The 69,549-nt window shown below is 36.2% G+C and overlaps 1 protein-coding gene across 8 annotated transcripts; it reads right to left on the reverse strand.

Moving 5' to 3' along the window:
• Positions 1-5,405: 5,405 nt before the first annotated feature.
• LOC140140142 (uncharacterized) lies at positions 5,406-60,566 on the reverse strand. Of its 8 annotated transcripts, XR_011857217.1 has the most exons (6): positions 60,445-60,566; positions 48,812-48,948; positions 43,452-43,600; positions 18,856-18,957; positions 17,719-17,800; positions 5,406-6,781 (listed from the first exon to the last, which is right to left on the reverse strand). XR_011857217.1 is itself a non-coding variant. In XM_072161992.1 (5 exons), exon 5 carries the CDS (start codon positions 17,637-17,639, stop codon positions 16,584-16,586), a length of 1,056 nt encoding a protein of 351 aa, XP_072018093.1. In that variant the 5' UTR covers positions 17,640-17,800; positions 18,856-18,957; positions 43,452-43,600; positions 48,812-48,948; positions 60,445-60,566; the 3' UTR covers positions 15,667-16,583. The 8 variants fall into 8 exon arrangements, 7 of the variants coding, with proteins under 7 accessions (XP_072018093.1, XP_072018094.1, XP_072018088.1 ...); XM_072161992.1 differs by lacking the exon at positions 5,406-6,781 and having other exon boundaries at positions 15,667-17,800; XM_072161993.1 differs by lacking the exon at positions 5,406-6,781 and having other exon boundaries at positions 15,667-17,800; positions 18,797-18,957.
• Positions 60,567-69,549: the final 8,983 nt, after the last annotated feature.

Consider the following 69,549-nt stretch of genomic DNA (forward strand, 5'->3'; position numbering starts at 1 on the left):
CCAAACTTTTTTACATTCATTTGAAATGTACATAACTACATATTGCAAAGGGAAATATATTTTGTTTCTTTTTTTTATGAACCGGAAAGAAAAAGAGAAAAAAAAAAAAAATCCGTTCAACACGGGCATTTCCACTTCCAGCATTGTCGCCGTCAGGGCATTACTGTTTTGCTTTGCTATATTGAGCTCTAGTGCCATTGAACTTTATATAGACGAACATGAAAAAACTGGTTGTGGGGGAAACGGCACCATAGTATCGGAACGTGTACCTAGTGGAGTGGAGCTTGCATGTAGTCAGTGCAACTACGCACGCACAGCACATGATGAAAGAGAATTACGGCATATGTTGCTGCTTGCCTTCCCAGAATGCAATTCACGCATACCAAGTATTGGATTGCAAATTTTGCTATTTATTCACATTTACGCTGAAAAATCTCTCTTTTTTTCACAAATCTGCACAAAGGGGACAATATTTGATATTATGTAATTTTAAAGACAATCCATATCCAAAACCAATAGGGTTACCCCCCTTTAACGATTGGTGAGCATGGCAAAAATAAACCTTTATCTGGAACGACGTTGCTTGTGCCCCACACCTATTTAAGGATTTTACAGAAATAGGTAAAAAAGGCTATTATTCTCTTCAGCAATAGGATTTTTTATAGGTTTAAACAGTGTTTGGCGCTATCAAATGAGAAACATATCGCACCAAATTGAGGTACCTATGAATACGACCTTCACCCACATTTTACACTGTAACTTACAATACTGCAGATAGTTTATAAATCTGTTGCTATATTTACCGAAGATAGTTTATAAATCTGTTGCTATTTACCGAAGATAGTTTATATATCTGTTGATATCTACTGAAGATAGTTTATAAATCTGTTGCTATCTACCGAAGATAGTTTATATATCCGTTGCTATCTACTGAAGACATACATTTGATTGCTCATCAGGATATTAAATCATTTAATTTTCTATTTCAAGGAAAATGATGCTCGTTGCAATTGGTGTGCGTTCTGATCTGTCTTTTAAGATTACTACTGTCAATGAACCATTTCTTGTAGTACTCGCACTTAAAGGTGCTTCATTTGTGTGTTCTAATATGTATTGCAAGAGCAGACTTTTGAGCAAAGCATTTCTGACAATACTCACACTGATATGGTTTCTCTTTAGTGTGAGTTCTGATGTGTATTTTAAGACTGTCGTTGCGTACAAAGCATTTCTGACAATGCTCACACTGATAGGGCTTCTCTTTGGTGTGAGTTCTGATGTGGGTTTTAAGCTGGATGTTTTGTGAAAAGCATTTATGGCAGTACTCACATTCAAAAGGTTTCTCTTTGGTATGAGTTCTGATGTGGGTTATAAGATTATTTTTCATAGTAAAACATTTCTGACAATACTCACACTGATAGGGTTTCTCTTTGGTGTGAGTTCTGATGTGTGTTTTAAGATTGCCATTGCGTGTAAAGCATTTGTGACAATGCTCACACTGATAGGGCTTCTCTTTGGTGTGAATTCTGATGTGTCTTTTAAGCTGGCTGTTTTGTGAAAAACATTTATGGCAGTACTCACATTCAAAAGGTTTCTCTTTGGTATGAGTTCTGATATGGTCTATAAGATTATTTTCCGCAGCAAAACATTTCTGACAATACTCACACTGATACGGTTTCTCTTTAGTGTGAGTTCTGATATGTATTTTAAGACTGTAGTTGCGTGCAAAGCATTTCTGGCAGTATTCACACTGAAAGCACTTCTCTGTGGAATAACTTCTGGCATCAGTTTTGGAATCAACAGACGTGCACAAAGGTGTTTGGTCAACTAAGTCACAACACTTGTCACGTTTGCCCCATACATGTAGCGTCCTGTGGTTATTCAAGTTCCTATACAGCCTACCATATTTTGATAAGCTTTTCTGACAAAATACACACTTTTTTCGTCTATGAGCCTGCACATATTTGATCATATGTCTGTTTACATGGATTTTCAATTTGTCCAAAGAATAATGGTTCATTCCACAAAATGTACAAGATAATGGTTTCAAAAGTGTCATTGTCACTAGATTTCTTGCAATATGTATAACATGTAATCCAACCACATTCAAATATAAAGTTCCAATTAAATGTGCCCACCTCAAACCAACCGTGGGATACTAGAAACAACAGAGCTGCATGCAAGACAATTCAACAATCCTCACTGCCTTCTGTGTTTGCCCTGGATCAAAATATGTGAAAAATTAAAACAATTAATATCATATTTAATTGGACGAAATAATCTTTAATCATATTAACGATTGGCGAGCATGGCAAGAATAAACATTTATCTGGAATGACATTGCTTGTGCCCCACACCTGCCACCCTTTCTCAAAATTGGTATGATCTGGTTGAGCGATTTTTAAGGTGCTGATCGAGCTGTCAAGCGATCTACATTGGTTCAACCAGAGATAGGGAGGATCAACGATTTTAGCCCCTGGACACTACTGGTCATCTAACAGCATTTCTGATTGGTTGATAACTTGAAATGCTCCTTTTAATTGCCAGTTATGACTAGACTTTAAACTATTTATGGTCAAACTTGCATTTGCAGATGAGCTTACTAATACCATTCTTGATTGGTTCAAAATATTCATTTTGGCCAATCGTCAGGCAGTTCTCACAGGGTTAAGCCTACACTAAAAAATTGATTCTGGTCACTGACATATTCATGATGCCCCCTTCAGTATATAATACCAAATTTATTTACAACAATTCATTGATGCCAGCACTGGTGCATGGCATCCATTAGGCATGGCAATCAATCTTGAGTTTCCTGTCACATAATTTCTAAAAACAAGCGAGTAACTTTTTCATTACACATTATTTTTGTGACTTTCATATTATATGACCAAACGCAAGTGTAAATTGCATTGTTATTTACCGCTTATAAATTCAAAGATGGATCTTTAGCCCATGAGATTTAAAAGTATACTACAATGTAAAAAGAGGCTGCAAGTTCGGTAGCAAAATGGATTGATTTTGATTTCTCCATTAAAAATGCACAGATATTCATCTTTTTTTGCAAATATTACCAGTTTTTGGACAAATCAAAATAATGAATTCAAGTGAGGGTCAGAAAATGAAGTGAGGGCGGGTGACGGGAAACTCAATAACGACTTTCATTGGCCTTATACTGCTTGTAGATACATAGGAAAGGGAACCTTGAGCTACGTTGCTCGAGAAGTCTAGCTAAGAATTTGCTCACCGATAGGCTAGAGGCCATTGCATTCAAACTCTAGTCGGATTCACTGAAGCATGACACCGTGTAAAGCAATGGAAGCATAACATATGTTGACAAAAATTCATGATCACATTATATTACTAAAAAAAACGAAAGAAATCTGCCATCTTGCGTACAATGTATGTGCTTTCCATGCATTCTGTAGTACCCCAGTTTTGTACATGCAATTATACTATCCTACCTGTTAGAGCAATATAAATTAGCAGTAAATATGTAAAAAATACTGTGCAGGATATAATTATATAGGGACTCATAATATCACTCATTTGCAAGTTGGGCAGGTTTTATGTTGTATTATGTTTAATTATTAAACCACGTACCATACAAGCATTTATATTTTCATATACATATGTATCACAAGTTACATTTACAAAATTACATTTCCAAGTAATTATTTAATACAAACTTGGTATATCGGAAGACTCCCATTCCTGAAATTTGTAATGAGGGGATCAACACATACTCAAATACCTCCTTCCAATTACTTTTAAGAATGACATACATCACACTAAACTATGATAAGGATAATTAACAAAGCAGTAATGCACTAGTTAAGATAATTGACTATGAGGCTCTGCACGTCGGTTGAGAGGGCAAAAACACATGATCAAGTGCAATTACCTTAATATATGCACTAGGACACGGTCATAATCCATCATACACCTTTAATATAGCAAATTATTAACAAGTTTTAAATATCTACAATAATTATAATTGAACCCCATCATTTAAAATCTTATAATTTATCTTCACTTAATTAATTTTACCTTTTGGATGAAAGCATTCTGACATGGTTTAAACTGATTTTTACATTTAATTTTCAATGGTGTCACTCTCGTATATGCTCATCTGGATATTAAATATTTCAATTTCCATTTCAAGGAAAATTACACTATTTGGTGTGTGTTCTGATATATCTTTAAAACGGAGCCCCGCTTGGCCAGTTCTCCACAGAAGAACTGACAATACACCTTTAACTTTGATGACAAACAGAACTGAATATACAGGAATGGGGTATGAACGTTTGAACAGTATTTATTGTGGGACATTAGAGCACATCAGACCTATCAAATTGCATTCTGAAAACGAAGAATGTCCTTCTGATATCAAATAATTTTGATTTTATGAAATTTGCAATGTAATACACATTTTATGGCAAATGATTAAAACTTGATATTTTTTTATATTTCGTCGGCTGTATTCCATAGTGGCGTATAGTGATTTTTGGTCATTTTTTGAAAATTGGCACATATGTTTTTAATGATGTTCCTTTCATTTTTCTAAGTCTCATCAGTCATAATTAGCTAATTAATTAGTAATTAATTAATTAAATGTGGCGATATAGTTACAAAGTGACATTTTTTGTATTCCATAGTGGCGTATCGACCATACGCCACTTTTTATACACATTTTATAAAATTTATGAAATATCGGCAAAAATGAAAAACATCGTATGTCATAGTGGCGTGCTTGGCGTATCGGACCTATCGCCACTATGGAATCTGAGCGAAAAAGTAACGCCATAGGGATTACACGGCGACCGAGGTGGCGTCACGTTAACGTAAGGTTAGGGTATTGCGTTTTGTTCGTTTTCCATAGTGACATATAGTTTTATTGTCAGTTTGCCAGCAATAGTATGTATTTATTTCTTTTGAAAAATATATAACAATAAAATCTATTTAGTTTACTACAGAAATTTCACATCATTTACAAAATATAATGAATGTCTGATTTACACAACTCGATTTTAAATTGGCATTTCTTCAAACCCGATTTTCTCGAAAAGTTGTTTATTCGCGGCGCCCCACTATGGAATACGGACGACGATTTAACAGTACTCGAAGTAAACTTTATAAATCTGATGATTTATACTTAAAGTGTATGTATATGGGATGAAAAGAAATCAATTGAAAATTTTGACCTTTCAGTATTGAATATATGGATATTTTTCCCAAAACACCAAAAAAAATTAGGTCTTTTGGGGCAAAAAATCCATATCTTTAATATGAAAGGTCAGTTTTCAATTGATCGTCGGCTTTTCCTCCCAGCTACATACACTTTAAGAATATATCTTTACATTTATAAAATTTACTTCGAGGACTGTTATATATCAAAAATGTGAAAAATATCAAATTTTAATAATTTGTCATAAAATTTGTATTATATCGTGAATATCAAAAAATGAAAATTATTTCATATCAGAAAGACATTCTTCGTATACATTCAGAATGCAATTCGATATATCTCATGTGCTCTCATGTCATACAAAAATACTGTCGAAACGCTCAATCCAGATCCCTTAAGGGTTTTTCTTTAGTGTGAGTTCCGATATGAGGTTTAAAGGAGGATTTTGTGATCCTAGCATCCTCTTTTTATGACATTTTCCAGTAGATATCCAGAAAAAGAGGTTTCCAGTGGTATAAAAATTTCAACTTTTTTTTGAGAAAAGTGGGGGGATGAAGCTGTGGATCACGAAATGCCATTTTAAGGTCCCTTTCACGAGAAAAACTCTTCTGACAGTAGTCCACACTCATAATGTTGCTTGTTGGTGTGTTTTGAGATGGCGATAGATACCACTTCTATGAGCATAACATTTATGACAATACTCACACTGATACGGTTTCTCTTTGGCGTGAGTTCTGATGTGTCTTCTGAGTTGGCTGTTCTGTGCAAAGCATATCTTACAATACTCACACTGATAGGGTTTCTCTTTGGTGTGAATTCTGATGTGTGCTTTGAGAATGCTGCTTTGTGCAAAGCATTTCTGACAATACTCACACTGATACGGTTTCTCTTTGGTGTGAGTTCTGATGTGTGATCTGAGTTGGCTGCTCTGTGCAAAGCATTTTTTACAACACTCACACTGATATGGTTTCTCTTTGGTGTGAGTTCTGATGTGCCTTCTGAGTTGGCTGCTACTTACAAAGCATTTCTGACAATACTCGCACTGATAAGGTTTCTCGTTGGTGTGAGTTCTGATATGTACTTTAAGATTTCTCTTGCATGCAAAGAATTTTTGACAGTATTCACACTGAACGCGTTTCTCTCTGGAATAACCTCTGGCATCAGTTTTGGAATCAACAGACATGCACAAAGTTGTTTGGTCAACTAAGTCACAACACTTGTTACGTTTGCCCCATACATGTAGCATCCTGTGGTTATTCAAGTTCCTATACAGCCTACTATATTTTGATAAGCTTTTCTGACAAAATACACACTTTTTTCGTCTATGAGCCTGCACATATTTGATCATATGTCTGTTTACATGGATTTTCAATTTGTCCAAAGAATAATGGTTCATTCCACAAAATGTACAAGATAATGGTTTCAAAAGTGTCATTGTCACTAGATTTCTTGCAATATGTATCACATGTAATCCAACCACATTCAAATATAAAGTTCCAATTAAATGTGCCCACCTCAAACCAACCGTGGGATACTAGAAACAACAGAGCTGCATGCAAGACAATTCAACAATCCTCACTGCCTTCTGTGTTTGCCCTGAATCAAAATATGTGAAAAATTAAAACAATTAATATCATATTTAATTGGACGAAATAATCTTTAATCATATTAACGATTGGCGAGCATGGAGAATAAACATTTTTCTGGAATGATGTTGTTTGTGCCCCACACCTGCCACGCTTTCTCAAAATTGGTATGATCTGGTTGAGCGATATAAGGTGCTGATCGAGCTGTCGAGCGATCTACATTGGTTCAACCCGAGGGGTTCATAAACGATTAGAAGCCCCTGGATACTACTGGTCATCTAACAGCAGTTCCGATTGGTTGATAACTTGAAATGCTCCTTGCAATTGCCAATTGCAGATGATCTTATAAAAAAATTCTTATTAATACCCTTCTTGATTGGTTCAAAATATTCATTTTGGCCAATCGTCAGGTAGTTCTCACGGGGTTAAGCCTACACTAAAAAATTGATTCTGGTCACTGACATATTCATGATGCCCCCTTCGGTATATAATACCAAATTTATTTACAACAATTCATTGATGCCAGCACTGGTGCATGGCATCCATTAGGCATGGGAATCTATCTTGAGTTATTTACCGCTCATGAATTCAAAGATGGATCTTTAGCCCATGAGATTTAAAAGTCTACTACAATGTAAAAAGAGGCTGCAAGTTCGGTAGCAAAATGGATTGATTTTGATTTCTCCATTAAAAATGCACATATGTGACGTGTCATGTCAAAAGGAGACACATTTGCCTTTTGGGCAGGATCATAAATGGAGAAATAGCCAAAAATCTGCCCGGGTGTGATTTTTTCTTAATTTGGGTTTGTTGCGAATTTGTGATGTTATTAATATTAAAAATATTGTCTGATAGTTTCAGACCAGAATATAATTGGCATCTTGTATTTATTGAGACATTTTTCAAGGTAATTCCTACTCTCAACATTGTCAATAATATTTTTAAAGGCCGATATCTCAATTTCTAATTTTATAATACCATAACTTATGAACTAAATATCTTCGCTTAGGAATGTCCGATTTCATTGGGAAAAACGGCTTTGTGAAGCAAAATATCTCTATATTAAGATTATGTAAAAACCTCAAAATTGATATCCTGCTCAAAAGTGTCTCCTTTTGACATGACACGTCACATATATTCATCTTTTTTTTTGCAAATATTACCAGTTTTTGGAAAAAACAAAATAATGAATTTAAAGGGGCATTTCGTGATCCACAGCCTCATCCCCCCACTTTTCTCAAAAAAAGTTGAGATTTTTATATCACTGAAAACCTCTGGCTACATAATGTTTATGTACAAAATATTTCTTGCAGATTAATTCGTTTAGCAAAGATATCGTGAAATTTGAATTTCGTTCTGCTGCACCAGAACGAAATTACAACGCATTGTCTATGGAGCAGTGTAATACACATAATCATGCATATCTCGCGAACGCAAAATCGGAATCAACTGAAATTTTGGGAATGGGGTTTTTTCGTGGATATCTAATGAAAAATGATATAAATAGAGGATGCTAGGATCACGAAATACTCCTTTAAGTGAGGGTCAGAAAATGAAGTGAGGGCGGGTGACGGGAAATTCAATAACGACTTTCATTGGCCTTACTGCTTGTAGATACATAGGAAAGGGAACCTAGAGCTATGTTGCTCGAGAAGTCTAGCCAAGAATTTGCTCACCGATAGGCTAGAGGCCATTGCATTCAAACTCTAGTCAGATTCACTGAAGCATGACACCGTGTAAAGCAATGGAAGCATCACATATGTTGACAAAAATTCATGATCACATATTACTAAAAAAACGAAAGAAATCTGCCATCTTGCGTATGTGCTTTCCATGCATTATCTATAGCTAGTACCCCAGTTTAGTACATGCAATTATACTATCCTACCTGTTAGAGCCGGGGGGGCACTCTAACTTTGGAGGTGACGCGTATGTAGGGCTGTTAAGACCCCCTCTTTTCAGCATCGCTGTCACCCAAAGACCCATATTTTTTTACGAACATATACTCTGTCACCCAAAGACCCTTTATTTTTCCATTTGATCTGTCACCCAAAGACCCAAACAAGTTCAATTTGAACAGCAACTTCCATTTATCACTAATTTGTTACTTATTTTGAAAAAACATTTTCGAAAAAATATTTTTGAAGAAATTTGAAGCCATTTAGAACTAGAAATTCGATTTTCCGAGGTTTCTGTGGTGCTGTTTCGGTTCTCACCCAAAGATTCCATTTAAAAATGGTCATGTTCTCACCCAATGACCCTATATTTTTTAAATTTTGCTCTCATCGAATGCTAAAAACCGGCATGCTCTCACCCAATGACCCCATATTTTTTACATTTAGCTCTCACCGTATGCCCCTTAGTGCGAAAGTGCCAGCCCTACACCTATATCCATTTCAAATTGAAGTGCCCCCGCCCCCCGGGTGTTAGAGCAATATAAATTAGCAGTAAAATATGTAGAAATACTGCACCCTGTATTAATTATAAGATTAATTATATAGGGACTCATAATATCACTCATTTGCAAGTTGGGCAGGTTTTATGTTGTGTATGTTTAATTATTAAACCAAGTACCACACAAGTATTTATATTTTCATATACAAAATTACATTTCCAAGTGTCAATTATTAAATACTATCTTGGTCGGAAGACTCCCATTCCTGAAATTAGTAATGAGGGGCTCAACACGTATTCAAGTACTTCCTCCCAATTTCTTTTAAGAATGACATACATCACACTATAAAACTATGATAAGGATAATTAACAAAGCCGTCTAATGCACTAGTTAAGATAATTGACTATGAGGCTCTGCACGTCGGTTGAGAGGTTGTGAGGGCACATGATCAAGTGCAATGACCTTAATATATGCACAGTCACTATCCACCATACACCTTATAGCAAATTATTAACAAGTATCTACAATGATTATACTGGAATCCCACCATTTAAAATCTTATGATTTATCTTCACTTTATTAATTACGGATATTTTGGATGAAATCATTCTGATCGACTTGGTTTTAACCGACTTTTGAATTTTGAATGGCGTCACTCCCGGGGCCACTCAAATATGACAGTGTCTGCATGCGTGACCAAATTTTTTCAAACACCCTCTAAACGAGTTTTACCCTACCAGCAAATTTAGCCCCTTGATAAGGTAATTTAGTGTAGAATTTACCCTCTAGTTTTTGGCTGGTGAAAATGCAACAAATGTGCCCTTTTTGGACTCATAATTTACCAACAATTTGAAACGGTACCCTAAACAAGTTGTCCAGTTTCAGAAAACTACCCTTATTCTTGAAAATCACTGTTTGTTTGACCCAAAACGCCTCACACACGTAACTTGCCTTGCCTAAAAAAACACCCCTTATACTTGTTTTTTTGGTCACGCATGCGTACACACCATTTATGTGAGTGATCCCCCCGGGCGTCACTCTCGTACATTTGATTGCTCATCAGGGTATTAAGGTCATGTTTTTAGCTGCGGTAGCAGCTCTATAAATCACCATGTCTCTCCGTCTGTTAGTCCGTTAGTAACAAACGCTAAAAAATGCTGTTACGTCTACATTGTTTGTCGCATGGCTATGATACTTGGTTAGGGGGAGGGCCTATACCGGCCTCATACTGGAAAAGAGTTTCGTCCGAAATTTGGGAAAATGAGGGAAATTGAGGAAGTTAAGGGAAATTGAAGAGAATTAAGGAAATTGGGATTTTTTTTTGAAGAGAATAAAGGAAATTGAAATTTTTTTATTTTTTTCCGAAATTTTTTTTTTTTTAAAATTTTTTTTTTTCTGAAATTTTTTTTTTTCTAATTTTTTTTTTCCCGAAATTTTTTTCCAAAATTTTTTTTCCAAAATTTTTTTTTTTGAAATTTTTGTTTTTTCGAATTTTTTTTTCCGAAATTTTTTCCCCGAAAATCGTTTGGACATCAAAAGTGTCGAAATCGGTTTCCGAACACTTTTGATGTCAAGACGCTTTTTCCGAAAATCGTTTGGATGTTACGTCTACATTGTTTGTCGCATGGCTATGATACTTGGTGAGGGGAGGGCCTATACCGCCCCATACTGGAAAAAGTTTCGTCCCGAAATTTGGGAAAATGAGGGAAATTGAGGAAGTTAAGGAAAATTGAAGAGAATTAAGGGAAATTGGGATTTTTTTTGAAGAGAATTAAGGGAAATTGAAATTTTTTTAAATTTTTTTTCCAAATTTTTTTTTTCGATTTTTTTTTCCGAAATTTTTTTTTAAATGTTTTTTCCGAAATTTTTTTTTGAAATTTTTTTTTTTTCCCAAATTTTTTTTATTCCAAAATTTTTTTTTTTGCATTTTTTTTCTTCCGATTATCGGTTTCCGAACACTTTTGATGTCAAGACGCTTTTTCCCGAAAATCGTTTGGACATCAAAAGTGTCCGAAATCGGTTTCAACACTTTTGATGTCAAGATGCTTTTCCCCGAAAATCGTTTGGACATCAAAAGTGTCCAAATCGGTTTCCGAACACTTTTGATGTCAAGACGCTTTTTCCCGAAAATCGTTTGGACATCAAAAGTGTCCGAATCGATGTCCGAACACTTCGATGTCAAGACGCTTTTTCCTGAAAATTGTTTGGAAATCAAGTGTCCGAAATCGGTTTCGAACACTTTTGATGTCATGACGCTTTTTCCCGAAAATCGTTTGGACATCAGCAGTGTCCAAATTGGTTTCGAAAACAATTTTTCAAATTTTGATTTTTCTTTTTGGTGTGGATGGAAATACCCTTTCTGGCATTATTTTAAGATGAGCGCCCTCAAAGGTTAAGCTCACAGAGGGGTTACAGGTCAAAATAGGGGTCAAACTTGAACCTGCTTAAAAGACACCAACACTGCAAAATTGAATTCCTTGTCCCGCAGCGACCGCTACGGATCCGACGGTACTTGTTTTTATGTTGGGCACCAGTTACGTTGCATGTGTATTTTTCAAACAAATTACATGCTTTTACAGGTTTGGTACTATAACTTCAAAAGTTTACATTAGAACCCAATAAAAGTATATATTCTGAGAGCATATACTCAGACGATTTCAGAAACCATACAATGGGAGTAATTATACAGCGTGACCCATATAATATACAGGGTGTAACAAGCAAAATAAGAATAAAATTATTAATTCGGTTAGGGGTGTCACCCCTCAACATACATTGATAATGTAACTAGATGTACAATAAGCTCAACAATCCAGTTTTGAAAGTTAAAAGAGAATTCGACAAAGCGTTTTCGTAAAAATGGACTTTTTGGATCAAAATTGAGCATGAGGGCGTTCTTTCAGATTTGTCGCAAACTTTCTGTTTTACTAGTTTACTGAAGTAAAAGAGGATCACAACCAAGGTCTGCTTATGAAATTTGAGCATTTTATCATGTTTCGTTTGTCTGTAGCATCCTTTTGAATGTTGCCTACATTACATCCCTATTTTAAAATACATAGAGGTCAATGAACTTTATTAATGTAGCAAAAGTAATGAGTAATTTTTAATTGTCTAATTAACAAATACTGAGGCAATGAATGCTAAACATGATATCACTTGGCTGAGATCAAGTACAGAAACAAGTAGAAATCCATCAAAAATGTTTAATGACGATCATGTGGCGGAGGATCACCATTGTACAGCATTGTGATCCTCCGCCACATGAGCCACCCCTAACTAATTAGACTTAACTAGTTACAGAAATCAGTACACATGAAAATCATTAATTTTTGTTTCAGAAATTGAAAGACATGTCTACGGAAAAAAATAGTACCGGTACTAAACAAGCTCATAATAAATATCAAATAAACAAGCTACATGCATGTAAACACGTCTTGATGAGTAAGAATGCAACAGAGCCGCCCTTTTTAGGTGCCCAGTATAAAAACATGAGTGACCTTAAAGCAATATTATAACATTTTCAAACAAAATAGATTAGCATTTCTTTGCCATAAAATGTTAGCTTTTACTGTCAGATATATCCCTTTTATTTTTGAGCCAAACAACTACGGCAAAGCAAAGAAAATTGGAATTTACTACCAGCGCACATGTCGCCAATACGTTCCACTCCTTCGGTCATGTTGTGATACGACCCTTTGTTGTAGTATATAAGCGTCGCAAGCGCCGCGACGTACTGTGTTTATGAACATCGTGTATGCGTTCACTAATAATTCCATCGTAATAATAAAGGGCTGAATCAGCCTTTTATTCAAAACCTCTGATTTTGACAAAACTACAGCACCTAGAGTCTTGATTTTTGCAGGCTATATTGGTTTAATAAAGTACAATTTAATCGTGGAAAAAATGAATTAAAAAAATTCAGTGAGGGCGTCCTCCTCAGCAAATGTTATAATATGGCTTTAAATCATATTTAATTTTCTATTTCAAGGAAAATGATGCTCGTTGCAATTGGTGTGCATTCTGATCTGTCTTTTAAAGGGCAGGTCTATAGCAAAAACAACATCATATCATTGGAAAGCTAATATTATGAGGACAATGAAAATCATTACCCTTTTTGAGAAAATAAGACGTTTAAAATTTATATTCCGCAAAAACCAACTTAAGCGGTGAAAACCGGTGACGTCATGAAATGAGATGTGCCCGCTGTGAGAAAAGGGACTATAAACGCTCTCAATGGACAGAACGTATACTGTTGCTGTTCACAGAAAAAAATTCCAAAATTAAGTACCTTACATGTATTACCAATTTCATGGTTTTTAAACATATGGACATCAGCCGCTTCTTTTTTATATATTAGACAATTGTGATATTACAATTCATATGTATATCAATATCATGAGAAATATTAGGCCTAAAAAATAAATACATAATTTGAGCTTGGAATTTCATCTGAGACTAGCATATAAACCGTGTAAGTCCACAAACGCAAGTATCTGATTTCCCTGTATATTGCAATGCTATAGTTTCAGTTGGATGAATACAAAGCAAACGCATAGTAACCAGGTGCGGATCCAGAGGGTGCGGAGGGGGGGTGTGCCCCCTAAAAATAGCAAAATAGGAAATTGGGGCTCACGCCCCCGTAAATCTGGGAAAAGGGAAAGGAGAGAAAGAGAAAAGTTAGAGAAGAGAAAAGCGAGAAAAAGGGACTAGAAAGATTAAATTGCGCGTAATTGGCGTTTTTTGGGGGGTGCACCCCCTGGCTACAGGCCTGCCCTCTACATAGGCCTATGCGTAAACAACTGGCCGTTTTCGCTTTTGATTTGGATACCCGAACACTTTATATTGTTGTAAGTATGCTAATAACTTAATGATTAGGCCTATAATGGTCCAAGACACGCTTCGATTGGGCCTTCATTTCCGAACTTTATCTTTAACTAAAATTTTACACAATAAGTGTCAAAATCGTCTACCAAATGGCTTCAATTGGACCTTCATTTTGCAAAATTAATGAGGGGGGAACATCCCCCCTCAGACAGCCCCCTGCGTATGTATAAAGAAGTTGCCCTTCATACCTGCCAACTACTCCGATTTTCGCGGAGTTACTCCGATTTCCCGAGTTTTAAACCCCCGAAAATCGGAGTACTCTGATTTTCTGAAAAAAATTTTAAAAAAAATTTTTTTTTTTTTAAATAATTTTTTAAATTTCTTTTCCAAAGTTTTCGACTTTGGAGAACCACTGGACCTATTCTGAAGTGCTAGGATCATTCACAGTTAATATGAAAACAACTGGAAAAAAATTATAAAAAAATAACAGTGTGGTATCCGTACTATGCAAACCACTAACTAATGTTTACCTCTTCATCTAGCACATATTATAAAATGCATGGAAAACCAATGCATGTATAATATTGTGATAGATGAAGAGGTAAACATTAGTTAGTGGTTTCCATATTAAAGATAACAAACTGTAATTTTTTTTGTAATGTTTTCAATTTTTTTTCAAATCATCTGTGAATGATCCTAGCACTTCAGAATACGTCTAGTGTTTCTCCAAAGTCAACAAAAACTTTGACATGTTTTTTGTTAAATTTTTTTTTCTGAATTTTTAACTTTGTATTGTGCATCATATCAGTGTCCTATCAGTCACGTAGGCCCTGTTATAAAGCCAAAAATCGCTTCAACGAATGATCGTTATGTACAAAAGTATAGGAAACTGCATTTTAAAAGCACATTTTCTATGTGAAGGAAGCATATTTTTCAAACTTGTAAAAACAAGTCCCAGAATGTTTTTTCACATTTTTCAAAGGTTGCAGTCATCAAATATGTGTTGAAATTGTTGCCAGATATGGAGTATCAATCCCTCCCCAAATGCAACCTTCAGAATAGGTCTAGAGGTTCTCAAGTTGCCAAAAACTTTGAAAAAATTAAGAAAAAATGGATTTAAAAAAAAAATTTCACCTTTGTATTGTGCATCATATCAATGTCCTATCAGTCACGTAGGCCTTGTTATAAAGCCAAAAAATCGCTTCAACGAATGATCGTTATGTACAAAAGTATAGGAAACTGCATTTTTAAAAGCACATTTTCTGTGTGAAGGAAGCATATTTTTCAAACTTATAAAAACAGGTCCCAGAATGTTTTTTCACATTTTTTTCAAAGGTTGTAGTCATCAAATATGTGTTGAAATTGTTACTAGATATGGAGTATAAATCCCTCCTCAAAGTGTATAAAAGCCTAGGGCTTCATATTCACCTTGTTGTTTTTCTATAAAATGTGTCTAATGTGAAGGGGCTTATAAGGGTGTTTACAGTGTAGAAACCCTCTAGCTTTGGGGGCTTCGCCCCTGAACCCCCCACCGGGCTTTGCCCCTGACCCCACCAAGGGCCCTTAAGCGGGCCCCTGGACCCCCCGCCATCAGAGGCGATACTATGGGCGCTTCGCGCCCTACGTTCGCCATGTACTCTGTTTTCTAGGTTTTCAATGTTGGCAGGTATGCCCTTTTCTTTATGCTTTAGATACTCGGAACTTTATGTTAACTTTATGACGAATGGGGAATGGGCCGTCATGGTCATTTCACAAATTTTCCGTTCTTTCAAACTCAAATTTTACACAATAATAGTGTCAAAATCGTCTACCAAATGGCTTCAATTGGACCTTCATTTTGTAAAATTTTCCAACTTATGAGGGGGAACATTCCCCCTCAGACACCCCCTTGCGTATGTATAAAGAAGTTGCCCTTGTCTTTATGCTTTAGGTATTCGGAATGGGCCGTCATGGTCATTTCACGAATTTTCCGCTCTTACAAACTCAAAATTTTACACAATAATAGTGTCAAAATGGTCCACCAAATGGCTTCAATTAGGTCTTCATTTTGCAAAAGTTTCTCACTTCTCAGGGGGGCACATCAGACACCCCCCTGCGTCGCGCATACGTGACGCAATGAACGCTTCGCAGCCATATGGTTCGTCCCCCTCTAGCAATCTTGTATATTTTGCGCCACCCGTATTTTTCTGTCTCTGGATCCGCGGCTGGTAACAATTACTGTGTGGGCTTTGTTCCCGAAAGAGAACAATAGCGTGTATATTGTTATGCAGCATTGTTATGGTAAGTGATAGTACAACCCATTGTTGCTAATGTCAAACTTGTCAGTCAAACTGATTGTGATTGTATGATAAGAGCACGATAAGGTGTCCGCTTCATTTACCTACGTCATCAGTCAAACAGGGGAGAACATGTATGCTTCAAACGGGGGAAGAACACATACGAGGCTGAACTTTACCCACACAATTTCTCCTTTTTCAGGAGAAATACGCAAAAAAATTGCAACAAGTGTCAACTTGTAATGTAATAATTATTCTCTTAGACCTGCCCTTTAAGATTACTAGTGTCAGTGAACCATTTCTTGTAGTACTCGCACTTAAAGGTGCTTCATTTGTGTGTTCTTAATATGTGTTGCAAGAGTAGACTTTTGAGCAAAGCGTTTATGACAGTACTCACACTGATAGGGCGCTTCCTTTGTGTGTGTTCTAATATGTCTTGTAAGTTCAGACTTTTGAGCAAAACATTTCTGACAATACTCACACTGATATGGTTTCTCTTTAGTGTGAGTTCTGATGTGTATTTTAAGATTGTAGTTGTGTGCAAAGCATTTCTGACAATGCTCACACTGATAGGGCTTCTCTTTGGTGTGAGTTCTGATGTGGGTTTTAAGCTGGATGTTTTGAAAAAAGCATTTATGGCAATACTCACATTCAAAAGGTTTCTCTTTGGTATGAGTTCTGATGTGGGTTATAAGATTATTTTTCATAGTAAAACATTTCTGACAATACTCACACTGATAGGGTTTCTCTTTGGTGTGAGTTCTGATGTGTGTTTTAAGATTGCCGTTGCGTGCAAAGCATTTCTGACAATGCTCACACTGATAGGGCTTCTCTTTGGTGTGAGTTCTGATGTGGTATTTAAGCGTGCTGTTTTGTGAAAAGCATTTATGGCAGTACTCACATTCAAAAGGTTTCTCTTTGGTATGAGTTCTGATGTGGTCTATAAGACTATTTTCCGTAGTAAAACATTTCTGACAATACTCACACTGATACGGTTTCTCTTTAGTGTGAGTTCTGATATGTATTTTAAGACTGTAGTTGCGTGCAAAGCATTTCTGGCAGTATTCACACTGAAAGCATTTCTCTGTGGAATAACTTCTGGTTTTGGAATCAACAGACGTGCACAAAGGTGTTTGGTCAACTATGTCACAACACTTGTTACGTTTGCCCCATACATGTAGCGTCCTGTGGTTATTCAAGTTCCTATACAGCCTACCATATTTTGATAAGCTTTTCTGACAAAATACACACTTTTTTCGTCTATGAGCTTGCACATATTTGATCATATGTCTGTTCACATGGATTTTCAATTTGTCCAAAGAATAATGGTTCATTCCACAAAATGTACAAAAAAATGGTTTCAAAAGTGTCATTGTCACTAGATTTCTTGCTATATGTATCACATGTAATCCAACAACATTCAAATATAAAGTTCCAATTAAATGTGCCCACCTCAAACCAACCGTGGGATACTAGAAACAACGGAGCCGCATGCAAGACAATACAACAATCCTCACTGCCTTCTGTGTTTGCCCTGGATCAAAATATGTGAAAAATTAAAACAATTAATATCATATTTAATTGGACGAAATAATCTTTCTCAAAATTGGTATGATCTGGGTGAGCGATCTAAGGTGCTGATAGAGCTGTCGAGCCATCTACATTGGTTCAACCCAAGATAGGGGGGTTCATAAACGATTAAAAGCCCCTGAATACTACTGGTCATCTAACAGCATTTCCGCAAAAAAAGCATATTCGGATTATTTTATTTTTTTTATTTATTTTTAAACCTTCTGTTTTTAAAAATCCCCTCAAATATTAAAAATGCTTGTTCAATTTAAATATATGGGACATTTGTCAATTTTGATTTCTTGATACCTGTTAGACAACAATTAAAGACTAGTTTTACAATAAAATATTAATTTTAAGTGAAAAACATTGAGTTTTTGAACAAATCTGTAAAAATCATCATTCAAAAAAAAAATGCGACCCTGACTTTTCAGGATTTAGGGTCGGACGGTTGAGGGCAACACAACAATTTTTTTTTTTGGCCTAAATATGTTTTCTATACTTCACTTGACCCAAATATATGATTTTTTATGGTGATGGAATTTTAGAGGATTTTGATAGCAGTTCCATTAAAAAAGCTGCTATCGCCATGAGACTAAGATCTAGAAACACCCCTAAATGCCGTTTTGAGGAATTTTGCTAGCAGAATCTTTTTGATGAAAGTCAATCTTTGACAAGATGTAACTTTGTTACGGAAAGTGCTATGACAAAAATGTCTTCAGTTTTGGCTTTCTTTACTCAAGGGCTTTAATTTGATATGTAAAATGATGCAGTTTGATGGTAAATTTGAATTCACCTAGCATACCTATAAGCCTAAGGTTTGCCTGGGATACCTACACTCTACAGAGTCCTACAGAGTATTTCAGTGATATAAAAATCTCAACTTTTTTTGAGAAAAGTGGGGGGATGAGGCTGTGGATCACGAAATGCCCTTTTAAGTTCTATAAATATACATGTATACCTGAAGTGACGTTGGCTGAATGTACACGTATGTATATCCAAAAAGAAGAATATACTCACTTGTGAGTACAAGACGTCTTCGTACGAAGTGCAGAATGCTAGAAACCATTCGGCAACCTTGCTTTAATTGTTATTTGCAGCTTGTCATAGTCTCGTACCAGCCTGTATGGGTTAAAACAAGAAATGTCTTTAAAAAAGACAACGCAGTGATTAAAGGAAAGATGATGGATTTGCCTCGGTTCCGGAGCCACTACGGATTTAAAGGTAACGGGTTTTATTTGCTCATTTGGACGATCGTATCGTAAAATCATCAAAATTCATATTTTGGTACCTTTGTCATTGTCATAGATGTGCTAACATAGTAATTAAATCGGCTGTATTCCATAGTGGCGTATAGTGATTTTTGGTCATTTTTTGAAAATTGGCACATATGTTTTTAATGATGTTCTCTTTCATTTTTTCTAAGTCTCATCAGTCATAATTAGCTAATTAATTAGTAATTAATTAATTAAATGTATGATATAGTTACAAAGTGACATTTTTGTATTCCATAGTGGCGTATCGACCATACGCCACTTTTTATACACATTTTATAATTATGAAATATCGGCAAAATGAAAAACATCGTATGTCATAGTGGCGTCAGCGTGATCGGACCTATATGCCACTATGGAATACGAACGACGAAAAGTAACGCCATAGGGATTACCCGGCGACCTAGGTGGCGTACGGTTAACGTAAGGTTAGGGTATTGCGTTTTGTTCGTTTTCCATAGTGACGTATAGTTTTATTGTCAGTTTGCCAGCAATAGTATGTATTTATTTCTTTTGAAAAATATATAACAATAAAATCTATTTAGTTTACTACAGAAATTTCACATCATTTACAAAATATAATGAATGTCTGATTTACACAACTCGATTTTAAATTGGCATTTCTTCAAACCCGATTTTCTCGAAAAGTTGTTTATTCCCGGCGCCCCACTATACGCCACTATGGAATACGGACGACGAATTCAGCTGAAAGTGGGGAAAAAAGAGATCTTAAAAAAAGTTTCAAATACTGTTTGTTTCTTGCTAAAGGGACATGCTAAAATATGGAAAACTTTCAGTCGATAGCAATGTGTATAAAACCTTTCAGTGCATACCAATATGAACTTCAACCTTCTAGGGGCTGTGCCGGGGCTGTGCAAAAATCCGTGAACCTGGCCTGAGAATAATATACCTAGGTAAGCCCCTATATTAGGTATATTCGTCTCAGACCTGGCAGAGGGTAGTTCAGTTTTACGTAATTCTTAAAAAGGAGGGCATAATATAGCTAATCCAATGACTGCACTTTTAACAAATCATGGCAGTATATACATGTATTTGTATAATTAATATTAATCGCAGTGATGGTCAAAATTTGATCACTTTCGGTGAAAGAAGTATTGTTCCATTCCACAAGTGTAATATCTTTCCCCAGTGACTATAGGCCTAATTTTGACCATTTACACAAATTTAAGAATGATGCTTAATATTTGTTTTATTAGTTCACCTGTACCTGTGAGAGTAACTGATAGCGATGCTATTTGTCCATGACCCCTGATGACATGTTACCGTCATATCGAGGATTCTTTTGACCACTTTCAAGCCCAATTGGGCATACTGACCCCATATGACCTTAACCCTCGAGTGACCTCGGTTTGATTTTGTTCATGCTCCTGTGATATGGAGAATTACTTTCACCAAGTTTAAGCCAAATCAGACAAACTTCATAATGTAACCCCTGGCTGACCTTTGACCTCGGATGACCTTGATTATATTTGTATGTGTTCCCCTCATATCAAGGATTTCACCCACCCAGTCTGAAATTTGAACCCTCGGTGATGACCTTTGACCTTGGTTGACCGCGCTTTTATTTCGCACATATATTCCCCTCATATCAAGGATTCCACTCACCAAGTTTGAGCCCGATCGGACAAAGTTTGAAATTTGACCCCTCTGTAATGACCTTTGACCTCGATTTTTTTTTGCGCAATATATTCCCCTCGTATCAAGGATTCCACCCACCAAGTTTGGGCCAGATCGAACAAAGTTTGAATTCTACGACCTTTGACCTCCTATGACCTTTAAAACCAGCCGAAGGCCATGCCTGTTCAGATACCTATGCGTATCCAAAATATCGGATCGATCGTCGAAACGCATAGCCGGACAGACAGACACACACACACAGATGACCCTTGGGTGACCTCGGATGACCCCAAAATGACTTTCCAAAACAACAATTTGACTCTAAATGTTGACTGTACCCACCAAGTTCATGCCCATACGACAGTTTTTAGTCATTTGACCTCAGATGATCCTGGATGACCCTGAAATGACTTTCCAAAAATTTGGCTCTAAATGTTGACTATACCCACCAAGTTTCATGCCCATATGACAGTTTTTATTAATTTGACCTCAGATGACCCCTGGATGACCCGGATGACCCCTAAATGACCTGAAAATCAGGCCAAGAACTTCTGGTTGATCTACTCCCACCAAGTTACGTCACTGTACCCCATACGGATCGCCAGATATTTTTTCACAGGGTATTTTGCTTGTTATCTTCTGACTTACCCCCTTCCTCACCACCCCATCCTCGAGCAGCTCGACACACTTGCCCCTATCACTGTTCAAAATTGCAGCTTGATGCATCTAAGCATTCATGAAATACATAGCCTGAGAGCAACTTAAAGGAGTATTTCGTGATCCTAGCATCCTCTATTTATGTAATTTTTCATTAGATATCCACGAAATAAACCTATTCCCAAAATTTCAGTTGATTTCGATTTTGCGTTCGCGAGTTATGCATGATTATGTGTATTACACTGCTCCATAGACAATGCGTTGTAATTTCGTTCTGGTGCACCAGAACGAAATTCAAATTTCACGATATCTTTCTCAAGAATTTTTCTCAAGAAACCAGATGTGGTAGACCCTACACTTGAAAATACGTGTTGAACAGATATGATGGTCGCTAGAATGCGCTTTGAAAATTGGCTGTGCGCTTTGAACTCAAAATCGGACCAAAACTCTAATTTTATATTGCGTTGGTCCTGTATGATGGACTACATCGTGTAGTACAGCTGCACTCACTACTAGGCAGTATAAAAGTCGATGACCATTGACCTCAATTGGGTATACAAGCTTATTCACGCACAACCAAGATCAATTACCCAGCTATTGTGAGTAGCCTTAGTCATGTCCCTCGACTAATTATTTGTCTCAAAGAGCTTCAAAGGTCTGAACCAAATGGCCAATCGTGGCTATGGATTCAACCTACCATGGCGATTTCTGCCATGAAGATATATGGTCAATGACACTGTGCGCCCTCACTGATTTTTTTTTAATTAATTTTTTACACGATTATATTGTACTTTATTAAACCAATATACCCTAGGTGCTGCCATTTTATGGCAAATCATTAAAAATTGATATTTTTGATATTTAACATACTCGAAGTATAAAACTTAATAAATATGATGATTTCTACCTAAAGTGTATGTAGGTGGGATGAAAAGCCGACGATCAATTGAAAATTTTGACCTTTCGTATTGAAGATATGGATTTTTTTTGTAAAACACACAAAAAAAATTAGGTCTTTTTGGGAAAAAATCCATATCTTCAATATGAATGGTCAAAATTTTCAATTGATCGTCGGCTTTTCCTCCCAGCTACATACACTTTAAGACTATATCATTAAATTTATCAAATTTACTTCGAGGACTGTTATATCTCCAAAATGTGAAAAATATCAAATTTTAATAATTTGTCATAAAATTTGTATTATATCATGAATTTCATAAAATGAAAATTATTTGATATCAGAAAGGCATTCTTCGTATTCAGAATGCAATTCGATAGGTCTGATGTGCTCTCATGTCCCACAAAAATGCTGTCGAAACGCTCATTCCAGTTCCCTTAAGGGGTACTACACCTGCCCAATTTTGTGCCTATTTTTACATTTTTCTAAAAAATTATAGCGCATTGGGGACAAGTAAGATATGTATATTATAGGGGCAAGGACTACAACTACTGCACTGGAAATTTTATTTCAGAATAGAAAACAGTTGTGGAGTTACATTCAAAAATGAGGGAAAACCAATATTTGATCAATAACTACTTGCTTTGAGTTGCTGAATTTTCAGTACAGTAGTTGTAGTCCTTGCCCCTATAATATACATATCTTACTTGTCACCAATGTGCTATAATTTTGAGACAAATGCAAAATAGGCCTAAAATTGGCCAGGTGTAGTACTATAAGCTTCATATTATAACATTTCTGTAAAAATAGATTAGTATTTATTTTCCATAAAATTTTAGCTTTTACTGTCAGATATGTCCCTTTTAATTTTGATCCGAACAAGTGGGGTAAAGCATAGAAAATTGGAATTTACTACTAGCGCCCATGCATGTTACTCCCAAGATTTGTAAATACGGTAGTATTATACTGGAAACAACAAATTATTATTCTCAGAAAAAACCTTGGGTGGCCTAAAGTAAGCATTAAAATGAGCAGAAATTTTTATAACTTGGGCTAAATTTGGATTGGTCATGATTAGTAATATCAATCCCTGCAAGTGTACCACAGATGGGAGAGATCGTGTTTTTTTTTTTAAATTGATTTCAAGTTGTCTTTTCTGTACAGGTTTTGTATACAGGATGACCCAGAAAAAATTAAAGATAGTTCATCTGAGGTCAAATTTGGGCCAAAATGCAATTTTTGGCCCAAAATTCAAAAAATAACGGTTTTTGGCCCCTTCTTTTTCATGCATCGTAACAAAAAAAATTCTTGGGCCACAATTTTTTAAATTAATTTTTAAAAACTAGATCAAAATATCTTAAACCCGTTTTTTCATTTTTTTGAATTTTGACCAATTTCACCAAAAATATTTGAAATTTGGGCCAAAATCGGGTTTTTTTTAATGATTTTCTTGAAAAATCAGCATTTTTTGACCATTTTGGTGCAAATTTCTCAAAGTTGGTCGAAATTTAAAAAAATGAAAAAATAGGTCCTAGATATTTTGATCTAGTTTTAAAAAATTAATTTTTAAAAAAAACCTGTTATTTTGGCCCAAATTTGACCTCACAGATGAACTTATCAAGTCTTTGCCATTCTAAATATGTATACTTTTATATACTTTAGACCCACAATTTATAAGTTATGAGGCCCAAAAGTTTCCATAATTCCAGGGTTCAGACCAACCTTAAGTGTTATATTCACCTTGCTAATGAAATAACTCTGAAGAACTATTCTGTCTGCTACATGTTGTACCAGGGTACCTTGTTTCTGCTTTTATTTATACTTTGATCAACATTGCGGATTAACAGTTGTCTTAAGGTATTTAAATAAAGGCACTGAATTTGGCACGTGACCAGATGGGTGCCCGGGGGTCACTCTCACACAAAAGTGCTACCCACCCGCGTCCGACCACCTCTGAAATTCACCCTTTAACATTTTCACATTCAAATTTACACCCCTTGCGAAACACATGCAAAATCCTACCCTAAATGTCGTAGCACATGCAAAAACCATACCCTAAATGGCGTCAAGTGAGAAATATCTAATTTATACCCCAAGTGGCGTAAACAGGAAAATGAGCTAATTTGATAGCTAATAGATACTGAAGAAAACATGCACAAAGGTAACTAGAATCAATTAAAAAGTGGTGAATATAACAAATTAGTGAAAACTCACACAAACAATAATTTTACTAACCCTAAACGTCTTAAGGATTTGGCTGAAAAAGGACCCCTAAATGGCGATGCCTTCTGAAAAAGTACCCCTTTTTCAAAAAGACGTCGACGACGCTGTGTGGTGAAAAACATAACCTTTTAGACAGTTTTTTTTTACGCAGGTGTGTAGCAAGTCAAGTAGTGAGTGATCCCCCTGGGGCTGGGCGCTGACATTACAGCTGCTAGACATGTCTGGAAAAGTGACATTTGGCACAGCGGGTGGTCTTACTGTCTTTCTGTGTATTTCAATTGGAAACAAAGGATGCATGTCCAAATTTTCTAGCAAATTTGTCATTTTTTGTAACTTTGTAGTATTATTGTACGAGTTTCCGTCGATAACTTTTATCCTGTCGGTGCAATCTTCCAACATTTAGTTCTTGAAAACATACCAAAAAAGTAGAATCCCCCAATGTGTGATTAAGTTGCCTTAAATACATTTTCAGCAGTTTTGATGATATTTGTCTGAAAAATTCCTATCTCTTAGCATTGCAGCACATCTACTGATCACTTGGTGGTCTTGGTATGGCGGCGCCCATTGGTCACGTCACTCACGTGGGGATTAAATTTAGTGCCTTTTATTAAATGGCCTATGGTGACTGATTAATATCAATACGGTACAGCAGAGAAGATGTAATAAAGAGGAGGGTCAACGGAATTATATCCTTGAGATAATCCCGTAGGTAATCCTGTCGCATCTATTCATAGTGCTTTATTCTCAAGTAGTTAGACATCCACTTGAAAAATCCTATGATGTTATGTGTGTGACCAGCGCACTGAATGGTCTATTGTTCTATTGTGTCCGATTGAGCGCTGACATATTGGAAAATGTTGCCAATCAATATTCATGAGAGTGTACATTCAACGTCCAATTTTCGAAATTGGGTGACTTGTGCTTGGCAGGTGTAAAATACATCTGACTGGGCGTTTTAAATACGCATAAAGGCATTGACATCATCGAATGGCTGCCTATAGTGCTGTTAGTGTTAGGCCTATGGGGGGGCTGTGTTTAGTTTCTATAATAATTATTATAAGGCCTACATTTATTTGTTATTCCTTTCTCTGTACTTATTCTTTCCTTGCTAAAGTATCACTCCCTCTTCTTATCTCCCTTCCCTTCTCCATCCCCTCATACTTTTTGTCCCTCTTTCTCTCTTTCTCCAGCCCCCTCTTATTCTTCATGTCCCCTCCTCCACCTCTTCCTCCCTCATCCCCTCCCAAGACCTCTCACAAAAGAGCTGCCCCCCCCCCCTTCAGTACGCCACTGTTTATGACATTCTCTTTCTTAAAATAAAATAAAATGTCAATTTGTGAAACAACTTTAATATAGGCCTATACCGGTATACTTATTATATGTTTCATGTAGGCCTATGCGTAGCTATTACCATTATACAGTAAGAGACATGCATACATGGCAGCCTTGATGTGTCATCATTCAGCAAGCGCATTCAATTTATTTAAATGAAGCACCTGAAGTGGGGTGACAACGAACTGCATCAGCGGCTAATGTGTGCCTTTTGAGCTTACGGCTACTCAATTACACCCTTGAGTGCTAGCAACAAAAGGTACTTTTCGTTATAGTAAGCGCTTTCACACGACTTTCGTTTGATCACTTATTGACAGTAGTCTGCTAGGTAAAGCGTTAATACACTGTCGGGTCAGCTTACCGATTTAATGGTGGAAGCCCTTTGTCCCAAACAAAAGGTACCTTTCGATGAATAGCTTCTCAGATTTCAAATCGGCACAAGTGTACAATGCGTTACATAATCTATTACCTCTCCATTCTTAATAGCTCCATGTGTGTGACCGCCCATGGTTGACCAATTTTCACTTCAGAATTGAAAATATTTCCAATGTTTCTATAGAGAATTTGTTAAAAAGTATGAAACGCGTGTGTTAAGGTCCTGCTGCTTGGATGGGATACCACATGTGGATAATACAAGAAAGAAATCGAGTGCTGTAAAATTTCCCCCAAAATCCACCGTTTTTTGTAAATATATAAATTTCTAAAGAAGAAATTTTTAGGATTTGTTAGAGAGGTGATGTTTGTTGATCATTTCTATTTTATTATGTTATTTATTTTCCTGTCATTTCCTGCCAACCTAATAAAGATATTCTGATAATTGATAACATTCTTTATCATAAATAATAGAGTCTGAAAGTGGCAACAAGTAGCAAAAATTATAATTTGCCATGGAACTTCAGTCATATTTTATCTGAAATCTGACAAGATATGACAGGGTCTGCATGCATGGTGTGTATGGCCTGATGCCATGCACACACTGACCTATCCCTAAAAGCAGTTAGCTGCAACTTGTGTATCACACCCATCCCGGGTTCAAACCCTATTGTGGTATTCTATTGTAAAGCAGCTGAATAGGGTGATTCATCATTTACTTTGGAGTGAGCGGTCTCACACATATTTTGTTTGAGGATAGCTTGATCAACCTCCTCTTTATTACATCTTCTCTGGGTACAGGTTGTATATTTTATTTCGAGAATTGTCTTCTGACATCTCGCCAGAAGTATCACAAATTATTAATTCAAGCCATGTGTCTACTTTATCTAACATGCACAATATAGACCAGACAGGTCAACTAAATCACACTAAATGTGGGCCTACTTTTCATGTAGTGGTAAAAGCCCAACAATTCCCGGCGATTACAAGCTGATCAAAGTAGAATTTTATTTCGACTGTGCTTTCTACTGAAGATAGCTCTATAGTACTTGTGTATGCATCTTACTTACTATCTACTGAAGATAGTTCTACATGCACATTACTTACACCCTGCTGTCTGATTGTAGTTAGCTTGATATCCACCTTGCTATTTTCTGAAGATTTTGTACAAGTGCATTATTTTTTACAATTTCACTCTCAAAAGTAATACGCATTTATAAACCTATTTCATACATGAGTAAAAAAGCTGTCTACTGACATGCTGAAGATAGTTCGACATGCACATTACTTGGTGCTTACACTCTCCTGTCTACTGAAGATAGCATAGCACCATTTTAACTGCTAGCATTGTTTGTATATCTTACTATCTACCATGTCTACTGAAGAATGAAGATAGTTCTACATACACCTTACTTACACTCTCCTAGCTATCTGCTTTTAGGGGGTTTTATATCCACATTACCATCTACTGAAGATAGCTCTATAGCATTCTTTCTGCTAGAGGTTTGTATGCATCTTGTTATCTACCAGTCAAGATTAATAGGACAATTTTCACAGGAAAATTTTCTGGACATGTGACATGGGCGCAGACATATGTGATGCGATCAAGTAAAATCAGTCGGAACTCGGCAATAATAAATTTTCAGTTTCCTACAGGATTGTAAAAAGTATTTATAAAGCTGCATTTTGCAGAAAATCCCATTGATATTGAACAACCAGTTCCAAAGATATGAGCAATTAAAGAGTTTCCAAAACAATAGGAAACAAAAGGAAAATGTCCTTTGTTTGGCTATATCTCAAAATCAATATTTCCGAGTTCCGACTGATTTGGCTTGATCGCATCACATATTAGCATTATGGAATATGACCCTGAGCACAGCAGGTGGTCTTCCAATGTATTTATTTGAATAGGAAGAATTTCTCCTTGGATGCAAAATAAGTTACTTGTCGGAAGTTAATACTGTTATAACAAGAGTTTCCGTAGATAAATATTTTTTTCCACAGATAAATATTTTTTAAATTACATTTTGATGATATTGTGAAAAAATTTTGCAATGTTAAAACATTGCATAATTTTCAATAATTTTGCAATGCATGAATTTTGAGCGAAACTGCGGCCAAAAATACTTTTCCAATTCAAAATAACTAAAACTTGAATAGCGAGGTCACTGCTAGGGGTCAGGGATCAGGCTCGAGGTTACACTCACATTGATCATGTGTCCAGAAAATTTTCCCATGAAAATTAACCTATTATTCTTGACTGTCTACTGAAGATGCATGCATAAATGTTGTACACAATTTCCCCATTGAATAAGATACACTTAATACTTAATTAATGACAACATCTCATTAATTAAAGCCATATAGTAAGTTGCGCATTGCCGGCATAGGCGCTGGTAGGTAATTCCAACTTCTTTGCTTTAACTCAGTTGTTCGGCTCAAAATTAAAAGGGGACATACGTGACAGCAAAAGCTAACATTTAATGTTAAAGAAGTACTAATCTATTTTTTATGGAAATGTTACAATATGGCTTTAATGACATGCTTCAATGTCAATTCGAGTAAATGATATATAACACTGACATATATTGCTGCATACCTAGCTATGCCACTGAACTGGTTACTTTGACCACATACTAATTTTATTTTATTCAGCATATCATCATACAGTCAATAAAACTATTGCACAGAACATTCAAAAACACAATTCTTATACATGTAAAAATACATATTGAAAACAAAATATTGACGAAACAATACGCCACAGATGTCCCTTAAAGTCAGAGACTTAAATGTATTTCCAAAGGGGTCCTTTAAAAAGTTGTCCTTAAAAATCCACAATTTAAACAATGACAAAAATTAATAATAATTATATATGTATAACATACAATTATCTAAAACATGAAACACCTAGATTACAATATTAGAAACTATAATACCATGTGGTCTAAAAGGTTAGTTTTGGCATCTTTTTTAAACATTGATTTTGTAGTACACAATTTTACATCATCAGGAACTTGGTTCCAATTATGAATTGCATTGTAAAAAAAAATGAAGCAGAATCGGCTGTTTTTATTTTTGGACCTTGAAAGTTAAAATTGCTACCCCAAGTGTTATACATTGTACATGTAATGATGAAAATTAGATAATTTGAAAGTTTTCTTTCATATAGCTTGGGCAAACATGAAAGGGTAAAAAACACAATAATATGATACAAACGATGAAGATATGACTTGGTGAAGAACTTAGGCATTTTTTCATATCTCTTTCAGGTTTAAATAAAAGACACAACATAATTCATTTCAACAGCACTTGTGTGAATATTGTCATCACAAAATACCCTTTAACATTACTATTGTTGTTCACTTGTTTCATAATTTATGCATTTCTTCCAATTTTGTATCTTTTTCCTTGCGTTAATGAGCATTTTACAAGTCTTAACCACCTATAAATAAGTAATGTAAGCTTTAAAAATTGCACCGTCAATGTTTAAATAGTAATTGAGACAATTTGCTGACTTGCTGTGCTTTTTCAAGGTAATGCTTTGAGCTAACCATTCCCGCATTTCTCACACCTGAAGGGGTTTCCCATGCATGGTGTGTTCTAATATGTTGTGTAAGAGTAAACTGCCGAGCAAAACATTTCTGACAATGCTCACACTGATAGAATTTCTCTTTTGTGTGAGTACCAATGTGTCTTTTACATGCACTACTATCAGTGAAACATTTATTGCAGTACTCACACTGATAGGGTTTCTCTTTGGTGTGAGTTCTGATGTGTCTTTTAAGATGACTACTATCAGTGAACCCTTTTGTGCAGTACTCACATTGGTAGGGTTTTTCTTTAGTGTGTGTCCTGATATGGCAGTCGAGGCTACTGTTAGAAAGAAAATGTTTCTGACAGTATGTACACTGATACGGGTTCTCATTGGTGTGAGTTCTGATGTGTCGTTTTTGTTCACCACTTGTAGTGAACCATTTCTTGCAGTACTCACACTGAAAGGGTTTCTCTTTGGTGTGAGTTCTGATGTGTCCTTTGAGATTGTTGTTACTTACAAAGTACTTTTTACAATACTCGCACTGATACGGTTTCTCTTTGGTGTGAGATCGGATGTGTCTTTTAAGATCACCATTTAGTGTAAAGCATTTCTGACAATACACACACTCATATGGTTTCTCATTTGTATGTGATCTTCTGTGAGCTATAAGCTTACTGTTTGAAATAAAACATTTCTGGCAATACTCGCACTGATATAGTTTCTCTGCGGTGTGACTTCTGATGTGTCTTTTAAGCTGACCACTTGTTAAATATTTCTGACAGAACGCACACTGATAACGTTCTTCGGTGTGGATTCTTCTGTGGGTTGTAAGATTATTTTTCCATGTAAAACACTTCTGGCAGTATTCACACTGAAAGCGTTTCTCTTTGGAATAACGTCTTGAATACGTTTTGTAACCAACAGAAGTGCACAAAGATCTATGATTAACCAAGTTACCATCATTTGATGAACTCAACAAACACTTGTTCCATTTGCCCCATATATGTAGCATCCTGTGGTTATACACATTTCTACAAAGGCTACCATATTTTGACAAGCTTTTCTTACGAAACACAACCTTCCGGCTAAAAGCCAACACATATTTCATCAGATGTCTGCTTACATGGAGTTTCCATTTGTCCAAAGAATAATGGTTCATTCCACAAAATGTACAAGAAAAGGGTTTCAAACGTTTCATTGTCACTAGATGCTTGCAATATGTATATTACTTAAATTATATGATTTCAAAAGAATCAATCAACATTCAAAATATGTTGTTCAGAAGCTTTCAGATAGCTATGCACACCTCAAACCCACCAAGAAAGTCAATACCAGCAAACAGTGGAGCTCAGCAAACAAGATAAGACCATGATGGTAGAACTTGCAGATTCAAACACAGAGAGCACTGGATCAAAATATCTGAAATGTTACAATAATCTGAATTACTGCCATAGATTTGACTGAATTTTCACAAATCACAAATTGAACTACCATGCAATTACGTATTACATCCATACAATACAAAGTACATGCAGTTAATCCATCCATATGACATGACATGACACTTGACAGGACTGATTGCATTTTGTAGTTTTCTCACACAAGAAACTGGTCCAAAAAAATTGGAATGCAATTCACAAAAACATTACTGTATAGCAAAATCATGCAGTATGACATATATTTAGGGAGTAAATAACAGCAAACCTTCTACTGCTAAATCACATATTTTTAAAGTCATAAAATGACACTTTGCGATAAGAAAATGTTGGATCTCAGTCTGAATATTCCTTTATCTATGAGAATAAATACACATTGCAAACAATAGATGACAATGACACTTAACCATTTTCTTGCATACACTGTGTCTGTTTATTATGTTGGGAAAACATTGATCAATGGAGTCATACCAAAGGGAAATAATAGGAGAACGTTTACTGATGGTTCCAAACTGGGGGGGAGGCTCTGCTTCAGAAGTGACGATATGTGCATGTGAATAGGCCCCCTTTTTTAAAGTCAAATATACCCGATGATCCCATATCCTGGTTATGCTAGACCAAAGCATAGGCGTAGATCCCAGGGGGATGGGGATAAATCCCCAGGGGGATGGTCCATACAGTGGCGTAGCGTGGGTCATCACATGGGGGGGGGGAACCGACCATGATTGGGGGCACCTGGTCTGATTGGGGGCACAAGACATTTCTCTGCAATTTTCCCATGGGATTTTCTAAATTTCACAATCGATTGGGGGCGGGTGCGCCCCATACCCCTCATGCCCCTATGATGCTACGCCACTGGGTCCATATAATCATCCCCCATGCTGACGCCTTGTATGTGGGTTTCTGCCCAAATTAACTGCATATTTGGCCATTTTAGCCCCAAATGTTTATCCCAAATGTTTTACTTCCACTTTTACACTATATTTTATCAGTTTAGCTTCAATATGGCAAAATTTTGAATGCACTGGGGGACTTATTTTTGCGGTCGAAACATGAATAATGTTAATATGGATTCATCAAAATGTTAGTTCAACCATCAAACCCTTTTGGCAGATGGAAAAGTATATATTATAACCTATTTCTTTGGGGCTGTTTTAACCGCAGTAGAAACATGTATGCTGCAAAATCCAATTCAAGTGTCACAATGGTAAATATGTGCAAAAAACAAAGTATAAAAGTATTATGTAACTGGATTAATTACCAATGAATTTACACTATATTTGAATGTATTGCCCTGCAATAGACATAGCTCAAAGAACAGGGATAAAGATTCATAATTCTAATTCACTTGCACCTGCAAGATTAATGTCTTTGAAAAAGAACACATGCTTATTGTGCAGGGCAATACTTTCAAAAAATAGTGTAAATCCATCATGCTATCATATGGTACCATAATTAATCCTGTTACATCCCTACTTCTATGTTGTGAATAAAAACAATAAAGATTGATTAGTATATTAGACCCCGTTTAGATTAGAGAAAAGTCGAATTCAAATTCGACATCGAATTCGATTAAGACAGAGGATTAGCATAAATTAATTCGTGTTTGTGGTTTTTAGTGGTGTTTACACTATATACTGAACGAATTCGACTCTGTTGAATTCGATTACGACTATTTACGCCCTCTGTCATCCATTATTTATTTTATCAAACCTAATATTATAATTCATTATATTCTATTTTAAATGCCTGTATACTTTTTAAACAAAATATCTACATGCAAAGTAGTAAAATTGAGATAAAAGTCAGCGTTAACTTTCCGTTCCGGTAGAAACATTTTGAGTACGTCGCCATATTGAATTTTTAACACATATTTTCCTCATTCTGAGCATGTGCAGAACACGTCACTGCTCAACTTGTGACGTCATAGTTCATATAAAATTCATCCGCGGGGCGGCTCACAGAATTCAGGACGCGAAAACTTTTATGACCTTGCTTTATGAACTCCATTTGCTCCTTTGCCCCATTTGCATCCGAGTTACGAGATGATATTTTGACCCATTTACCCTAAATTAAAGTTGAGGATTATTTCAGATGAACTAACACCGCGATAAAATCGGCCATTTTTGTGGATTTTGAGTGAAAATTGGATGTACACTCACTACAGTATGCTTCACATGTACGAAAATACACAAGAACAGCTGTTGTTTAGCGATTTGCTTAGGGACAAATCGACGGACCGGAGATTCACCTCGCCAGGTCAGCGATACGCATGAAAAAGTCGAATTCAATTCGACTGACTGTTTAGACCAGGAAAAGTCGCACTTCAACCACGACAAAGTCGAATTGAACTTTTGAACTCGACTTCGGTCATACTTGAACAACGACTGTACCTGTTTAGACCCGAATTCGAATGAACTCGACTTCAAAAAGTCGTTGAAGTACGACTTTTCCCTAGTCTAAACGGGGTCTTAGACAGTGGCGTGCCACCACAGCCCCCCCCCCCCACTTTTGTTGGTCATTCGGGGAAATCAGTCATTTCCCCCGAAATGATTGATTTCGTCCGCACCTTACACTCCTAAGGGGTGGTGCAATAATTATGTGTACCCCGGGTGGTGAATTCTCAAAATGGTCTGCCAAAAATCGCTTGCCCCCCCCTTTGGCCGTGCCAAAAACCCCCCCCTTTCGACGTGCCAAAAATCCTTTGCCCCCCCCCCCTTTGACGTGCCAAAAAATCTTTGCCCCCCCTCCTTACACATGCAAGATTTTGGGGAACCCAAATTTAAAACCTTAAATTGTCTTATCATATAATGCGAAAGAAAGAGCAGGAAATTTTGCATATTTGAACGTGTTCCTAAACGTTTTCCTATGACTTTTTAGGGCGTAATATAAAATGGTACCCAAAATATCTGTGCCAAAAATTGCATGCTTGCCCCATTCCTAATAGTTATTTCAGCATTTTTGGTAAAGGATAACAAAATTAAAATTTGACAGAAATCATAAGTAGTCAACTGCATATTTGGAGATTCATATATTATGTAGTCGACTGCATATTTAGAGCTTCGATTATAAATGCAGTCGGCTAATGAAGGCATATGAAGCTTCATCTAATTTGCTGTGGGAACGCATAGTGATTGCATATATGCCTTCGAAGGCTTAGATATGAAGATTATTTTGACTGCAAAATAAATCATGCAAAAGTTATTTCATAACAATGTCATCTAAATTATATGCATTGACATATGTGATGCGATCAAGCAAAATCAGTCGGAACTTGCAAATACTGATTTTGAGATAATGCCAAGCAAAGGAAATTATTTCCTTTTGTTCCTACTGTTTTGAAAACTCTTTAATTGCTCATATCTTAGGAACTGGTTGTTCAATTTCAACTGGGTTTTCTGCAAATGCAGCTTTGTAAATATGCTTTTTACTATCCTATATTAAGAAACTGAAAATTTAATATTTCCGAGTTCCGACTGATTTTGCTCGATCATATCACATATTGCTATTCCCGTGATACCCTTTATTCATGGAATTCACAAAGATTAAATTAAATCCTCAAAGTTTACACAGTAAGTGGTTCAAAGAACGGGCTAATGACACATCATTGCAACAACTAAGTCTTATACATAAGGTTTATTGTAAAAAAAGCATGTACCATACAAAGATTTTCATGCACCATTTACATTCAACTTCTATTTTCCCTTGTATATACTAGGATTTAGACATTCAAGCGTAAGTGGTGAAAACAAATGCAAGAATGGGGTTAAAGACTATTTATCATCATCATCAGTTTGACATAGCGCCATCAATAAAGTTATTCCCGGTAGGTCTCTCTCTCTCGAAAGTTCAGTCGCTTTCTTTATGGTTAAGTCTTCTTTGATTTCTTTCAGCTCTTTATGAATTGCTGATATCCACATAGTTTTTGGTTTCCCTCTTGGTCGTTTTACATGTCGTTCGAAATTCTTGAAGCGAATAAAAGACTATTTAGGCCTAGTTGTTAAAGGAGTATGTTGTGATCCTTTATTTTTTCAGGTTTTGACCCCTCATGGAGGTCAAATCGTGACCTTTGACCTTTTGCTTATAACTCCAGAGGGTATGTCAAATAGGTTAAAGTATACTTTTTCTGGATTGCCATGACAAGAGGAATAATTTGATGGGGATCTTTTCAACAGCATTTGAGCAATTTGAATTTTGACCTCTGTGTGAACTTTGACCTGCCATATCTCAAAATGCTCAATGGTGACAGAGGTCCAGTAAACTTATTTTTGAAGTTGGTGGTCTTGAGAATTAATATCCATCAAAAACAAGCTTCTGTGGCAAAATTGAGTTTAGCGGTCAGACTATAATACCATTTATGAATAACAATAATTAAAGTTGCATTGTCATTAGCCGAGTCGATAAAAGCCAGGGATGTGATTGTGCCACACTGCCACAAACCCTGAAAAAATATGCTGATCACAAAAAGGGTCAATTTTTTCCGGTGGGTTCAGTCTTCACTGACAATGTATACGCATGATGGTTCCAATTAGGGTACTTTTCAAGAAATGTCCGCAGAATTTTCGAGGACAAAATTGTTTGCGATTGTCCAAACTAGGGGTGTTTTGGAGCAAAATTGTCCTTGAAATGAAAAATAGGGTATATTTCTAGGACTTTCGTCCGTATTTTACTGCTACAGTTTTCGTTATTGTCCTCATTTCCCCATGAAATAGGGGTACAAATTCAAAAGCGTCCTTAAATGAATAGGGGTATTTATTTCGAAAAAATGTCCTTGATAAGGGGGGTGAAATGAAAATGTGTCCTCAAAATGATAAAAATAGGGGAGGTATTTGGGGACAAATTTTCCTTGATTTCGCGCAAAATTGCTGCAAATGTCCTCGATTCCCCGTGAAATAGGGGTCATTTTCAAATCCTGGAACGGTCATACGTCCTACCTTTAAATACAAACTGAACCCACCGGGAATTTTTTCTGTAAAAAAAAAGGAAAAATTCACAAAAGGTGCACTTAACTACAGGACTGGTCATCGGAACTTGCATATTCACTTATAGTTTCATAAAACTGTCATTACTCTCACTGATATAAGGCTTGTTCAGACAATCGCTTGTAAGTATATTCAAATGTAAACTTGCATGTAGTGCCCATCTAAACGCACTTCGCATACATAGCTACATGCAAGTTACTTTCAACGATTTTACATGTAAGATGTCTTACATGTAGCGAGCTGTAAACTCGCATGTAAGCATGACCTTGATGACCCAATCCTATTCTGATTGTGCATAATCATGGCATAATTTACCACTGAAGGTCACACTAACATTTGAGTTGGCTTACAAGTAAGTCCGGTGTGGACACACACTCGCTTGTGGCATAATTTCATTGCTTGTAAGTTACATTCAAAAGTAGGCTACCGTCTTAACACACCTATAGTGTTTCTTTTTGTGCAAGTTCTAATGAGTCCTTCAAAGTTCATCATTTCATATACAGCATTTCAGACAATACTCCCAAAGACAGATTTCTCTTTGATGTTCAAGCCTCTGACTTTCAGGGAACCAGCAGTCTTGCCGTACTCACACTGTTATAGGTTTCTCTTTAGTGTGAGTTCTGATGATATGGATTTTAAGGTCACTTACCCGAGGAAAACTCTTCTCGCAGTACTCACACTGAAAACATTTCTCTTTGGTATGTGTACTGACATGGTACGTGAGGCTGCTTTTATAAGTAAAACATTTATGACAGTATTGACACTGATACGGTTTCTCTTTGGTGTGAGTTCTGGTGTGTTTTTTAAGACTACCTCTCTCAGTGAACCATTTTTTGCAGTACTCACACTGGTAGGGCGCTTCCTTTGTGTGCGTTCTAATATGTGCTGTAACACCAGACTTTTGAGTAAAACATCTCTGACAATACTCACACTGATACGGTTTCTCGTTGGTGTGAATTCTGAGATGTATTTTAAGTTCACCCTTTTGTGCAAAGCATTTCTGACAATACTCACACTGATAGGGTTTCTCATTGGTATGGGTTCTGATGTGTCCTATAAGTTCAGCATTTCGTGTAAAGCATTTCTGACAATACTCACACCGATAGAGTTTCTCTATGGTGTGAGCTCTGGCGTGTTCCTTGAGATGGCTGCTACATGTAAACCATTTCTGACAGAAATCACACTGATATGGTTTCTCTATGGTATGAGTCCAGATGTGTCTCTTCAGACCACTACTTGATGTAAAGCATTTCTGACAATACTGGCATATATACGGTTTCTCTTTGGTGTGAGTTCTAATGTGTGTTTTAAGATTGCTGCTGTATCCAAAGAATTTCTGACAGTAATCACATTGGTAAGGTTTCTCTTTAGTATGACTTCTGATGTGGCTTTTAAGATTATTTTCCCAAGCAAAACATTTCTGACAGTATTCACACTGAAAGCGTTTCTCAGTGGAATAAGTTCTGGCATCAGTTTTGGAATCAACAGAAGTACACAAAGGTCTGTGGTTAACTAAGTCACAATCATTTGAAAAACTTATCAAGCACTTACTACATTTGCCCCATACATGCAGCATTTTGTGCTTATTCGACCGTCTACAAAGCTTACCATATTTTGACATGCTTTTCTGACAAAATACAGATTTTTTTCGTCTACGAGCCCGTACATATTTGATCAGATGTCTGTTTACATGGATTTTCAATTTGTCCAAAGAATAATGGTTCATTCCACAAAATGTACAAGAAAATGGTTTCAAAAGTGTCATTGTCACTAGATGTTTGCAATATGTATCACATGTAATCCAACAACATTCAAATATAAAGTTCAAGTTTGTGCCCACCTCAAACCATCGACGTCAATACCAGTAAGCAAGACAAGACCACAATCCTCACTGCCTTCAGACTGTATTCAAATGCAGAACTGGATTAATGATATCTGAAATATTAAAACAATTTGAAAGTCCATTTGACTGAATTTAAAAAAAATCATTTGACACCTTAATTCAAGAGTATTTGGATATCTTTGTTATGATGATATCTTGGCCCGGTTCTGGCACTTTGTGTATCCGCTTCTAAATTTATAAAATATTACACCATCATGAAAACTTTAAAAATTTAAACCAGTTTTATATAACATTATACATTATGGTTTCCATGACAGATCAATGTAAATGAATGGCAATGAAACTTTAAACCATTTTCTTGCACCTTTTCCGTTTATTGTACGTTTATAGAAATTGTGGATTATTCAAATTATTAAATGGCAGATACCCAAAACATTAGTCAACGTACTGTTGACAAGACTTTCTTTTTGAACAATTACAAGAAAAATGAAAATGTTAGTTTTAACATTTTTGGTGATGTTTCACCACAACATGTATATTAGTGGTTTTATCAGACTGGCAACCCATCCCATTCCCATCGCTTCGTTTTATAGGAAACAGCAGGCCTGTACGCAGGATTTCATTTGTGGGGTGCTGATTTTGAAAAGGTGGACTTTTTTTCCAGGGGGGGCCAATTTTGTGAAAAGTGGACCAAATTTGGACCTGATTTTTTGCACGCTATGCTCGCAAATTCTAAAATTTTGGGATTTTTTGTATACTTTTCCAAATTTGGGGGGGCGGCGGGGTGCCTCGCATCCTGCACCCCCCTGCGTGGGCCTGGGAAACAGCATCCTGGGGGATGAGGGAAAATCAATATTGAGTTTCCCGTCACCCGCCCTCACTTCATTTTCTGACCCTCACTTGAATTCATTATTGTGATTTTCCAAAATTAACAATAAAAACTGGTAATATTTGCACAAAAAAAAGATGAATATCTAGATCTGTAGTTTTAATGAAAAATCAAAATCAAAACATCCATTTTGCTACCGAACTTGCAGCCTCTTTTTAGACTTAGTATACTTTTAAATATAACTAAGGCTAAGCGTCCATCTGTGAGTGCATGAGCGGTAAATAATGCATTTTACACTTGCGTTTGTTCATATAATGAAAGTCACAACAAAAATAATGAATAATGAAAGAGTTACCTCACTCGTTTTCAGAAATGATGTGATGGGAAACTCAAGATTGGGGCCTAAATCTTCCCCAATATTTTTGATAAGGGGGATTGATGCCTGTATGTGGGTTTCTGACCTTGAATTAACCTCATCTTTGGCAAATATTTGGTACAAAAAAATTGCACTCTTCGCACAAATTTATTCCACTTTTGTACCATATTTCACCATTTTAGCTTCAATATGGCATCATTTTTGGGCACTTTGCGTGCATTTGTACCATTAACTTATTATATCGCTATCGCTATATCCGCCCATGTTAAAAAGAAACCTAAACCACTGAGCAAAAGTAGCCACCGAACAGGGCCGAACTCAAATTTGATGTTACACAAGTCCATATTATTGTGACATTTCCTAACTTGCAAACAATTACTTGAGTTAATTATTATGGGTTAAAATTTTTGTGAAATACAACCCAGGGCTAGGTACACTAAACGATTCAAAGAAAATACCAATAATGACACATAATCACATATCATTCGCAAGTTGGACTGCATGCTCTTATGCCATACATGGTTTATTATTTAACAAATCATGTTCTTTTCAAAGAAATAAGTGAGCATACAATGTATCAATAATAAAAGGAAAGTAACTTGTGTCATTCAGTAGATTTACATTAAGTTTTAAAATTAATAATAATTAATATGTCACACCAAGAGCTTTCATTTCGGAAACTTTTCAGCCCCAATACAAATTTTTATCCTTTTAGACAATATCTCACGCAAAGCAAACAAACACAACAAAATTGATAAACAATTAAAACAATTAAAGTAGAATCATCATTGGAAGTTTCATGTTTACAGTCATTCAATATATGGAGCAATACAAATAAAATAATACATTGAAAATAATTATACTTGGAACCTTAAACCATATAAACCTCTGCTAATTACACTGATGTGGGCTATTCCTGTTGAAACCCTTGTGGAACTGGAAGGCACTCAACTTTTGAAGTGACGGTATGTGCCTGTCAATACCTCTTTATTTGAAGTCAAATATATACTCAATGACCCCCTTTAAAAAAAAAAAAAGTTATACCTAACCCAATGACCACCCTCTTTTTTTAAGGTCCGGCTACCCCACGACCCACTTTTTTCTAAAATTATATCATCAAATGCCACAAAATAATGCAGAAAACTTGCAAATTCTGTTATTTCAGCCAATTTTGTATTATATATTTGGGACAAGAAATATAATTTTTTACCCAATGACCCATTTGTTGACATTTTATAACCAATGACCTCTTTTTTCATAATACCTCTTATTAAAATTTTGTTTGTACTCAATGACCCCCTTTTTCAAAACATTTGGTACCAATTGGCCTTTGGGAATGCTGGTAGGCACTAGGCACATACCCAACACTTTTAAATTTGAATGCCCCCCCTGGTAAAAGACATGACCTTAATCAGTATGAATTTCAAATGGGGTTTCCTGAATGATGGATGTCTCTATCTATTTGAAATCTACACCCCTATGCTGTGTGGGAGATTACATCTTCCACTGTGGGTATTTGGATTTCAACTGGCATAGCTTTACCATGCAGTTTGTTTGAGAGGACATGGAGAAAATTTGGCTAGAGAACCAACCATTAGAGAATGAATGTATCGATTTTTCAGTGATTTTTGTTTCCATTATCCTTAACTTGTCATAGAGGTTCTTGGTAGGTCCAAGAGAAGTTAACAAATTTCACACTTTTTTGTGTAAAGGGCAGTTCAATAATTCTAAGCCGGGGGGGGGGATTTCCAAACAGCTCGCCAATAATCACTTGCCTTGAAAAATTGCTTGCCCACCCTCTTGGTCTGCCAACAATCCCACCCCCTTTGCACATGCCAAATTTTTGGGATCCCATTTTGCAAAGCTTAAAATGGTTTAGATACATTTGGGAGTGCACCGAGCAGGAAAATTTGTATTATTTAAATTTATGTCTCCGTACCGTACCCCCAGTTAAAAATGAATGTGTGCCAAAAATCGCTTGCCCCCCTCGGCTTGCCAAAAATTGCTTCCCCAATTTCTTCTTGTCCCCCCCCCCACAATTTTACCCTCCCACCAGGGCTCATAATTATTGCACAACCACTAACACATCTTATTCTTAAGGCTTCCCTTTGTGTGAATTATGATCAGTCAGTTCGAAGTAGTCAGGGTGAAGTCGGAGGAGGTGCAGTCTGTGGAGGTGTAGCCATACAGTATACACACAAATTGATCAAAATATCTGGAAAACTCTTGGGTATCTCAACATTCACAGGTATTACCATAGGCGTAGATCCAGAGGGTGAGGAATTTATTCCACTTTTGCACCATATCAATTTAGCTTCAATATGGCAAGATTTTTTTTTCATGTGCATTTGTACCATTAACTTATTCTGTCGCCAAAAGGTGCTCGATTCACTATACTTATAATAGAAATTTTTTCCAACCCCATACCCCACAATGTCAAAAAGAAATCTATGCCACCAGGGTTCGATTTACGTACCAATTTTTAGCGAAAATCTTAATTAGGCGATGTTCTTATAATATTAGCATACAATGTATGTTTACATTGTAAAAAATTGCTATACAAGCTGAAATTTGTGTAGCAGGTTGTCCAAAATGGGGAGCATTTTGCTCCACGACACCAGTTAAATCGAACCCTGTACGCCACTGGGTATTACAATCAATGAAACATGCAACTAATTAAAGGGCTAATCATCCATAGAGTTTATACAGAACATAGCCATCTTATATAGAGTTTACACACAAAATCAGTCAAAACAGTGCTTTTTTAGAGCGCTTGTCATATATCTGGAAAAGTCCAACTCTTTGGTGTCTTAATATTTACAGGTATTGCAATCAATAACACATTACAAACTAATGAAATATTATTTGTAACCAAAGATCTTTAGAATTAAATTATTAATTAAGTGCCGAATAATTAAAACCCCATTTTTGATTATACATGATTTGGGCAACGCTGTATATTTTACGAGGGATTATATTGAAAGACTGGTTGTTTTTTTTACTGAAAGCCCTATATCATGCCTTCTTTACTGCAATATTTGTTTAAAAAAATAAATACTTCAGAAAAAAATGTACATGTTAAAACTCGGAAAAAATTCTATGTTTCACCCTGTATAATTCATACACACCCTGAACATTTGGTGTTTCCTGTGTATACTAGAGTCGGCTTTTCAAATTTGTTTTACTTCATATCAATCGGATGTATAGAATAAAAGTTATAAACGTTCATTTGAATCAGAATTGGTGACTTCTCCCTCAATTTGCAAGGTGTAACTTTTTTTTCATACCAAATTATTACATATTATTATTGCTCTGCATGCTGGCTATAGGCTTCAACATAAGAAGTCCTAAGTTTTGAGATATTTTCTCAAAATATCAAGAGCTATCTCAAGAACCACTGAACCAATACTAGGCTTGATTGTACTCATTTTAATGGTTTTTTCATGCCGATTCCAAATATGGTCATGAAAATTTACATTTCTGAAATTTTTGAATTAAAAAAAAAATTCAAACATGTTGTCTGCAGTCGACACCCGCGTGAAGAGCGTTAATTCACCATAGGGCTTTTCCTCTGGCATGTGTACTAATATGGTAGGTGAGACTGGTACTATGAGCAAAACATTTATGACAGAATTCACACTGGTAAGGTTTTACTTGGGTGTGCGTTCTGATGTGGGTTTTAAGATTACTCTTGTAATTGAACCATTTCTGACAGTACTCACACTGATAGGGTTTCTCTTTGGTGTGAATTCTGATGTGGATTTTAAGGTGACTTTCAAAAGGAAACCCCTTCTGGCAGTATTCACACTGAAAGTGTTTATCTGTGAAATAACTTCTGATAACAGGTTTGGAATAATCAGAAGTACACAAAGGTATGTTGTCACAATCCTTTGAAAAACTTAAACACTTGTAACGTTTGCGCCATACATGTAGCGTCTTGTGGTTATTCAATTGTCTACACAGCTTGCCATAATTTGACAATCTTTTCTGACAATATACACACCTTTTTCGTATAGGAGCCTGCACATATTTGATCAGATGTCTGCTTACATGGATTTTCAATTTGTCCAAAGAATAATGATTCATTCCACAAAATGTACAAGAAAATGGTTTTAAAAGTGTCATTATCACTAGATGTTTGCAATATGTATGGCAGGTAATTTACACTTTAAAAAGAATCCAAAAACATTCAAATATCAAGTTCAATTATGTGCCCACCTCAAGCAATCCATGGAAGTCAATACCAGCAAATGATGGAGCTGTAAGCAAGATATAAGACCACAATCCTCACTGCCTCCTGTATTAGCTCTGGTCGACCTTTGTAGTAGTATTTGTAGTTTTAAATGCAGAATTGTGTTTCAAAATATCTGAAATATTAAAACAAATTGAATTTAGAAACTAAACGGTTCCAAAAATGTAAGTCCCCTCCCTTTTAGTATAATCCAAAAACTAAATCAATCTTGTTATAAAGTTTGGAACATAGACTGACGGGCAAAACATTTATGACAGTATTCACACTGATATTGTTTTACTTTCGTATGAGTTCTCATATATGGTTTCAAGATTATATATACTCTTGTCCTGAACCATTTTTGCAGTACTCACACTGATAGGGTTTCTCTTTAGTGTGAGTTCTGATGCGGATTTTAAGGTTACTTTCCAAATGAAAACTCTTCTACTGATGGCGTTTCTCATTGGTATGTGTACGGACATGGCAGATGAGACTCTTTTTATCAGCAAAAAAAATTACACTGTTAAGGTTTTAGGGGCTATCATTTTCTTTGGAAGGGGGTCCCAAATTTACAAAAAGTCAGCATCAATAAACTTAAGGGTCCCAGTAGTTAACTAGTAGTCCCTGTTACTTAAAAAGGGTGATGTTTCAGATTCCTTAGGGCTCCAGCTTATTTGATACAGGATGATCTTCTGAGCATTATGACACCATTTTGTATTGAAATTGGCCAAAAAATGAAGAGGTGCCGGCCAAAAAATGAAGAGGTGCCTGCCAATTTTTAGATTCCTCATGAAATTTCCTTTCAGAATGTATACTTTGCCTATAGTAGCATGTACAGATACTGAAATTATTAATTCTAAACAAAAAATGGTGTGATTTCCCAAAAATATGCAATGTCCGGCAAAAATCCCTCTACTCAAAACGTACATGTATGGCTGTTTGCAATATGGTCACAGTAAAGGGTGTAACTTTTTATTTTTAGGGTCAAAATTTCAAACAACTTAAATATGTTTCTGTTTACTGAAATCAACATTGGTTATGGAAATGTCAAATTTTTCATGATAAATCAAAAGGTTTAAGCCTTGAAACATTATTTTACTGGAATTTAAGTTGCTTCTATGCATGATTTCAGTAAGAAAAATGTATTTTACATAAGCTCAGAAAATTATGAAATGAAAGCTGGAATACATGTGAAATTCCATTCCAAAGGAAGTCATCAGATACGTATAAGTTTTAATTTTATACCATGTTTTGCTATATTTATTTTGCAGTTTTGAAAATCTTTAACATCAAGTGTCATTTACAATGGAAATTTCCCAACCTTAAACACATTTTTTTTTTTTTTTTTTGGTTCCTAAAATAATTTGAATGTCTAACTTCATGTACAGTACAAATACTACTTGATGAAAGGAACCTCCAAGCTAAGTTTCATAGAAATTGGGAGTTATTGTTTAGAATTGGCAATTCAAGCGATTCGTGTTTCGGAGGCTTCAATTAACAACACAAGTGATCATAAAAGTAAAATATTTGGCTAACTACTACAAGTTGACATGAAAAAATAGGTAAAAATATCACAATTACCAATTTTCATGCTTTGCTTTTAAGTATTGAATTTCAGTTGTGACAAAAAGTAAATTATCACAGCAAGTCATGATTTTTTGTTACGGATGCTTCATGCTAACAATGGCTAAACATTGCAGAAGTAGTTTTTTGAAAAGAACACTGTTGGGATCATCTAAGCTGTTATTTTCTTGTGTGTCTTGAATCAATAATTCTATGCCGCAGATATTGTAGATTTATCACACTTAAATTTTTCACCCATTTGTTAAGTATTGTATGGTGTTAACTTGCATTAAGCCTCCGAAACAGGCTTTCTTGGGTATCAGTATATTTTTCAAACATCTATATAATAATACGCTATTCTCTGTAGATCTGTTTGTTTGTCTGTGACTACTAATGTGAGGCCGTCGTAAGTCGTAGGTGGCTGAAACTTGGTGGGTGGGTGTAGTTCTGTCCTGGCAAGAAGAAGTTTATGTTTGTTAAGTCATCTGACCCCGGGGCCCCCTCCCAGGGGTCATCTGAGGTCAAATTACTAAAAAACTGTTGTGTGAGGCCGTCGTAGGTCGTACGAGGCTCAAACTTGGTGGGTGGGTGTAGTTCTGTCCTGGCAAAAAGACGTTTATGTTTGTTAAGTCATCTGACCCCGGGCCCCCTCCCAGGGGTCATCTGAGGTCAAATTACTAAACACTGTCGTATGGGCATGAAACTTGGTGGGTACAGACAACATTTTGAGCCAAAATTTTGGAAGGTCATTTTGGGGTCATCCGAGGTCACCCATGGGTCATTTGAGGTCAAATTAGTAAAAACTGTTGTATGTGCATGCAACTTGGCGGGTACAGACAACTTTTAGAGCCAAAATTTTGGAAGGTAATTTTGGGGTCATCCGAGGTCACTCACGGGTCATCTGAGGTCAAATTAGTCAAAACTGTCGTATGGGCATGAAACTTGGTGGGTATACAGTCACCATCAGCCAGGTAATCGTGCCCAGCCGAGAACCGCCAAATACGGGTAACCGCCTAGTTAATCATAATATCAACACTTTTTAAATTTATGACATTCTGCACATATCAAGTAGCAATTACAATGCATATCATGCGCGTATTTATGGGGGGGCTTTAGAGGCGCCAGCCCGGGAGTCAAAGTAGGGGGCGACAAAAAGCGAAGGGCGGCGGAAGAAGAAGGGCGGCAAAAACAGGAGCGGCAAAAACTAAGGGGGCGGTAAAACGAATTAGCAAAGAAAAAAGGCGCCAAAAATTGAAAATGCATAAAAAAAATTTGAAAAATGGTTGCTTTTAGGGCGCTAGTGCCTAAAATCCTTTTTTTTTTTTTTTTTGCTCTTCACTTTTTCGAACGACCGTGAAAAAATTAGGGTCAACCTTTTCGGGCTGTTAAGGAATGAGCGGCAAAATTGTTTCTTCTTCAGCCCCTGGGGTTGGAGCGAGAACGGTACGACATTGCATATATCAGTATGAAACTCACCAATTTTTGTGCAAAGATGACAATTAATCGTAATGTTTCGGAGACTTCATTTGTTTCGGAGGCTTCAAGTGTTAACGGAAACTTTGTATTGGGTCCCATTTTCAAACGGTGATGTATATCTCCACTGTTTAAAAACAAGTGACTTGAGGATACACTTTGCTACATTTTGATAAATAGATTGGATGAGCTCTTTTATTTATATTTGAGCAAGCTAGCTGAACACTTTGTTTCGGCGGCCTCAAAAGAGTTTTAACGGAAAATCGCCTCTATGAAGTCAAAGATTTTATAAAAAATTAAAAAGCTTGCAAATCGGCTGCTAACTAGATGACTTATGTGGCCAAAAATTGTGGAATTCTGCAGGATCAAAGTGTTAAAAATCCAAAGTTACACCCTTTAGATCTCACACCACCAAATCAGAGTCCCATAGAGATATGTGCTAAATTTGCCTTAAGAAAACGTCATTTTTTCTTCACAGGAGCGACTCAGTTTTAAGCGACAGCTATGATGGTTGAAATCAGCCCTTGCCTGATCCCTCTGGCTGGGAAAAAATATAGGTTGACCGTCATTATTTTTTACGACTGGCCCTCAAAGTCTCACGATGTCTGGGAATTTCCTATTTTTCAGGCAAAACCGTGCCGGTGTTTCTGTAAAGAAAAGGCTGCTTAAAATCATTAAAAGTTATTCGATCTCTCCCATCTGTGGTACACTTGCAGGAATTAATATTTCTAATCATGCCCAATCCAAATTTGGCTAAAATTATGCAAATTTCTGCTCATTTTAATGCTTAAATTCAGAATCAATGGGTTTTTCTGAGAAGTGAAATTCAAGGGCGCACAACCATATATACTATTTGGTGGTGTGAAATCTGAATGATGCAACATGTTTCTGATTATCCTTAATTTCAGACTATTTTAATCTAATTAACTTATTTTTAGCATAATTTGAGCAAGCAGCTGGTTAAAAAATTTTTTCAAGCAGAATCATTGTGTCTGTGACATCTGCTATCTACTGAAGATAGCATTGTGATTACCATGTTAAAAATTCACCAAGACTTAGGCTTTCAGCAATTTATGGTCAAGAGGGACAAGTAACCAGGCAAACACACAAAAACAAAGAAGAACATGACCACAATGTCTGAATTATAAGTGCTGAATTATATGGCCTATTAGTGAAATTTTAAGTCTACCCCCCCTAAGCTTACCTGATCCATGGACACATTTTATGAGCTCCAACCAGTGCCCTAGCCCACGTGCCACCATATACTGATGTCTTCTACATCTGGCACTGAGTCATTGCATACCATCATGATTGTAAACATTACCTGGGTTACCAGTAGTGGAATCATAAGCTTAGCCTACCCCCCCCCACCACCAACACACAAACCGTAAGCTTACCTGATCCAGGCGCCTATTTCATGAGTTCCGACCAGTACCCTAGCACCATACTGCAATGTCTTCTCTATCTGGCACTGAGTCATTGCATGCCATTGATGATGTAAGCTTACAAAATATTATGATTACATTGCATGGGCCTAAGTCACTCTATACTGAAATGGAATCTTTCACTCAAACACACATTTTGGGTCATAAACTCACCTTAGCACTGGTATATTAGTAGCAAATGTTGCAGTTCTCTTCAATTTTAGCCTTTAATTACATAAATTCAGTCAATGCACTTCTTCGGTGAATCCAAACACGAATTAGGCACAGGGCTAACTTGCTCAATCAAAATTTGAGACTCACACACACAGCTCCATTCAGATCTCACACCACCAAATCAGAGTCCCATAGAGATATGTGCTAAATTTGTCTTAAGAAAACGTCATTTTTTCTTCACAGGAGCGACTCAGTTTTAGCGACAGCTATGATGGTTGAAATCAGCCCTTGCCTGATCCCTCTGGCTGGGAAAAAATATAGGTTGACCGTCATTATTTTTTACGACTGGCCCTCAAAGTCTACGATGTCTGGGAATTTCCTATTTTTCAGGCAAAACCGTGCCGGTGTTTCTGTAAAGAAAAGGCTGCTTAAAATCATTAAAAGTTATTCGATCTCTCCCATCTGTGGTACACTTGCAGGAATTAATATTTCTAATCATGACCAATCCAAATTTGGCTAAAATTATGCAAATTTCTGCTCATTTTAATGCTTAAATTCAGAATCAATGGGTTTTTCTGAGAAGTGAAATTCAAGGGCGCACAACCATATATACTATTTGGTGGTGTGAAATCTTTACCATGAAAATGACAATATATGTATCGCATGCAATTTACGCAACAAAAGAATACAACAACATTCAAATATGCGCCCACCTCAAAAGCAACTGTGTACATCAATATCAGCAAACAATGGAGCTGTAAGACAAGGCCACAATCATCAATACTTCCTGTATTATCTCTGGTAGAACTTGTAGTTTCAAATGCAGAATCGTATTACAAGATCAAAATATCTGAAATATCAAAAAAATATTGAACATTAATGTCCTTTTAGGCAGGCTGAATGGTCAAAAATCAAGGTAAAGTTAGACTTGCTCAAGCCCTTTCGGACCTGATGTCTCTGTGATATTATATCTTATTCTTTTTTCAGCTTTGGCCCTGGTCACTCTATGACCAAGCCCCGGTCCTTAAACATGTCCTCCCTCCCCTTAAACATGCTTTTTCTGTCAGGATTGTTCCTTCTGCAAAATGATTTAAAAAATCTTTTGAATCAACTCAATCGGACAATCCGTTGCGAAGATACAGTCTTGTAAAGATTCACAAAATTGGCCATTTTTACCCCATTTTTAGGAAAATCCCGATTTTGTCATAAATTTGCATATTCATGAAGCGATAATTGTGGGAATAAAGCCAAAGAAGGCATGAGATGGATTGTTTTTGTTTATTTAATGTTCATTTATGCAAATATTAAAAATCCAGGGTCATAATTGCTATATTTGCTTCTTTACAACATTTTTAAAATGGCTGAAATCACAAAAATAACTCCTTTGCCAGGACTTTTAAGGTTAGGTAAATATGTGTGATTTTCACCATTGAGGGCGCTATTATGTGCCAATTATGACATTCAAAGGCCTGTATTTCCTTAACTACACAACCAAATTGTCTGATTTTTGCACAGGATTTTGCTCTGAGGGTCTAGATTGTAAAACTGAATATAGCAAAATTGTACATCTTTGGGAAAATAGTTTTATTTGATGACAAAAATTTATTTTGTGCGTAACTTTTTATGCGTGACCATACAAAATGCTATATTCACCTTCATTACGAGCAGAAAATTTTCTATCTAATTAGGTAGTCGGGTTTGCACAGAAGTTACTAGGAGACAAATTATATGGAATTCAAAATGCCCAAAAGTTTTCCAACTGCTGCAGAATCTGTTACAATTTCCACCATACATTTGTGTATGTACATGTAGGCAGGGGTACACACAATAGCTAGCATTGTGGCCACCCTAATACTAATATATATGTCTATACCAAAGTACTAAGTATTCTAACCACTGATATACCACAGAACTCTCACTTCCCTGACTCATGCTGTAGGCCTACATGTATACCCTAGTCCTGTGTCAAAATAATCTTAACTAATTGATCTAATCCCTTGAAGATTAATTGGTGTGATATTTTAAAAGTCCTCCCCTGTTTGCTGTTTAATAGTGACATGCCTTCAGGGAGTTCTTGCTGTTGTCTGAAAGTTTGTGCAAACTAGAAAGAAACAGGATTGACACTTGATATCTCTAAACATGACATGTGGTATTATAGTAGAAGTCAAATGAAGATAAATACCACTAGCTACCACTATCCTAAATGCACTACAGCTTGAATCAAGGCTAGGTAAAGTTAGAAAGGTAATTTTTTATGCATCCTTCTAGTTCTACGAATAAAGCTATGCATAATTGGCTCAAAATATGCTAAGGTGTCATATTATAGCCATACATGTATATTTTGACATCTTTTTTTTTAAATAATAATTATAGAAATGGAATATTTGCTAGTTTAGTGGCAAGTTTAGGTAGTAAAGACATAGCATACACAATTTAAGTAAAATCCTTTCACTCTAAATAATAAAAATAATAAAAATAGCTGTAAAATGCCTATTTTTACACTTTTATTTGTAACATGCCAAGAGACGCCTTTTTTCAACAGCTTTTAATTTTTTATGGATCCTTATAGAAATTCATGTGACCTGTTTCCCAAAATGGTGCAGTAAACCAATCAAAAAAAAAACAGAAAGAGGCATTATGAATTATAAGTTAACAGATCAAAAAAAGGATTTAAAAGTTTGCCTTGCGTATGTTACTATTGTCTGTCAAACTTTTGATTGATTTTGAAGTCCCTCACTTTTTTATAAACAAAGACTTGAAGCATAAACTAAAGGGTAAATCTATTGTAAATAACTTCATGGTCTATAACTTATCTTTCTTTTAGTGTATTATGAACGATATATGTGCATACTAGAATTTAAACCTGGTTGGAGACCAAAAGAAAAGAGCTGGAAAAATAACTGTGTGTTACACTTTTATGACACCTTAGCTTATTTTGAGCCAATTACATATATTTCAGCCCAAAAATACAAGCTGGACAAAGTCTTTGTCAAACAATCAAATCTACATATTCTTATGGTGTCGGGGCCCAAATCCACCAAACAAAAATTGTTTTTGAAAAAAAGTGTACTTTTTGAATAAAAACTTCAAAGAAAATAAGTTTAGATTTTTCAATATAGTGCCTGAAGAGTGAAAATGGCAAACTGAGTTATTTCTTTTTCAAAGATATTGCACGCTCCTACTAATTTGGCCTTAAACCTAATCTATTACCCCCACAAAAGTGGAATTTTTGAGAGGTGTGGAGGTCACGGCCCTGCACTTCTTAGTAATTATTTATCATGAATATTATTGTCATGTTGATGACATCATAGTTACTTGCATTTTGTTCATTTTAAAATTTTGAAACATTTAACGCTCAAAAAGTCACACAAAATCAATCACATATATTTTTCTTTGAGTACAATCCTTGTGCACCAGATACTTGCAAATGCATTCAGTAATATGTTTGCGAAGATCTTGGATATTGCCACAAAGGAAAAAAAATCAAGTGGTGTGAGGTTTGGTGATCGTGCAGGCCACTCCACAGCATGAGCCATCCCAACCACTCTGTTTGCAATCCGTGGACAGAGTGAAAAACAGGTACTTACTTTTATTCAAAAGGGCATATCTTCAAAAGTTGTGAGCCGATTGAAATAATTGTTTCAGTTTATTAAGGTTAAATGCAATTGATTTTCAAGGCTTGATTCCAGAGGGGCGGAAGTTAATAATGGAAACAGCCATGCAGAAAAGAATGAACTCACGCGTACAATACCCGGGGTACAATAGTGTATTAATCTGAACTAGAACACGGACAAACCGCGGCTCGTGAGTCATCCTATATGTTGCAGGGATAGGGAAGGGGCGACCATGATAGGACCATATGGGCTGATATGGGGGGTGATTGTGGGCAGCCGTTTTCGGCAATTTTCCTTTGGATTTTCTAAATTTTCACTTTTAAAATTATCCTGGATGATATCTGTCGTGAAATAAATCAATGCTTCTATAGGCTAATAGCCCTAGTATGCCTATTTATACCCTGATTATGCAATATATAGGCCTACAACAATAACTACAACAACAGTAACAAAACCAACAACCAATATTTTGTTAATCTAATTTGTAAAAATATATTCATAGGCCGCGCCTAGACTAGTATAGCCTAAAAATTCCTGAATTATATAATGAAAAAAAAACGGGCAAAAACAATCAATCACTGCAGTCAGAAAGAAAGAAACGAACAAGAAAAAAGAAAAAAGAGAGAGAAAAATAAAATAAAATAGATAGAATGGACCACATAGGGACTCGAACACGTACCAAAGTTTTCCAGCTCAAAACTATAGTATTATATAGTCGAGCGTTAGCCCAGCGCTAACCCGATTGAGCTACTGAGTGATCTGTGAAATCGATTGATCTCAAACTGACTATTATGGAATAGTGCATACCAGGCTCTTATGATAAACAATCTCATCACCGCTGTAAATGTCGGAGGTATCGATGGCGAAAAACCTCGATTTTTGCAAAAGTAGCTTAAATTTGGAGTGAAATTCAAATGGGAAAGGAATCGACATACTTTTGAGAAATAATGTAGGCAGTTAGAAATCAAAATTAATGTTCCACAATCCAGATATCGATAATGTAACATAACAGTGTTTTGTGGTACAAGATTCTCGAAAATTGTTCCCAAAAACGGGCTAATAAAATTTAATCGGTACTGTTTTTGGTTCTTCCCCATGGCAACATTATTTCTTTGGTCGATTTGTAGTTCAATACAAAAAAGGAGAAAACAATCACTCGGCGTAGTTTTATACGGAGTGAATATTTGAAAAAAACTGCATGGAACGTGTTTTTGATCTTGTGAACACGGTGCGTAAAAATGATTTAAACGAAGGATTTTCAAACGGATTCTAAAAATTTGTATAAGACACAAAAATAATGTTAAGATACGTCCATGCACCAACATTTGACTCACTGCGATATTTGATTGCTGAGAAAACGCGGTTTTAGAGAACAACTTTATACGTCTTTTATACGTTTTTTATACGTTTCTTCGTGTAACCTTAAAGCTAACGATTAAAGGTTTCTTTACAGACCAAAATATATTTAATCAACTTTTCAGAAAAAGAGGGCGCAAAGAGGGGCCTCTTTTTTTGGGGACACCCTGTATGTAAAGGACTGGCTTACGCCATTTTGGATGTCAATGGGAAATACACACTTAACGATTTAGCCGGTTAGAAACTTGAAAAAATCTTTAAAATTTTATCAATGTATATAAAAGTGGTACCAACCTTATTGTGCTTGCTAATTTAAGGGGTACTACACCCCTGCCCAATTTTGTGCCTATTTTCGCATTTTTCTCAAAAATTATAGCGCATTGGTGACAAGTAAGATATGTATGTTATAGGGGCAAGGACTACAACTACTGCAGTGGAAATGTTATTTCAGCACAGACAACAGTTGTGGAGTTAGTCAAAAATGAGGGAAAACCAATATTTGATCAATAAATCAATAACTACTTGCATTGAGTTGCTGAATCTTCAGTGCAGTAGTTGTAGTCCTTGCCCCTATGATAGACATATCTTACTTGTCACCAATGCGCTATAAATAATTGTTTGAGAAAAATGCAAAAATAGGCACAAAATTGGCCATGGGTGTACATGTAGTACCCCCTTAAGACTCGGTTGAAACAAAATTAAGGATCGAATGCATTTTAGTGTCCAAAAAGGCAAAATTATCGTCAAAGTTCTGCGAAATCGGCACCCTTATGAAGGGTTCAGAATTGAATCGGATCAAAAACACAAAATTACAACTTTAAACATACTATTGGCAAAAGACATTCATTACATTATTACCAAACAATATATAGAATAGAAAATTTGACATCATTTTCTCAAAATATTGAAGAAATTTGCTCACTAGACATCGAAAAAGTATGCAATCCAATTCCCGTTCAAACGTGTGAGAAACTGAAAGTGCATATTAAATCCCGACTAGTCTAGTAGGGCCGAATTGGTCAAGATGGGAGATTCCGCGCTTGTTGATAGAAAGACAGCTTAGGCTAAATAGAAATTGGCACTCCTTTCGTGGTGGATATTTTAAATAATAAAGTATAAAACATGCAGGCATATATGTCCGGCACTTAGGCAGGGTGATTCTTTGTTGGATTATTTTATTTGATCCTATTTGTGACCTCTTCTCATAATTTATTACTTTCTTTTTCTCACAAGTCTGAAACATCGAGTCGCAGACTCGCAGTACTTACCGTCCATGCGAACTTGGATGTAAGCTTAAGCTTTAGGCCTATATCATGTGTGTAGGCCTATACATGTACGCAAATTCAAGAAAGTAGAAAACTTGGAAGTATGACTATATATCTCTTAAATTTGCATCTGTGGGCCTATACCGCTCATTCTACAAAATCCGGTGCCAATAGCCTTTTTTCCGTTCTTTGGTCCACAAACACTTTGTCGAGCATTTAGGGCATCAAATATGTTGTTTTTCTGGTAGAACTCAACGAGATCTACACGGACATAATTTTCCATACTTTAAATGCTTTCTTCAGCCTGATTAACCCTTGCAAGGGCTCAAAAATCGCTAAAAATGCGTTTCCACTGCTCAAGTGTCACATTCTAACCCTGAATATTTTCTTTGAATATTAAAATGCGATTTCTTTACATATTTGTTATTTTTTAATGAGATAACGCACCATCATATTGTTTATCAACATTATTTTTAGTGATTAAAACGCCTTTTGTGTAATTCTAAAATAAATTGCACTTTCCACCAAAACGCTGTGAGCTACGTTACCCCTTTTTAAGGGTTGTGTAAAGCTATATCAGGTTGGTAGGGGTAAAAGTAAGATTATTGCCATTTTGACCAAAACACGTACGCATTTAATGATTTGCCAAACAGAAACTAACAGAATAACACCTAAAAGTATCATTTTTTGATCATTTTGCATAAATACGACTTTCCACGATTTACAAAATGTTTGTACCGGGTATGCCTGTTGTCAAGTCGATGACAGACACGCTGTACCAACCTTGAATAATTATACTGAATTGTGATGTAACATTCCGTACAGAGGGTATTCAATACGGCGTGACAGAGCCATTATCATTCAAATAAAAGTCTGGCCTCCATAAGGTAACAATAAACAGGTAATACATGTAATAGGTATGGCTGGTCGCGAAATCGATCTTGAAACCTGTCTCGCTGTCATCTTAAGCTACAGTGTGTCACTTGCATTTATTATGGAGTGCAGAATTAACCATCCATTTGTTGCGAAATGAGTAACATGTAATTGTGGACATAGCTAGTTCTTGCTCTGAGCCCTCGTAATATTGAAAACACATGAAAAGGTCACTTAATCCAATATCAAGAATTATTCAGTGTTTCAAGCTCTACATCTGTGCCAAATTTGGTGTATCTCCTATGACAACTGTATGATGTCTACACATAATTGCAAAGTAGGCCTATGCGATAGTGATAAAGCAGCAATGTCTTGTGCTTATGAAGCCTCTGCGCTGTAAGTTACACACATGCAATTTTTACACGTGCAAAACATCCAGTTTTAAGAATATCAATATCACGCCAAAACGAATGAAGTTTTTGCAATGAAAGTAACACAATAAGTAGGTGACATTTATGCCATTGTATTTCACGTACCGTAGGCCTATATACTCAAATTAAATGCAATGTTGATTAATGTTTTCAAACACGGTATATCATTCTGGAACACCCTGTATCTTAGAACCGTCCTTCAACACAGGTGACAGTATAATTGTTATATTGTTCCGGTCCATTTACGACATAGCCTTCCTGATTTTAATACACGATGATACAATAAAACATGAGCTCGGTTTGAATGGTTGTGGAATCAAACTAGAGACCTGTTCCTTTGTCACATTAATAGACCTGATAAATCAAGCAGAACGACTTCATGACAAATCCTGCAGAATTGACCGTGTTTCCAGCGCTGCAGTGTTGGTATTAACTTTGGGCTTCTTATGAATTGATTGTCAATACATTACAGGTATATACATTAAAACTCAAACGGAGAAAGAATCGCGCATACATGCGTTAGAACATTTTAAACATTGTTTTAAAATTGTATATTACAATTTATTTACATTAACATTGTACCCTAAATAACATGGACATTTGGGTGATATATTGATGTAGTTACGGGCCATATTTAGTGCCGATTTGTCCCAATTTGCTTTTGACTTGCCTGGCAACACATGGCTTGTCGTGTGAAGAAGCTTGAAGACAAAGTTGGAGACCCATAAGGAATTATATTTGTTCTCAAACGGAATCATGATGATAATCGTAAGTAAAAGTAATTAAATAACATAGCGCTATTAGCTCGCCTATGAACCTTGGTATTCGTTAGTTAACCGGATAAATAACTTTGGCAAAACTGACAAATTTGTACCAAAATTGGCGTTAACTCGTTACTGTCGAAAATGCACAAAATATGGCTTCCGTGAATCTAAACAAATTGATATTTAAAAATTGGTTAATTGTATTACCATAAATCGAACATGGACATGCAGGATGGTATCTCTAGAAGTCTTTTTGCCTAAAAATTGGAATTTTGTTGAATTTAAAGTAACAAAATAACATGCGCCAGACAGTGGTCGATTTAGAGTGTAAAATCAGGTAGTATTTTGTGTATTGACGAGCTTGAACATGCCTTCGTTGCATTCGAAGTCGCAAATATCTATCATAATTCCTATTTCAAGGTCCTGTAAATACCTCAGCAAAAGATAGGGTCATCGTCCAACACGGACTGCTCGAAAATAGTTCACCTATAAAAAACTGCATTAGGCTGTTATGCGTCAGTGTTATGTACAGGCATATTTGAAGAATTTCCTATCAACTAATAATATTAAGATTGCTAAAATATTAATCTAAAGACTTCAATCTTAAATGTGCACCATAAATTTTGCACCTGAGATAGATATTGCTAGGCAAAATTTCACAGCAAACATGGCAGTTTTCTCCCATTTCGGAGATATTTGAGACAATACAGCTCGACCCCTTAATACACGTTATTGGAAAGAAGTAAAACAGAGGTATCAATGTAATTTGCGGTTTTTGAAAGGAAACACTCGTAGGTTTTAAAAATCACAGTAAAAATCGTGATGCTGTAGCATTTTTGGCATAGAAATGTTGTAAACATTGAAATTTCGACCGACCATGTTAAGATTGGTGAGCTACGTTACCAGGATTCTATATAGTATGCACTTGTATTAGATGTACTTCCTAATAATATGCGAAAGCTACCAGTGGTCGAACCCCATTTATATTAGAATTAACCGACATAACGTTCTAACGTTCGCAAATCACATTAAAAACCAGTGAACTACGTTACTGTGAGCTACGTTACACACTCATTTACGCATCTTCAAAACTTCTATGAAATGGTGAAATCTGTTTTACATTTCACTCAAGTGATCTTTAGATTGCTTTTTATGACCTTGGATTGAGTAAAACCAGCCCATTTTGTAGTCGGTAACGTAGCTCACATTACATTGAGTTTTAGTGTTAAAAACATCATGACTTCCTGAAAGAAAAATATTTAAGTGGTGTTGGCAATTTTTACATCTGAAACTAGTGATACATTTACTCTTAATATACAAAAAAGCAGGTATTTTGGAACAACTTTTATTTTTTCAATTTTTATAGTGGATTGGCACCGGATTTTGTAGAACTAGCGATATATATACGAATATAGAGTAGGCCTACCTATGACTGTGAATTAATTTAGATGCCAAGACAAGCAGATATCGTAAAAGTCACCGGCGCTTGCAAAAGTTATGACTGAACGCTTTACAATGGTTTATTATACTCGTCATGTATATCGCCATGGTCAGGGCACGTACCGGTTATGTAGGCGGACAGTAGGCCTATTTGCATGCATGCTTGTCGTGGGTCGACCTGGCTAAAAATCCTGGCGTTTGCTGGCCGAATGTGACAACCCAAAATTTACGGTCGACCTGGGAGAAACCGATTTACGATAACTTAGGTGGTCTATCGTGTGCGATACGATATTTGTGTACATCCATACCAAAACGATGCACTTGTCGGCTGCTGCTACATGTACATGTGTCTTATTTCATATAATAGCTAGGAATAAATACCAGACTCATCTCAAGTGGCGGTCACTTCAAATCATCCCCAATTCATACATACACGTTATATAACAGCATATGTGATTGGTCGATAGGCGGGCATAAACAACGTTTATGCCCTGCTTTCTGGTCGTAAACAAGCCGCGTCAGAACCGATGAACGCTCGCGAGTAGGATATGTACGCGCGTATGCTCGTGGGCTATTTACGCAAAGCGAGAATGATGTACGCGATGTTCGCGCGCATCCAAACACGGTGGACTGAGCAAGTAAACGTTTTCTTACAATTAGAATGGAAAAACTTTTAAAAAGGATAAGAAATTGGTAGTTTTTAGTCTAAAATGACGATATTTTTTAGTTGTGGAGGAAAATAACAGCACGCAGAATGTTACGTATGTATGAGCGGGTTCATTCATATATTTTCATGACTAAGCGTTGTTTATGCCCTCGGGCTAAAGCCCTCGGGCATAAACAATCGCTTAGTCATGAAAATATGAATGAACCCCTAAATCACATGATTTTAGGAATACAGAGAACATTCCTTAACTGCGTGACTTGGGGATGATTTGAAGTGACCTCCACTTGAGATGAGTCTGGTATTTATTCCTATCTATTATGTGAAATAAGACACATGTAGCAGCCGACAAGCATGACAAGTACATCGTTTTGATATGGATGTACACATTTTAGGTCGACCTGGGATTTTTTTCTCCCAGCTTGACCCAAAATGCTCTAGTAGGACTATGTGCTTCTTTTGTCCAATTTGCCATCAAGATTTCGAATGGAAACATGTCAGAAATTAATATTTCTACACCATGTACACTGACTAATACTACATAAGGCCAAATAAAAAATAAAACATGTTTCACGTCCCCTCCCACTTCCTTTTTTGAGGTTTCTTCAATTTTATTTTTTGAAATTCAGTTATAACTTTTCAAAAAATATGTCTAGGAAGTAGAGATGCTTTCTATAGCCTTGCTAATATTACAGAAACACTTTTATGTGGTTTTGTGAGAGCTAGAGGGGTAGACTAATTCCAATCAGCCGTCTACATTTTGCATACTGTGTATGCTTCGTAGTGACGACTGATTATCTTACAGCCAATATCATGATGGACTTCTGAAAACTATTCAATGCGACTTTGGTTGTGCGTGGAAGGCGACTGACTAGCGGCGCCGTGTACAGCGTCGCTGTACCGCGCCGCTGTGACAAGATCGCGCTCTGAACTTCTAAAACAAACTCGGTCAAAAGGTCAATTTGGACACAACTGCAAGATGCTCTATGCCACAGGAATCCTGTTGCAAAATCCGTCACTTTTTTTCCACGTAGTTTTCTCAGTCGTCAATCCAGACGGTTGACGACTGAGGGCAGCAGTCTAGCTAGAGGGGGCCTATCTCTCAGAACAAAAAAGGAGAGCGTGGGCGCAATGGTTAGGTACTTGCCTTTAGTGCATGAGGTCCCGGTTCGATTCGGCGGTGGCGATTTGCTGGGATATTGACTTGGGAAAAAAAAAGTATGAAATTAATTGGCAACTTCTGTAGATTAAATTCAGACTTCCGCTCTCCCCATGGTTCATTTAGAATTGGGTAAATGAATCATGAAAGTACTCCGTCCTTCGGAGGGGACGTTAAGCCGTCGGTCCCGTACAGAGAGCCATACCTGTAGTCTGTACATGTATCTCGCAGCCAGTTTCGAAAAAGAGTAGGGTGTTAACCCCTGACTGTTCCCAACCCGTCCCGGTGTTCAAATGGACCCCAATGGAAATAAGCTTCAATAGAGGCTTTCTTGGGTTATCCAGGGTTGTCAAAACCCGAACAAATCAAATCAAATCAAAAATAAAAAGAGGCCTCCTCCTTTTTCCAGGCATTGTTGTATGTACATGTATACGCTAAAACAGCTCTAATTATGGGTATTTACACCTATTTTGCGAAAAAAAAAAAAAAATAAAAAGCCCCCTTTTCCTCCTTTTTTTTCAAAAACCCGGACGTGAAACATGTTTTTTATTTTACTTGGCCTAACATGTATGTAGGTTTTCGCTAAAAAATTGCTACATCATTTACGCACATTTTTCAAACTCAAAGTTAGTCCGAGGTGCTCTGACGATATTCACTCCGATCGCCAGGCAATCTACGTTATGTAGAACGAGCTAACTCAAAGTACGGTAAATCAGCTGTAAATCGAACCCCTGAATAGTATAAATTTAAAGGAGTCATAATATCCATGTCATGTCTTACCTATGGTCCAAATAATCGTATTTTTTCCAGCAATGAAGGTCTGAAATCCGTCTTTAAACCGGGGTGGCTCAGGCTGCCAGAAAATAAAATATTTCTATTGATTTCATATTTTTTACCGGAAGTCACCGGCAATCCAAGCAAAATTTGTATTCCAACAGTTCAAGGTATCTATGAATAATTAACTAGGTGACGTATTTACCAAGGAATGAACTTTCATATCTACCTGGGCTGATATTCATAAAACCACGCTAGGCCTAGTTGACAGCTAAAATTGACTTTAGCAAGCTGCTAAGCCTAGCTGATTGCTAATTCTTATTCATAAAACCCAGTTAGAGTTAGCAACATTCTAAAATTTTGCCAAAACTTAGAGTTGATCTGGGGCAGCGCTAAGTCACTAGTTGACAACTAGTCAGTCTGCATTTGCATAATATTAATATTAATATTTTCTTAAAATAATTATAAATTAATATTAATATTAATAATATTAAGCATTTGCATATTAATGCAAATGCTAACAACTTAATAATTGATATTTTAATATAAACTGCATATTATTAATATTAACATTAATTAATATTAATATTAATTAATAATATTAATTAATATATAATATGCAGTAATAATATTAATATTATTAAATAATATTATTAATATATTAAAGAAAGCAGCAAGTTTAAAAAGCCCCACCTCGGCTCACTTTTTGAAACTTGGTCCCATTTTGAATATCAACAGCAAATCGGTGTTTTTAACGTTTAAACAATAGCATCATTGCCATTAACATGCCTACTTGTTATTCGTTTAATTCAATCATTGGTCATGAACTTAATAATTATTATAAAACAAAACATATATAGGATATTGGCCAAGAACAACATTAATAACCTTTCTGATCGTTCCAAAATGCTAACAACTTAATATCGCATCGGCACATTAAAGATACATAACACTTCTGGAAATGTTTTAAGTTGATAATTATGACAAAGATTAAATCAGTATCTTTTACAAATGGGACCAAGTTTCAAAAAGTGAGCCGAGGTGGGGGCTTTTTAAACTTGCTAAATATTAATATATAATTATATTAATTAATAATATTATTAATATTAATTATATTAATAATTAATATTAAATATTATATTAAAATTTAATATTAAATATTAATAAATAATATAGGCCTATAATAACATTAATATTAATTAATGTTAATGCTAACATTTGCATTATGACAAAGTTTAAATCAGTATCTTTTTCAAGTTTCAAAAAGTGAGCCGATTATAATTGATATTAATTTAATCGGCACATTAAAGATACATAACACTTTAAACTTGCTGCTTGCTTTGCATCAATTATTGACTTAAATTCTTCATATTTATCGCTAAGAAAATAGAGCTTCAACTTCCGAGAAGTTGTTCTTTCTCGGACGCTTATTTGAAGGCTTACTCATGGTGGACATTTTGTTATGATTTGCCGTAACAACCTTGTAGGCCTATATAGCTTACAAAATACACATGTAATTTTATTAACGAAATCTCAATGAAGACCATCAGCAATGAGTCATTACATTTTGATAATTTTGACTGTGGTTCAGAGCTCAAGTATAATAGACATGTATTATATAAGCCTATTGTATTAGATGTTACACAACTGTTGAAGGCCATAGCACCCAAAACACCCAAATAAGTTATCAGCTAAATATTTCTAGTTGATAGCTAGTTAGCAGAGTGTTTAGCAAGGTTTTATGAATAAGAAATTAGTTGATTGCTACGTAGCTATCAACTAGTGGATTTAGCATCTTGCTAAGCACTAGTTGGTTGTTAATTTAGCAAGGCTTTATGAATATCGGCCCAGGGCTGATATTCATAAAACCACGCTAGGCCTAGTTGACAGCTAAAATTGACTTTAGCAAGCTGCTAAGCCTAGCTGATTGCTAATTCTTATTCATAAAACCCAGTTAGAGTTAGCAACATTCTAAAATTTTGCCAAAACTTAGAGTTGATCTGGGGCAGCGCTAAGTCACTAGTTGACAACTAGTCAGTCTGCATTTATTGTTTTAATTTCATATTAACTGTTGTCAATTATGAAAATAATGTTCTCAGAATATTCTGTTTCTGAGGTCTTCAGTGTGTTTTACACATAAGAAACTGTCTTAAAAACACACAACAAATTTAGGGTGAATGAATAAACATTGAACTAAGCCAGTATTGTTTAACCAAATTTGCACAAGAAAAATGATTATGATATAGCAAGTAATCTTTAGTTAAGCAGATATGTTCAATCGAAGCAATTCTGTTCAATTGTTTGATACGTAAAATATATATTTTGGAGACATGTTACCAATGTTCTCTTTGGTAAAGATGCATGACTTATTTTCAATAACAAATTATATGTCAATTTGATAAAGATAAATCATGCTTGGCTTTTGTCAGGACAACAAGCAAGATATATCATATGCTATTAAATTATTGTTGCTATGATTTGCCGTAACAACCTTGTAGGCCTATATAGCTTACAAAATACACATGTAATTTTATTAACGAAATCTCAATGAAGACCATCAGCAATGAGTCATTACATTTTGATAATTTTGACTGTGGTTCAGAGCTCAAGTATAATAGACATGTATTATATAAGCCTATTGTATTAGATGTTACACAACTGTTGAAGGCCATAGCACCCAAAACACCCAAATAAGTTATCAGCTAAATATTTCTAGTTGATAGCTAGTTAGCAAAGTGTTTAGCAAGGTTTTATGAATAAGAAATTAGTTGATTGCTACGTAGCTATCAACTAGTGGATTTAGCATCTTGCTAAGCACTAGTTGGTTGCTAATTTAGCAAGGCTTTATGAATATCGGCCCAGGGCTGATATTCATAAAACCACGCTAGGCCTAGTTGACAGCTAAAATTGACTTTAGCAAGCTGCTAAGCCTAGCTGATTGCTAATTCTTATTCATAAAACCCAGTTAGAGTTAGCAACATTCTAAAATTTTGCCAAAACTTAGAGTTGATCTGGGGCAGCGCTAAGTCACTAGTTGACAACTAGTCAGTCTGCATTTATTGTTTTAATTTCATATTAACTGTTGTCAATTATGAAAAATAATGTTCTCAGAATATTCTGTTTCTGAGGTCTTCAGTGTGTTTTACACATAAGAAACTGTCTTAAAAACACACAACAAATTTAGGGTGAATGAATAAACATTGAACTAAGCCAGTATTGTTTAACCAAATTTGCACAAGAAAAATGATTATGATATAGCAAGTAATCTTTAGTTAAGCAGATATGTTCAATCGAAGCAATTCTGTTCAATTGTTTGATACGTAAAATATATATTTTGGAGACATGTTACCAATGTTCTCTTTGGTAAAGATGCATGACTTATTTTCAATAACAAATTATATGTCAATTTGATAAAGATAAATCATGCTTGGCTTTTGTCAGGACAACAAGCAAGATATATCATATGCTATTAAATTATTGTTGCTATGATTTGCCGTAACAACCTTGTAGGCCTATATAGCTTACAAAATACACATGTAATTTTATTAACGAAATCTCAATGAAGACCATCAGCAATGAGTCATTACATTTTGATCATTTTGACTGTGGTTCAGAGCTCAAGTATAATAGACATGTATTATATAAGCCTATTGTATTAGATGTTACACAACTGTTGAAGGCCATAGCACCCAAAACACCCAAATAAGTTATCAGCTAAATATTTCTAGTTGATAGCTAGTTAGCAAAGTGTTTAGCAAGGTTTTATGAATAAGAAATTAGTTGATTGCTACGTAGCTATCAACTAGTGGATTTAGCATCTTGCTAAGCACTAGTTGGTTGCTAATTTCAGGGGCTAATTTAGCAAGGCTTTATGAATATCGGCCCTGATATCTACTTGTACTATACTGTACGTGCCAGGCCCGTAGCCAGGGGGTTTCGAGGGGTTCGATCGAACCCCCTAAAATTTTGACACAAAAAAGGAGAACATTAGAAATGTGGTTGAAATGGCCATTTTAGCACAAAAATTGTTATTTTTCTCGCGCTTCGCGCGAATTTTTCCCATTAATTTTAGGATCAGATTAGCAGGACGATTTGAAAAATCCCCCGACGCCCAGTTTATGTAGGCCTAGGCTATGTGGAAGATATAAATGATGAGTTAATTAATGCTATAAATACAGCAGAGTAATTATTTGCCTCTTTGTCTCATCTAGATTTTTAAATGATTTGGTGTGCAAAAAAACGATAACCGAGAAAGCTTAGTTCAGAGATGAATGGAGTTATTTGGGGGGCTGATTTTGAAAAAGTGGACTTTTTTCCGAAGGGGGGCGATTTTGTAAAAAGTGGACTTTTCCCCAAAAATTTGGACTTTTTTTGACCAAAAAACCGTAAAAACCTGAACATAGGAAAATAATTGATATTATTTGAGATGAAGTAACGCACCTGATTTGCAACTTTTTCTTGTTTTGACTGCTCTGATTTCACTCTTTGCTATAATATATCCATATATTCCTGATAATAATGTAATGATGATGCACCAAATGCCTTCAATTGGGACTTCATTTTCAAAATTCTTCCAATTCTGAGGGGGCACATCCCCCTCAGACACCCCCTGCGCCTGATTTGCAATTTGGTCTTGTTTTAACCGCGCTAATTAGCCTTTTTGTGCTATAATATAATTATTGAAACCATAAGGTAAAAATGGTGCACCGCCTTTAATTGGGACTACATTTTTCAAAATAAATCAAATTCTGAGGGGGGCACATCCCCTAAGCTCAGACACCCCCAGCGCCTGATTTGCAACTTTTTCTTGTTTTAACCGTGCTAATTTGCCTCTTTGCAATAATAAATTGAAACCATAATATTTCTGATAATAATGTAAAAAGTGTGCACCAAATGCCTTCAATTGGGACTTCATTTTTCAAAATTCTTCCATTTCTGAGGGGGGACATCCCCCCTCAGACACCCCCCTGCGCCGCGCTTCCGCGGCGCGATGCCCGCTACGCGGCCATTACTCATCACTTAACCCGCCAGCTAGTTATACTCCGGGGTTATACTTAACAGAAATCTGCAAAAACGAACCCCCTAACTCGGAGGGCTGGCTACGGGCCTGCGTGCTAACTGTACAGTGGCTCCGGAACCGACGGGGGTGGGGGGGGGGATGAAAAATGAAATGGTCACCTACACAGTCATGAAAAATTGTGTAACGGGAAACAAGGAATTGACTTTCATTGGCCTTTATGGTAGGTAATTCAAAATGTAGACGTATAGGCCAACCGCGGTTAACCGTAAGGTAGGCCTACAATTCACATGTATATTGCATTTCAAAAGCTTCTGCGCTTTTTATTTGGGCCCAATATTCAAAATCTTCTGGAGCCTCTGTACCGAGTACTAGTCCGAGAAAGTAATATACGGTAATGGTAAGGGGCTGTGCAATAATTATGAGCCCGGGGGAGCCTGGTAAAATTGGAGCAAGAAATTTTTGGCAAGCTGAATTAAGGGGGGGCAAGCAATTTTCGACCAGCTAAGGGGGGGAAAGCACATAACCATGGAGCGCCTTTTAAATAAAACGCTCTAAAAAGGCTTTGCTTTAATGTGCAAATTTTCCTGCTTGCTGCGCTCGCAACACGTATCTAGACCATTTAAGGTTTGCAAATTGGGATCCCACAAATTTGGCATGTGTGGGTGTAAAGGGGGGAGGCAAAGATTTTTTGGCGGGTCGAAATGGGGGAAAGTGATTTTTGGCAGGCTGAGAGGGGCAAGTGAATTTCGGTGGGCCCCTTCCCCCGCTCATATATTATTGCACAGCCCCTGCCGTTCACAAACACTGGTTGAGGGGAGGCCTGATGCAAAAAAATTTCATCGCGAACATTAATCTGCCCCCCCCCCTTTACATATACAGACCTCAAAAATTTCAGGCCCCCCTTTTTGACATGAAAATTATGGGTCAACCCCATAGAAAAGCATATAAACTCAATTTTTGCAGGACAATTTGTGGCAATTTTTTCAGGGCCCCCCTTTTTGCATCAGGCTCCCCCAACAAGTGTTTGTGAAGTCCCTGAATAGTAAATGGAATTTAAATATAGGCTTATTCTTTATAGTTGTACATTTTATTGTTCTTGTACTTTATTTGTATCTGTTGTTTGACCATATCTCAGGGGCTATTTTAACGTGCCTCCTGGCACGTTTGTGCAGTGAGATTAAAATTCCGTGCAGTGAGAATTACAAATCCGTGCTTAAATATCTCTATGCATTCACAAACTCAAAAGGGATGCTTTAATAGCACTTGTAGTGTGGTCACTTTCAGGTAAAATTTCAAAATGTTCGCGCTGCGCGCACTTAATATTTCATCGCCCCTTTCCTCATTTTTCTAAAACCTTTTCAAAGAGGCCTCATGCATATTATAGTTTGCAAACCGCATATGTCCAAACTAGGAGATTTTAAAAAAAATCTCTTAAACTCGAGGGGAAAACTCCCCTCCAGGTTTGATTTTGGGGGCTGATTTTTAAAACGGGGACCTTTTTTCAGAATTTTGGACTTTTTTTGACTAAAAAAGCATAACGAACCTAATGTTTTGGCTCGCTACGCTAGCAAATGGGCAAACTTGAACCTTCTTTTGACCGAAAAAGCATAAAAAAGTGCACTTTTTGGCCTTTCGTGATTTGGGGGTGGGGTTCCTACCTAACCCGCTGCCTACATCAGCACCTTCCTGCAAGCTCGTTGCCACCCTTTGATCACCTAGACTTTACATCGCCAACGTGCAGTGATTTTTTTCGCCTAAAATAGCCCCTGCCATATCTTGTTGTAAGATGTCAATAAAATCTAATAATAATAATAATACATCTACAAATTATGTGTACAGGGTGTCCCAGAAAAAATTACCGGGCGAATAAATTTGGAGAGAAGTCGAGAAAAAGACATCAGAATCCAAAATTCTAAACATCGGCGTCTAGCCCATCTTATTCTGCATCTTATACGCTATTTTTACTGGAATCGGTTGACTGATCGCGAAGAAATGAGCGATTACATAACGCATGTATCAATTCACTTCATTCCAAGTTTGAATGAAAGATCATTCATAATGCACGCACGTTGTTAACTGTCAATGGGCTGCATATTTTTTTCTGTGATTTCTCATTCTTTTTAAACAATCTGTTTCTTGCAAATCATTTAATTAGGTTTTGTTCAAATTTGAAAACCTGCACGATATTGAAAATGAAAATGTAAGATAATGCTCGGTGCTTGTAAATATATTTTTTCGTTAATGTTGCATAAAGAATTATTGCATAAAGAATTCCAGCTGGCTTGAAAAAAATTCTCACACACATTTAATAATGTTTTTGGAATATTTCCCAGAAATTGTAATGCATAGTTTATGTTTATGGTATCAAAAATCACACGGTAAGTGGTAAGCACTTGATCATTGTTATTCTTGATTCAAATGTTCTTTGGAAAGTTAAAATATAACACATTTGCACAACATAAAGAATTGAAGTTGGAAAGCTTCCAATTGCAGAAATCATAGTTTTATGGACAAACTGTTATTCATATTCAGTGAAAGCATGAATGACATAGCACCGTCCGATTATAAAATGGATAATATGGACTAAATTTAATGAGATATACAAACTTTACAGGGCTGTCAACTGTTTGGAATTGCTTCACGTGAGACAGGGGCGTACCGGGATTTGCCGACTCCAATGTTCATTTTGTACCATGATTATTTGAGCCATGGCGCTCGGGAATGTGGAAAGGGGGGGGTTAGGAGCAACAAATTATTCATGAAGGTGCGTGAGATTTTACTCATTTTCCAGCTTTTTGTGTGAGATTTACTACCTAGGCGTGAGATTATACTACCTTGGCGTGAGACCGTGAGAAAGTGACCCAATGCGTGAGAGTTGACAGCCCTGACTTTAGGAAGCGGTAACCGAGTATGAAAAAGCGCCTGTTGATCAAACTTGGAATGAACTGAATTGATGCACGCATTATGTAATCGTTGATTTCTTCGCAACCAGTCAAACGAATCAAATAAAATATTCGTATGTGATGCACAACAAAATAAGCTATGCGCTACATTTAAAATTATTTGATTCTGATGTCTATTTCTCGACTTACGATCAATTTTATTCGCTCTGTAATTTGTTCTGGGACACCCTGTATAAACAAAATATTAAATCAAACTGGGAGTTCCATAACAAGTCAATAATCGTTGTTGGTAACAAAAGCTGGACTCCTTTAAAACAATTTGAAATTATTAAAGAATAAAGCTGGTTTCATACTTTCTGCCGCTTGCCGCTGAGCGGCATGACGCTTCATCATGCCGCTTGAACTTTTCTGCAAGCGGAGCGGCACACCACTGAGCGGCAGCGGCATGACTCTGAAAGCCACTCTTGCCGCTCAGCACCGCTCCAGAATCGTATTTTGTTCTCATACGTCAGAGCGGCACGTACCGCTCCGAGTTGACTTGAGTTCAACTCCCAGCGGTGCTACCGCGGCGGCAGAGTGATCGATATATCGGCTTGCCGCTGGTCACGCTAGCGTTTTTGGTGAGATTGCGCAGTGAAGTAAAATCATCTTCAGAGCGGCAAAGCGGCAAGCGGCAGGAAAGTATGAAACCAGCATAAAGTGAACACAAAATTTGAAAACTGGACACGGCTCCACTGCCAGCCTATGTTAGTGGTTGGAGACCCTCATCGGATATGAACGTCACCATTATTTAAATTTTTAAAACTATTTAAGTACAGACAGGTGAAAATATGGTGTCTACTTTTCAAATTTTGTGTCCACATTGTTTTTGAACTCCAATATTTTGTTCTTTTGATCCAAAAAAAATATTAGTTTTTAAAATTACGTTCAAGTTACACGTTCGAAGACGGACGCCGTACGTATGTGCATTTTAATTTACTATTTGGTGGTAACATGGTGTTACAATATTAAAACTATTAAAACACTAAATAATAATATGTTCAGTTCTCTTGCCAAGCATGGCTCTTTAATTTTATTATGTCTTTGAACAGTGGAAACTACGGAGCCCCCAAAGTGACATGGAAGACAGAAAAAACAAAATCTTGGGGTTCGACTTAGTAACTCGGGGTCCAAGATAGTAACTCGGGG

The sequence above is a fragment of the Amphiura filiformis genome, chromosome 18 (genome assembly GCF_039555335.1).
Source record: "Amphiura filiformis chromosome 18, Afil_fr2py, whole genome shotgun sequence".
Taxonomy (NCBI): Eukaryota; Metazoa; Echinodermata; class Ophiuroidea; order Amphilepidida; family Amphiuridae; genus Amphiura; species Amphiura filiformis.

Bases quoted from the DNA above. Each gene is read 5' to 3' on its own strand.
- LOC140140142 (XM_072161989.1), bottom strand. From the start codon at position 30,965: ATGAAACGTTTGAAACCCTTTTCTTGTACATTTTGTGGAATGAACCAT.